General features: G+C 36.9%; 2 protein-coding genes across 2 annotated transcripts; both read left to right on the top strand.

The window, feature by feature from the left end:
• The first annotated feature begins 22,621 nt into the window (after positions 1-22,621).
• On the top strand, positions 22,622-23,230 carry LOC125808124 (uncharacterized). Its single transcript, XM_049487871.1, has 2 exons — positions 22,622-22,847; positions 22,929-23,230. The coding sequence occupies exons 1-2, from the start codon at positions 22,622-22,624 to the stop codon at positions 23,228-23,230; spliced, it is 528 nt and encodes a 175-aa protein (XP_049343828.1).
• Positions 23,231-30,115: 6,885 nt separating this feature from the next.
• On the top strand, positions 30,116-30,772 carry LOC125808122 (uncharacterized). The gene has a single exon (XM_049487870.1). It carries the CDS (start codon positions 30,116-30,118, stop codon positions 30,770-30,772), a length of 657 nt encoding a protein of 218 aa, XP_049343827.1.
• Positions 30,773-62,612: the final 31,840 nt, after the last annotated feature.

The following is a 62,612-nucleotide window of genomic DNA, read 5'->3' as shown; positions in this document are numbered from 1 at the left end:
TTAAACTTGAAATTTTGATTTTTAAATGAAGAAAAGGCCCCAAAAAAGAAGGACGTTATGTGCAATACTTTGAATTTTCCTTCTTTTATTATTTTTTTAATAATCTAGGTGTTAGTTGATGTATTAAAGTTCCATTTTTTTAACATTTGTTCCTTATTATAAAATTTTGTAATAGCTAGTTCTCTTTTTATTATGTTCAACTATTTTCAAACAAATTAGTATATATGTAAATATGTATGAATATATTAAAATTAAAATGCAAGACAATAGTTATATAAAAAAGACTTAATAAAGCCTTCAAATTTATTCAATAAAATCTAATTGCAACTTAGAACTTAGAACTTAGAAGTTACAAATATTAGTTGAGTAACTAATCTACGCACCCACCTTCTAGGAAGGGTTCTGTTTCAATAAGTTCTCATATGTAAAACTAATATTTGTTACAAATATTAGATGAGTAACTAATTTACGCAGCCACCTTCTAGGAAGGGTTCTGTTTCAATTAGTTCTCGGATGTAATCTAATATTTGTATTTTCCTTTAAAATTCAATTCTAATTGTCGCATCATATCGACGGTAACATCCTCCGGTGTTGGCAAACTTGCTAGAAACTCTTGTGACTCTAATTCATCATCACTAGATCCAAGTACCACACTAATCCAAGCTTCTTGTTTGGAACTTAACTTTGGCAAATTATCATTTCTCCTTTCGGCGTTGACTCAATCTCTAAATAAAACTGATATTTCCAAACTGTCTTCCGCCAATGAATGTCTATGATCGCCAAGTTGAAACCTTGCCACACTAAAAGCAGCCTCTGATGCAACTGATGAAGCTTGAATAGCTAGAACATCACGAACCATTTTGCTTAAAATTGGAAATGCAACGCTCCGCCTCCTCCACCATGCTAATAATTCCTCATTGCCATCTTCGTCTTCCACTGTTTCTAAAGATTGATTAAGATATTCTTCAAAATCATCACGGTTAGTAGAATTAAGACCAAGAAAATTTCGCATATAACTTGAAATTCGAGCTTTACTCTGAGGATTAGAAGTTTGACCAACTTCTTGAATATTTTCTGTAGTTCTATATTTTTCATACAAAATTTTTGCTTCTACTTTTATGCTACACTTACACAGTTCACAAGTTGGATTTATTTCTGGTGAAATTTCTAAGGTATCATAAAAAGTGTTAACAAGTCCCTGCACACCTTGTAATTTATAGTCAGGATGAAGTAAAGTAGCAGTTAAAAAAATTTGAGGAATAGGAAAAAAATATTTTTAAAATTTTTCAATCATACCTTCAATTGCAACTCTAAATTTTTCAAATTTCTTGTATTTAGAAAATTGAATTGAAATAGCACAAATATTTATTAATACTGATGAAATAGTAGGATAATAAATTCCAGAAAACATGGTTGTTGCATCATAAAAAAGTCTTAAAAATTCTAATAGTTCATTACTTTCTTCCCAATCTTCTTCACAAATTCTGTTAATGGGTCAGCATTATGAGCATTAAACACCATTTGTATGGGTCCTCTATATTCGTAAGCAACTGAAAGCATTTCGTAAAAAGAATTCCACCTTGTTTTAATATGTCTTGGAATTTTTCTTGGTGGAAAATCACATAGTACACAACGCTCATTAAATTCCCTAATTCTAGCAGCTCTATTAGCATAAAAAATCCAGGCAACAACATATTCAATTTTCATACAACCACATTCAAATAATGAAATAGGTAATCTTGTACAACTAAATTTAATACATGTGCAACACATCTAACATGAAAAGAATTATCATCAATTGGACATAATCTAGTTTTTAACATACTAGCAGCGTTTACATTATTAGATGCATTATCTAATGCGACAGACATTACTTTATCTATAAGCATGTAATAATCTATAACACTCAAAATATTTGAAGCTAAATATGCACCAGTTTTTTTCTCTACACATTCTTTATAACTTAAGATTCTTTTTAGCAAATTCCAGTTATGATCAATCCAATGTGCTGTAATAGTTAAATAATCACGTCCATTAACACTACGACCCATGTCCGAAGTTATAGACACTTTACAATCTAATATGCTAAACACACAACGAAGATATTGACAATGTTTACCTTGATATACAAAAACATCAGATTTAACAGTATTTCTTGAAAAACCTCTACAATTAGGATTATAAGTTTGTTGAATATATTCAATAAAACCAGGATGTGAAGGAAAACTATAAGGTAAACCACAAACAGAAACCATTTTAGCTAAATTTTCACGATCTCTTTCCTTATTATATTTACGTTGTGTTAGTGGACCACCGGGGTTAGAAGGATCTAATGTTCCTTGAACCATGTTAGAAGCCCCTACCGATTCATTAACATTAATATCAAAATCATTAACTGGAATTCCTTTTTTTCTATTGGCTAATGATTTAGCTTCTTTATATTGAATCGACACACAAGATAACAAATGTCTATTTAATCCCCCCGTCCCACCTTGACCTCCACCTTGTTTATGTTTAAAAGGTTGCTTACATTTATTACAAATAACAATAGAATTTTCCTTATCTAAAGTCATAAATTGCCACACAACAGAAGTTTTAGGGCGTTGATACTTCACCTTCTCCCTTGTAGGAGGTATAAGGGGTGGGCATCCAGAATTTTGCTCCGTTGAATTTTTAGTTTCATTTGGAACATTTGTCACTGGACTAGTAGGTGTATCTTCTAATTCATCTTCTCCCGAACCAACTTCTACTTCTTCACCTGAATTTTCATCAAGATAAGGATTAATATCACCATAAATTTGTTGTAAAAGTTCATGATCGAGTTGAGCATTTGAATCAATATCATAAGAAGTATCATCAACATAAGTAGAATCATTTGTATTAAATCTAACTCTAGAAGTACCACCACATTTACTCTTATTTTTTTCCTTACTACTTTTTTTAGTAAAATTAAATAATCTACTAATGCCACTTGGTTCCTTCTCTTTTCCTTTACCGGTATCTTTTTTGTTAGAACTCATATTTAATTATATGTAAAGTATAATATAAAAATAATAATAACACAAAAATTAATGACGAAAAATAAAATATAAATATTATGAAACGAATGTACCAAACGTCTGCGTTAATAGCAGACGTTATAACCGATTCTTGAAGCTTGTAGTTTGTTGTAACTTGTAACTTGTAATTTGGAACTCCAATATTTGATAGCAAATATAATATGAAAACTTAGATATATATATTATGATGTATAATATGAAAATTTAGAATTGAAATATATGTATTATGATATAATATGAGACTTAAATAAAATAAAATATTGAGATTTGAGACTTAAGATTGAGAGTTGAGACTTGAAAAAATATAAAAAATAGATGAGAGAATATATGATTTTGTAAGAAATAATAAGGGATAGAGGGGTATTTATAATATTAAAAGTGGGTTAAAGTGTATTTATAATAACTTGAGGGTTTAAAGTAAATTATTAAAAGTAGGGGTGGTAGGGGGTGTTGGTTGGGGGAAAAAACTGTCAAAATATCTATTGGGGGGGCCCACTAGCCGTTGCCCAATGGATAGAATTTAAAAAAAAAAAAAATTGTTAGGGGATCCTGCGAACCGGCCGGTTCATTCGGGCCGGGACCGAGCCGGGTCGACCGGGACCAACGGGTGAACCGGACCAGTACCGGTCCCCTAATCCCGAAGTCCCCATCCCGCGAGATTCAAACGGGACCGGGTCCGGCGGGCCGACCCGGTCCCCCTGCCACCCCTATCTGAGGTCCCTTAGGTTCCATAAAGAAACCCTTATAACTTGGAATCTGATGTAGGGAGTTAAGCATCCTTGTCAATACTTCTACTCCTAAAATAACTAGGGCAGGGGATAAATGATCACCTTGATTAAGCCCTCTAGTAGAGTGAAAGAAACCTTTTCTATGACCATTAATGATAATAAAATACCAATTGTTACTCATTATTCTCCAAACTAAGTCAATAAACACTTCTCCAAAATCAAATCTCCTTGGGACCAAACATGTAAATGACCAAGACACTCTATCATATGCCTTGGTCATATCAAGTTTGATCACCACATTATTTCCAACCTGTGGTTTTTTAACATTATGAGTAATCTCTTGTGCCAACATGATACTTTCTATTATGCTTCTACCTCTGACGAACCCTGACTGATTGACTGATAACAATAGGGGTAAAACAGTGGCCAATCGCATGCTCAAAACTTTGGAAATAATCTTATTTGTAAAATTACTAAGGCTAATAGGTCTAAGGTCTGTAAAGCTGGAAAGCGGCTCAGTTTTAGGAAGTAAAACCAGACATGCATGAGACATAAACTTAGGCATAATATGACTACAGAAGAATGATTGTACAACATCCAATAAGTCTTCTTTAATTATATTCCAGCAGGCTTGATAAAATTTACCCCCAATACCATTTGGACCAGCTGCTGAATTGGGATTCATAGCAAACACAACCTGTCTGAGTTCGTCTATAGTAGGCACTGCTTGCAACATCTCATTCTGGTCAGGAGTGATTACTGGTGGAATAAACTACAGGATGGTTTCATCTATTCTATCATTCTGTCCAATAAATTGGTGTTGATAATAATCACATGCTTCCTGAGTAATGTGTTCCTCACCTTGTATCCACACCTCATTTTCAATACAAATCTTATGTAGAAATAGTCTCCTCCTCCTACCTCTCATCAAAGCATGAAAGTATTTTGTATTAGCATCTCATTCCTGAAACCATTGTAGTTGTGTCTTTTGTTTAAGGATCTTCTTCCAATTTCAAATATCTGATGTAGGTTGCATTCATCTGATGTACCTCCTATCGAAGAGCTTTAGTGTTGTTTGTCATAAGTTCCTCCTCAGCTTTCCTAATTGTTTCCTCAAGCTCCCTAACCTTAGTAAAAATATCTCCATACTCTTGTTTGGATCAGCTGCTAAGAGTGGATGTTAACCTTTTCATTTTCATATGTAATTTCCACATAAGATCCCCAGTAGTGACCTTATCCCAACATTGCTGAACTGTGTGCGTAAAGTTCATATAGTCCACCCAACAGTGTAAAAATTTGAAGTATTGTGTAGATCCATTGCTTGTTTTGACCATCTCCAACAATAGAGGACTATGGTCAGAACCCACAGAAGACATATTCTCAATAGTAGTTTGAGGCATGACTTCTAACCATTTATCATTAACCATAGACCTATCTAATCTTTTCCAAACTCTAGCTCCTGCCTCCCTTTGATTACACCATGTAAAAGGAAGCCCTGTGTAACCTAGATTAGTCAATTCACATGCTTCTATAACTCCAATAAATTCAAAAATCTTGTTCATATTGTATGGCATTCCCCCAAGTTTCTCCTCAATAGATGTTATAATATTGAAATCACCAATTGTGCACCAAGGTAAGTCCATATTAGCATAAAAATTAACCTATCCCACAAAGTTCTCCTCATATACTCCTTACATTTAGCATAAATAATGATATCATGAATTTATCAGGGTGATCAGTGTACTGAAAGGTTACTGTGATGTGTTGTTCATGTTTTTCAAGAATGTTACTAGTGACCTCATTAGACCAAAACAACCAAATTTTCCCATTATAATTACTGACTGCATGATCCATTTGAAGTTGAACTCTTACAATGTCAATATTAGACTGATTTGCAAATGGTTCCAAGATAGCAATAAGGGATAGGTGATGCAGTTTCTTGAGAGTTTGTAGACTTTCCAATGATCCTTTGGTGTTGATACTCCTAGCATTCCAACATATGGCTTTAAGCATTAATAACCTTTTGATTTAGACCTAGTCATGCGCCTACTAGAGGTGTCAGACATGCTGGTAATAGACTGATGAGGGTTGTGTCTAGTTTGTTTCCTTTCCCTTAGGGATAAACCTTGTTCTTCTGTCACTCTTTGAACATCAGAACATTTATCCTGGAGATTGGAACCAAAACATGGACCTGTCTGCTCATGGTGTCATCTGCATCCTCTTCTGATTCATCCATAGATTGATTATCAGGATCCACCTCATCTTCAGAGTTAAGTGCCCCATAATCATCAAGGACCAGCTTGCCCTGTTGATCTTTAGACAGAACATGATCCTTAAGAGGAGTACCTGTGCCAATTACATCAGGATCTTGACCAGTATTCTTCTGCAATCTCTTTTTTATAGCCTCCCTTATCTTTTTACTCAACCTTTCCCCAGATTTATTATTGAATCGACTGTGTTGTTGACCAGTATCTGTAATCTCTTGTGTGCCAGGAATGTGTTGATTTTTGAATTAGGTAACAGGGGCTCTAAAGTCTCCACTATGGTCAAATTCCACTTCCTCATGTCTAGCATGAGTCAATTCCCCCCCCCCCTTTTGGACACCCCTTCCTGCAAGTTAATAGGTGTCTCATGTTCCCTCTCATCCATACCTCTAACAGCTTCCTCAACAACAATAACAGGTTCAAGGGGTTTAGGGGGTGGGAGCATTGAGTCAATACCTGTAACATCTTGCCCGTTACTCACTTTTTTTCCTGCAATATTATCCTTGTTTTTAGTACAGTTCTGAGTTGTTCACCCTGTTCCTGCTGTTGATTTAATGTTGGTTGCAACCTGATATCTTGCTTGCTACCATTGTGTATGTCCAGTTCCTCCAAATGAGATGGTGACTCCTACACATCTAGATTAATATACATATTTTGTGTAGGAATAGCCATTATACCTGCCTGTTTGGTGGACTGGTCTGGTTGTATGGTGTTGCCCCTTGTTAACTGTTGCTGATTAGTATTCCTCTTTTTTTGTGTTTGCCACTGTTCCTCTTGCTGCCCCTGCTTTTGTCCCTGGTCCCTTTGTTGATTATAAGGACTGATATGATCATCTTTTGGGCCAGATTCTTTGTAACCTTTATGTTGTTGCTGATTGTTATCCATATCTTTATTATTCTTGTTTCTCACATTGTCTAATTCCTTTTTCCTTTTCTCTTCATCTCTTTGCTTAATGGTACAATCAGTTTCCATATGCCCTTGATGCTTACAATAGAAACAATAATTAGGAATGTTGTCATATTCAATCTTCTGCCATCTCCCATCAGTGATATCCTCCCCAATATAGCCCATCCAAATATAAGGAGGTCTCTTGTGAGTGAGATCCACTTGAACCTTCACTCTAGCTTGACTACCCCTAGTCTTTTTAATAGAAGCAAAATCTAAATATAACACTTTTCCTATAGGTGAAAGCAGCCCTGTCACAAACTCTTTATTATAACAATGGCAAGGCAATTCCGGTAAAGAGATCCATATAGGGACTATAGAAGTTTCTTCATCAGCCTTAAAACTAGGAGTCCATACTTGAATTCTCATCACTTTGCCAGAGATAGTCGTCCTTTGTTTAGTCCAAACCATATTATAATCAAGCTCATTATCAAGATCAATATAGACATGACGAGGATTAAAATGTGCAATCTTAACTGCACCAGATAATTGAGTCTGTAAGATGAAATTATTCCTAGTAAGATCCACTTTAGGCATGGTGGTGCTAAACGTCCCAATGAGAGTATACATACAAGTAGCAGCCAAATCGTTAATGATCTCTTTTTTAACATATAGAACAGCATGTAAACCTTGTTTCGTAGTAATTTCAGGGGCTGTCAATGTAATGGTAACATCACTTTTGGCTTGATTATTTCGAAGTCTATCAGCATAGGTCTGCACTACTGTGTAAGGAACAGGCTCAGCTACTAGATCAATTTTAGAAGAGTTGGGAGGTTGAAATTGAGGATGATCACTTCTAGCAATGTTAGTATTAGATTTAGGCACCTGTCGATCAAAATTGCTAGAAATTCTTGGAAAATTAGAGTGATATTCCTGCTGTTGATTAGTGTGATTATAATCCTTAGTTTGATTACCATGAACAGGCTTCAAATTGCCCTGTACTTTAGCCACCCAAGCCTTTGATTGATCATTCGCAATTCTATGAAACTCAGTAGCAGAAACATTATATGCAGGAGTCACATTTGGACAAGCATTATCAATAAGAGGTTTACCTAATTCATTGCCCTTTTTTTGATTGAAATCTTCCACATCATAGGTGCTAGATTGACCCAAATCTTGAACAGGTTGTTTACCTTTTCTATGTGGATTGTTTTGTTATGCGACAAGCTGCATTTCCTTTGTTGACTTCAAATTTTCGGAATTCGTCGCCGAAATTTCTGTAGAGTCTCCTGAGGCTTCTCTTCCGATGGTTCCACCATGAAACGAACTTGAAACTTCAGTGGGACGTCCTTCATGACCTGCGTTACCATCCCCAGTAGCAAATTCTGGTCGAATCACCTCATGAGTGTTACGATCTTGAGGGCGCCTTTGAGGTGATTCACCTACATACCTAGCCGCCGTAACCTGTGGATTTCTCATAATTGGGATGGGAAATTCATACGATTTTTGGGCGTCTTGTAGCTCGTGAGACTGGAATATCTATTTGTTGGTCCTTGTACCGTGAATTTGACTTGAATCTCCTATAGAAACATTTGTACGAGTCCCGTCCAACTCCCTTTCTGCCATGGCAGTGTGGATCGCCTCTTCTCTCACCTGCAAGGAGTTGTAGGATGAGTCTGATGATGATTCATGTATGAATGGATGTAGATTTTGCTTGTTCAACACTGGAACAGAATCTGGGGGCCTCAATCTATCTCCTGGAGGCGCACCAGCCATGTTCTTGGTGTTGAAATCTTGACAAAACTAGCTGAGATGGCGAATTTTTTGAAAATTCTTGAAGAATTCTAGAGAGAGAAAAAATTTATGAAATGAGGAGGCGATAGGGTTAGGGTTTAGGGTTTATGATTAAGGGTTTTGATTTTAGGGTTTAGGTTTTGGGATTATGGTTGAGGGTTTAGGGTTTAGGATTTAGGGCTTAGAGTTTGGATTTAGGGTTTAGGTTTATGGTTAGGTTTTAGGGTTTGGGGTTTAGTGTTCAGGATTTAGGGTTTAGGGTTTTAGGGTTTGTGTTAAGGGTTAAGGGTTGGGATTTAGGGTTTAGGGTTTAGGGTGATGTAGATGGATTACATCAGGCCTATTCATTCACGAACTTCAATGCTTTGATGGAGTGTTCCCAAGGATGAAGGTAGTTTGGCATGTATAGATGTTAAGGAGGGAGTTCCATGCCTTGCATGGAAACATATGCACCTTGAAGGAGCTCCTAGTTGGGAAACCCCATGCTTGGATGATAGCTTGGAGAGTGGGAGGCCTAACTAATCGAGGAGGAGAAAGTGAAGAATATGCTCTATTCGGCGAGCTGAAGGACACTTCGGCGACTTGCCAAAGCCCTTTAGCGAAGGTTCTTGGATCTCCCAACTAATCCAATGAGCTGCAAGAGAAGGCTGCCCATTCGGCGAGCATGGAGGACATTTGGCACATCGCCCATTGACCCTTAGATCGCCGAAAGTCACAGTAGCCATCAAGGGAGTGTAACAGCCCGTATTATGCATATGCTTATTCTATTCTTGTGATACTTGACATAGCCTGATAGTATAGGTGAGGGACCATGTTTTTTATATGATTAGCGTTGGTTTGGGCCTATGCTAATGGACTCACTTGAGGCCCAAACTATGTTAAATAAAACAAAATGAAATTAAAGCCCATCAGCCAAATCTGCCAAGGCCCAATATATTTAAGCCCAAGTGAAAGCTAGTAGGTGCATCACCTAGTTTGACCTTTTGAGCTTCTTGATATACATAAGCAGGTGCATCACCTACTTGACCAATTAGTGGCTTAAAATGAAGCTTTCTAGTGGATATTCTTAAAGGTGAAGAAAGCTCAATATAAACATATATTGGCTGCTATTCTCACTCATTTTAACACACATTATTGAGGATTAGCTCCAACTCTTTCTCTCACTTTTCTCTTAAGGATTAAACAACAACTTAAAGTTCTTCTTGGGTTCTTGAAGAAACCCTCATCTCTGCAAGACAAGGTAAGTGAAAACACTTATGCTTAATTCTCCCATGGATGATTTGGAAAACATGTTATTCATGCTCAAGTATAGGTAGAAAGGCTTAATATTTCCAGAAGCTACTACTCACTTCCTTGGTTATTAAGATACTTTTCTCTTCTTCTTTGGTTTAAGTGTGAAAGGAAGTTGAAGTTCTAGAGGAATTCTATTTATAAGGAGAAGTTGCAGAAATTGAGGTAAGGTGACTGCTCCATTTTCATCCTCCTTATGTATGAGTTTGAGTGAGGAATTATGGGTGTGCTGTTATAAAGAACTCAAGGGGGTGGTGAGTTCAATAATTGGTTGTATGATAAATAATACTTGAGGTTGTTTTTATGTATATTGTTGTTGGTGCAGTTTGGGTAATCTTGAAAAAGGATATATAATGTTTGTATTGGGCAGATAATGAGGGTGTGGTGATACATATTGTTTTAAGGGTTGTATGGTCTCATTATCCGTCAAAGTTAGCTACTGTTTTACGAGGCTCATGGTGTGATAGCTGCTAATTTAAATTTATCATGACTTATATTGTAGATTAAAACCTGAAAGGGGAGGCTAAATCGTGTTAGTTGTATTGATGAGAAGATAAGGTATGTAAGGCTATTCGATTCAATATTCTTCGGCATGAAATCTGATACTTGAGATTAATATCAATAAGTGAATTTCCTAAGTTCTATTCCTAGTAAAGGAAACATAGTGGCAGCGTATGATCTCCAAATAACTAACAATATTTTTCCCCTCTCCTTAGTGTATAGAATTACTTCATTATATGTTTAGTACTCTATACTTCTGTAATTATCCTCCTATGTGCTGGTATAGAAATGGTATTTGCAAAAGCAAGTTTGGTGAATCCTCCTCTTAGTCAGTTGAAGTCAATTGTGTCATTTAAGCTCACAAGTAATGCATTGATGTTACATAGCTCCTTATGTCATTGTTACTGCCTAGAAGAATTATTTTCATGTCTTCTACTATTGGACCGTAGTTTTAAATATCAAAAATGATTATGACCACCAAAACAACAATCTCAAAGATTAAATAATCTAAGTAAAGTAATCTGTATAATTAAGGCCGATCTCAATTTGTGTAACTATGAGGACCGCATCTCAGGGGTTAAAATGCCTAGCATGGGTCATCCTCTTCTACCACTGATCAGCTGGCCATTCGTATCATATCCCTTATAAATATCATAACACACAGAAAGGTAAAGACAAGAATGTAACATACATGATCCCACAAGAGTTAACAAAGCTGGTCTTCTGTTCTGATTTATGCACACATATATTGATACTTGGTTTTAGGGGTGTGCAAAAACCGAACCGATAAATCGCACCGAAAAAAGTGTTATTGATTTATTGTTATTGGGTTATTGGGATAACGGTTATTTAATGGTTTTACAAAAAAAAAATATTGGATTATCGGTTCGTTATTGGTTTTTAATATTGGGTTATTGGGTTAACCGATAACCCATTAAGAGTATAATAATTTACTATTTTAATTTTTAGTTATACATATATATAATATATTAATAAAAATATTAATATAATTAGTAGTATATTAGACTAAATATATAAAACCCTACGCAATAATTAACACTACTGAACAATTAACTCTCCTCTCTACTTTTAGTTATTTAACCTTTATGTTTTACTTTTTAGTATTACTTATTTAATATAGTTAGTTTATAATTGACTAATATTAGCTTTTGCACGATTGTAAATATCTGCAATTTGATCAACGTTAGGAATTCAAATTGTGTGCGTTTTTTTAAAAAAAAAATAACGTAAGAACTTCATTTAGTTACCATAAGCCTGGCCTCATTTGCTACCGTTTTGACTTTTTTCTACGATTTGGTTTTATTTGATTCTCTTTATTGCATAAAGGGAACCTCGTTTTATATATATTATGGTGATCGAAAATTAACCAAGTCTTTGTTGTGATGACCAAAATACAACAAGTTGGTCTTTGTTGTCCCATTTGGAATGATTATTTCGATGTATGCGTATCGCGTCAAATTATTGGATAAGTCATATATTTGTTTTGAAAGCATTTTCTTATTGGTTAAACCGAAACCGAACCGTTAAAGACCTAAAACCGATAAACCGAAAACCGATAACAAATATCTTATTGGTTTGGTTATCGGTTTAGCATATTTAAAAACCAAAAACTGATAAACCGAACCGATAATACTTATAACCGAACCGAACCGACCGATACACACCCCTACTTGGTTTCATTTGAACTTTTTATTTTATATATGTTATTGCCTTACATATTCAGTACATTTTCTCGTACTGACGTCTCTCGCGGGGGACGTTGCATTTCATACTGCAGGCACAGGTACTTCAGCTAGTAGACATCCTCGGTAGGAGCACACGACACTCAGCTACTTTTGGTGAGCTTGATTCGGAGCTTTACTGAGTCTTTGGTAGATTCATTTTGGGTGTTGTATCGTAGTTAAGAGTAAGGCGGGGTTTTTCCCGACCTACTCTAAGGTTTTCTTTTTTTTAGAGGCTTTGTACTTATGTTTATGGTTTAGTTGCGTCTTAACAAGTGGTGGCCTCTACGACTAAGTCTTGTATATATGTTTGGGGTCTACTTATGATGGTTCGTATCGCTGCATCCTATGTTAACTTGTCACAAGATTGTCATAGTTATATGCATAGTAAGCACATGTTACATGTTGGTTCTCTTGGGCCTAGAGGGCAACGGGTGCCTGTCCGTCTTCATTGGATTTGGGAGGTGACAGGGAGAAACCAATGGAGCAGTGCACACCGCCGACTGATCGGTGACTCGTTCTGTGGATTGGGCGAGCCCGACTTAGCTCGCCTTTTGGCCAATTTCGGGTCACTTTTGGGCCCATCTATGTAATAATGCCTGAAACTATAAATATGCCTTTAGGGGTTCATTTTAGGGAAGATTTGTTTTGTTGAAAATGGTTTAAAACCTGAACTCCTTGTGTGAGTGTTGAGAGCTTGGTTTCAAGCTTTTGTTGATCGTTGCTTAGAAATGAGGGTTGCTTGGCATATTGATTCTCTTGAGGTCTTCGTAAGAGATTTGGTGCTTGATTGTGGATTAATCGATTGAGGTCTTTAGGTTTAATATACCATTAGGTTGCTTTTGATTTCCTTTTCTTGTGTCAATCTATTTATCCGGATTAGGTACTTGTTAGGATCTAGATTGGAGGTTATTGGATTTATTACATCCTTTAGTTGCCAATTGTTTCTTATCTTGTGTCACTTCTTCTATCTTTTTTGTTTTCTACTAATTATTGTGATTCTTCTTGTGAGAATTACATCATTTGGTATCAGACTAGGCTTAGTTTCGTTCCTACGAATCTAGTCTTGGGTTTGTTACAAAAAAAAATCTGTCAAATTCTTATTTGTGAAATTTGATGAAATGGGTTTGTTGATTTGTGTCTTGTTTGAAGTTTCCAAGGTTAGATTGGTGTTCCCTAACCTTATTTGAGTGTAGGTCTGAGATTTGAAAGGGTTTGATTCACTATTGAAGAATCCACCATCGTTGGTTGAAGAAGCTTTAAAGTAGACAAGTGGGTTTCGAAATTTGGAAGGTTTGGTAAGGAATTAAGTGCTAAAAAGTAATGGTGTTTGTTCCCTATATCTAAGAGAGATTGTATCTCGAATTTCGTGGAATTCCAAGCTAAAAATCTTCGGGGTTTAATTTTGGGTCTTCATTGTTGTTCTTGAAGTACTTGAAGAACATTCAAATCTTCAAGAAGGAAATATTTGAAAGAGACAGAGTTTGATCCAAAAAGGAAGAAAGAGAAAGTTCAAAGGTGTTTGTATAAAGGGAATTTACCTAAAAGGGTAAGTACTAAGGTACATGGTGCAGGGGGGACCACAGCAGGTCAATTTTTGGAATTGTGCAAGTGCAGCTTGAGGAATTTGGGCGAATCCCGACTTGGATCGCCCATTCCACTCGGTGCCTCCCCCTTTGGGCAGCTAGGTCACCTAGTTGGACCTCATTTTGGTGGTGCTACTGGAAAATTCGACGAGCTACGCCCTAGTCACCGAATCCACTCAGCGCATTGCTGAACTTCCATCCAGATCACCGAGTTACCTTGGCGGATTGTCGAGTTTGGTGAACCAATCTTCAAGTTTGCTAGTTGAACTGCACGTTTGGCGAAGAAAACAGGCCATTTGGCGATGGGAAACTTATGTTATAACCTATTCTAATCTCAGGTTCTAATTTCTTAGTTTCCTTTCTTTTGTTTCTAGTTCGTTGTCACAAATCCTAAACTGATTTTCAACTTGTAATTACCTACTTGTTGACTATTAGTTTTTGAATTCACTTCTTTGTTAGTGCCTTTTTTGTGCTTTTATTCATTTTTACTTCGTAGTTAACTTCTTGATTCAAGTCCATTTGCTTAAATTGAGTCGTCCGTTCTTCTTGAAATAGAAAAATCTATTCTGACCAATAGTAGAAATCGAGACCTTGTGATCAACTGAGTATAACCAATCTTTAACTTAGCCACGCCAATTTGAGAGGCAATCAAAGGTGTGTAACCACGAGAGATTGTGAGTTCATTTTACTAACGCTAACGTTGTTTGTTGTCTTTGTGAGTTGTCACTTTGTAGGTACACGAGGTTATTAGGAAGCATGTCCTCAATAGCCTCTGACCCATGTGACTATGATATGGGAGATAATGATTGTGATGAGGAGGGCTATGGATGTAAGAATAATGGTGATTATGGGGGCTATGATAATAGCCATGATCAAGAGCCGAATGAGAATGAGAGCTACTATTCCGGAGGAGAATATGAGAGAAATTTTCAACATAGCTCTTATGGTGAGGATGGAGAAGAAGCATCTTGTGGATGCTCCTATGGTGATGATGGAGCATGTGAGAGATCTTACTCTCACTCCGAGAGTGAAAATGGTTCCTATGATGATGCAGGAACATGTTACACTTCCCATTCCCAGAATGAAGGTAAGGTGAGGTATAATACTCTATTATATAAGAAGAATGAGGAGCATACCCCTAAGGCTTGTGAAGATTCGTATTCTTACTCTTGTGCTAATCCTTACGCTAGTCAAAGTTAGTGTGTGTGGCTACACTAGCTCAAGTCAAAGTCATCTGAGGGGAAGAAGAGAGTGTTCAACTATAAAGTCTAAGGATACTATATCCTATACTTCTCAAGGTAATGCACACTTATCGGGATATGGGAACCAAAGCAAGTATGAGGGATGTGTCAAGGGTTTCAGTACCAAAAGGATTGATTTTCCTATCTGAGCAATGTGAGTAGATTTTCCAATGCCAGGATTTGAGAGGTCCAGAGCGACCCTTGTATGCCCTTGGTCATTTGAAAGGTCTTGCATTGGGTTGGTGGATTCAAGATGGAAGGCTCCGAACACTTCAAGGAAATACCCACCCATTGACATGGGAAGAATTGAAAGGGCTGATGAGGTTCAAGAATGTGCCAAAAGGGTACACAAAGCTTTTCAATGTCGATCCGAGAAGACCAGTTCTTAGGATAAAGGTTTGCATTTGTGGGGCTTTTGGATTTGACTTGTCATCGATGATGGGTACAATCTGAACTACATCACTCCAAAGGTGGTAGCCTACTTGGGACTACCTCGACTACAAAGGACTTATCCATACACTATGGAGGGATGTAAGGTTATCGAAGGGGTAAGAGTCTCGTTCACACACGGCAAATACTATGAGGAGGTTTGGTGTGATATTAGCCCATGGCTTCTTGTCACTTAAGTTTGGGAGCCAATTGGTTTATAGAACATAGGTCCCAAACAAGAAAAATGGGTACAATTATGTCGTGGATCATTGGGGAACACATCTATTTCCTCCTTCTAAGGTGAAAAGTGAGAGACAAAAGATTGAGACGAGTAAGGGAAAGCAAGGTGGAAACCTTAGAGTGGAAAAAAGAGATGTTGAGAGGAGTGAAGTGAGAGGGTTGCCACAATCTCAATCTAACATTTATGTTCATCCTTCACTTGGTAAGGATTCTTATGTACGTACAAGCGTAATGAATGGAGGAACACAAGTTCCAGCCAAAGAGCCTACAGTCGAAGGTGTGATGGATGCACTAATGAGATGTTCCAACATCCAAGGTAAATAAGATCTTTCTGTGAATTAACAAAGTGTGAATGTTAGTTTGTCTTTATGTGAGCCTATTGCTTCTTTACCATCAGTTGATAATGTGGATACACTAGTTGATCCTATTGATGACCGAATTGATTCTTCTAGTATTGTGTCCACCTAGTGTTGACACCTATGCTTTGAATGCTAGCTCATTATTTTGTAATGATTGTGTTAATCAACCTATTTGTGAGTGTAGTTCACTGGTTGAGGGTTCTTGTAATATGACAAAGAAACCTCAATTTGGTGGTACTAATGAAAATGTTGATCATTTTATTAGGAGTGACTCTTTGAGAATGTCTTTTGGTGGCTGATCCAATTGCTTGCTTTGTTCATAGAGATCTTGTGCTTGAAAATGCTTCGAAAGATGATATGTGTCTTTTTGAAGGTGAACTTTCATGTTTTAATTCTTCCCTAGTGGTTGATCATTCCCTCTTTAAGTACAATATTCATTTTGAAGAACATGAAATTTCCTAGTGATGTACCTAGTGGTGTGAGTCATGACAGTAGTATAGTTCTTGATAACTATACTTGCTATAATAACCCACTATGGTGTGAAGTTTTTCCTCCCAAAGATGGAAATATCTTCTTAGAAGATGGGAGTACTCTTGTAGGGAAGGAATGTGTTGAGAAGGAAGGTGGTGTTTGTTTTCCCATTCCTTTTTCTTCTTGTTGTGTCCCAATTGTCAATGGTATGACCCATGAGTATGAATCTATTAGTAGTCATACCCTTGAAAACACCTTGGAGGAAGTTGAATTGCAGGACACCTTTCGCTATTACTTGTTTACATATGATGATGCTCATACTGTTGAGTGAAGTATGATGTTGGAAAATGAGAGTGCCAATCGGGCAAAAGGAGGAGTACTTGATCCAAGTCCATGGATCTCCTTTCCATTTGACCCCGGTAGTGAATTAAATTGTGGCACTTGTGTAGTGATGCTTGATCAAGATGACAAGTATCATTTGGATGGAATTGTTGATACCTTTCCCTACGATGCAAAGTCCTTCTTGAGGGTTTACAATTTGATTGAGAAGCCTACATTGTGTATGGGGAAGGGTAGTTTCCTAAGCCCTTTTCTTTACTTTTGCTTTAAGTATGATCTTGTCGATCGTACATTTTACGGGGGTAGGAGTTCTTTGTTGAGAGAAGGTGAAGTTTATTTTAAATTTGCCATGATGTCTTTGTGTGTTCCTTCTTGTAAAGTGATGTATGCTAGGATCCTTGAACCTAGTTGTGATCTTATATATGAGAACACCTTAGATGTCCCTAGTGAGCATGACACCTTTCTCTATTATTTATTTGCATATGATGATACTCATGTTTGTGTGGGTACCATATTTTATGTTAATAGTGGAATCAATGGGGTAAATGAGAGTCGCCTTGATCGATGCTATATTTTTCCTTCCCATTTGACCTCAGTGTTGATCTAAATTTGATGGGTATGGTAGTAACACCCTCTTTCTCTGTTCTGATTCTTACTTGGTGTTATTACTTGACCATATGTGTTTGAATGAGGTTTGTTTGCCAAGTTGTGTGGGGGATACTTTTGTATTTGACCCCACTAAAGAATTGGGAATAATTACATTCTTGAAGTTAGCTAGTGCATTGGATGGAGTCTCAATTTGGGTTAACTTTGTTTATGCCCTTGCACTTAGTTTTGAGAATGTTTATGTGCTACTTGACATATAGGACGTCCTATGCTTGTTTGAATGTGGAACCAATGAGGGCGTACATATGCTGTTTAAGTATATTGGTTCCTTCACCCTACTCCTTTGTCAATGTTTCTTACTTAGCCAAGTATTTAGTACTTTGATGGGTTACATACCCTTGGTTGATATTTGCGATGCTTGGTTATATGTTAAGTTTGTGCATCCTTGGCATGGTGATAAAATTGTTATTGCTAACTCTAACCCTCATGCCATGAAGATCTTGTTCTTGTTTGCTCCCGCTAGGGTTTTGCAAGATATGGATTCGAGGATGAATCCTTTTCAAGAAGGGGAGAATGATGTAAAATGGATTACATCAGGCCTATCCATTCACAAACTTCAATGCTTTGATGGAGTGTTCACAAGGATGGAGGCTATTTGGCATGTATGGATGCCAAGGAGGTAGTTCCATGCCTTGCATGGGAACATATACACCTTGAAGGAGCTCCCAGTTGGGCAACACCATGTTTGGATGATAGCTTGGAGCGTGGGAGGCCTAACGAAGCGAGGAGGAGCAAGTGAAGAATGTGCTTCATTCACGAGCTGAAGGACACTTCGGTGACTTGCCAAAGTCCTTTGGCGAGGATTCCAGGATCCCCAACTGATCCAATGAGCTGGAAGAGGAGGTTGCCCGTTCGGCGAGCATGGAGGACATTCGGCGCATCACCCATTGACCCCCAGATCACTGAAATTTACAGTAGCCATGAAGGGAGAAACCAATGGAGCAGTGTACATCACTGACTGATCAGAGATTCGCCAAGTGGATTGGGCGAGCCCGACTTAGCTCGCCCACTGGCCCATTTCGGGTCACTTTTAGGCCCATCTATGTAATAATGGCTGAAACTATAAATAAGTCTTTAGGGGTTCATTTTGGGCAGATTTGTTTTGTTAAAAATGGTTAAAAACCTGAACTCCTTATGTGAGTGTTGAGAGCTTGGTTTCAAGCTTTAGTTGATCATTACTTAGAAACGAAGGTTGCTTGGGATATTGATTCCCTTGAGGTCTTCGTAAGACATTCGGTGCTTGATTGTAGATTAATCGATTGAGGTCTGTAGGTTTGTTTAATTACCTTTAGGTTGCTTTTGATTTCCTTTTCTTGTTTCAATCTATTTATCTGGATTAGGTGCTTGTTATGATCTAGATTGGAGGTTATTGGATTTCATACATCCTTTAATTTCATATGGTTTCTTATCTTGTGTCTCTTCTTCTATCTTTCTTGTTTTTCATTGATTATTGTGATTCTTCTTATACGAATTACATCATAGGGCTTAGAGTTTAGGGTTATGGTTAGTGTTCTGAGTTTATGGATTAAGATTTAGGGTTTAGGGTTTAGGGTTTGGAGTTTAGGGTTGATGGTTAAGGGTTTAGGGTTTGAGGTTTATGTTTTAGGGTTTAGGGGTTTGGGTTTAGAGTTTTGGGTTGTAGGTTTAGGGTTTAGGGTTTAAGGTTTAGGATTAGGGTTTATGTTTTAGGATTTAGGGTTTAGGGTCTAGGGTCTAAGGTCTAGCATTTAGAGTTTAGGGTTTAGTGTTTAGGTTTAGGGCTTAGGGTTTAGGCTCTAGGGTTAAAAGTTTAGGGTTTAGGGTTTAGGGTTTAGGGTTTATGGTTTATGGTTTAGGGTTTAGGTTTAGGCCTTTGGTTTATGGTTTAGGGTTTAGGGTTTTAGGGTTTTAGGGTTATGGTTAAGGGTTTAGGCTTTAGGTGTAACAACCTATATTATGCGTACGCTAGTTCTATTCACGTGATACTTGACATAGCCTTATAGTATAGGTGAGGGATGGTGCTTCTTATATGATTAGTGTTGGTTTAAACTAGCTAGCTCGCAAGGTGATGTAACACCTTGCACGTTTCAGCATGTGTACTGCAAGTTAGCTCCGACGGAAGTATTTAAACTAGAGGTAGTAAAGTGGTAATTGGGCCAAATGCACTACCACATGAATAGAGGGATAATTAGGAGTAGGGCCCAACAAGTGTTGAAGTTCCCAAAAGCCCAAGTTAAAAGGCCAAGTAGGTGGGTCACCTACTTGACAATATATGGCCAAAATTAGTCAAGAAATTTGGCCATTACACCTCCTTTTTAAAGGGATAAAGAGCAGATCTTTTGCTTCATTTTTAACTTGCAAAATTTTCAGGTTTCTTAAGTTTCTCTCTCTTGGTCTCTCTTGGCTTCAATCAGAAGGCCTAGAAAACCTTGGTTCCTTGAGTATTGCTCCATTTTCAAGTAAAAGTTTGAAGGAGAGTTTCAGTTCTTGGAGTACAACTTTAGAGGATAAATTCCTAGAAACTAAGGTAAGACTACTGCCCATTTTTTTCCTCTCTTTAAATACAGATTTGGGGTGGAGAATTTTGTATATATTTATCAAGAACTAATGGATGTTGATAAATCTTTGAGTTAATATTCTCCTATTATGCTGAAAGATTTTTAGGGATTGATAGTGGCTGCCTTATGCATATTGTTGTTGGGGGTTGTTTGGGTATCTTGGAAAATGATGTATGAAGTTGTATTAATGTATAGAAGAAGGGTGTGGTGGTTCACCATTGGTGCAAGGGTTGTATGGGCTTACTTTCCGTCAAGTGTTAGCTACTGTTTTTAGGGCCTTGATTAGCTGCTGACATTAGCTTAATTGTGACTTATATTGTAGATTAGCATCCAAGAAGGGAGGTTGAATTGTGACAGTGGTATTGGTCAGAAAATAAGGTATGTAGGGCGATTCAATTCCATATTCCTTGGCATGAAATCTGATACTTGCGATTAATGTCAATAAGTGAATTTCCTAAGTTCTATTCCTAGTAAAGGAAACATAGTGGCAACGTACGATATCCAAATAGCTAACAATATTCCCCCCTCCTAAGTGTACATAATTACTTAGTTACACGTTCAGTACTCTATAGTCAATTGAAGTCAATTGTGTCATTCAAGCTCTCAAGTAATGCATTAATGTTACATAGCTCTTTATATTGTAGCTACTGTCCTAAAGTATTATTTTCATGTCTCCTACTACTGTCTCGTATTTCCAAATCTCAAAAATGATTGTGACCACCAAAACAACAATCTCAAAGATTAAAGAATCTAAGTGAAGCAATTTGTATAACTATGGGTGGCAGCTCAGGGGCGAAAGCCTAGCATGGGCCGATCCCAATGGGTATAGAAGGGTGGCAGCTCAGGGGCGAAAGCCTAGCATGGGCCGATCCCGATTTGTGCAATGTTGAGGATCGTATCCTAGGGGTTAAAATGCCTAGCATGGGTCATCCTCTTCTACCACTGATCAGCTGGTCACTTATATCACATGCGTTATAAAGATCATAACACACATAAAGGTAAAGACAAGAATGTAACATACATGACCCCACCAGAGTTAACAGAGGCAGCCTCCTATTCTGATTTATGCACTTATATGTTGATACCTGGTTTCGTTTGAACTCTTATTTTTATATATGTAGTTGCCTTACATATTCAGTACACTTTTCGTACTGACGTCCCTCGCGGGGGACGCTACATTTCATGCTGCAGGCACATGTACTCTCGCTAGTAGACCTCTTCAGTAGGAGCATACGACACTCAGCTACTTTTGGTGAGCTCCAGGTTGCTTCGGAGCTTTATTGAGCCCTTGGTAGACTCATTTTGGTATTGTATCGTAGCTAGGTGTAAGGCGGGGTCTGTCCCGACCTACTCTAAGGGTTTCTATCTTTTAGAGGCTTTGTAGACTTATGTATATGGTTCAATTGCATCTTAGCCAGTTGTGGCCTCAATGGCCAAGTCTTGTATATAAGTTTTGGGTCTACTTATGTCGGTTCAGATCATTGTGTCCCTGGCGAACTTGTCACAAAACTTTCATAGTTACATGCATAGTAAACACAGGTCACATGTTGGTTCTCTTGGGCCGTTAGGGCATCGAGTTCCTGTCCGTTTTAATGGGATTTGAGGCGTGACAAAGTGGTATCAGAGCAGGTCATCCTAGGGAGTCTACAAAGCCGTGTCTATGTAGAGTCTTGCTTATGGATGTGTTGTGCACCATATTTATAAACAGGAGGCTACGAGACATGTAGGAGTTGTCTCTTTTCTTTCATTTCTTAGATCGTGCGATAGAACCAATGTTGTGGTGAATAATACCTAACTTCTGAATTGTTTTATTATAGCGAAGATGCCAGCTACGAGAAGGAGTAAAAGTATAGGTAAGCGAGTGGATGTGGCTGCCCAAGAAGGGACCAGCCAACCACCACCTAGTCAAGCTGTTCAAGGTGAGGCTCAAGATGAATCTCTATCACAGACTTCCCCAACCCCTCCATCGCCAGAAGAACTAAGGAGGGAAGCTGCACCTCAAGAACCCCCTATTAATGCTACCGAGCAAGATTTGAGGAATGCAGTCCAATTGTTGACTCGTATAGTTGTTGGCCACGACCAAAGGAAAGAAGGTCCAATTGCGGGTATTAGTAGTGTAGATAGAGCGGCTGGCACGCGGATACGTGATTTCCTTAATTTGGACCCTCCATCATTCACTGGGACAGATCCTAATGAAGATCCACAAGACTTTATAGATCAGATCCAACGCACTTTCGATGTTATGCATGTAAGTGGTAAAGAAGCGCTCGAGCTAGTAGCATATAGATTAAAAGGTGTGGCAATATTGTGGTATGAAGCAAGAAGCAATCCAGGGGAACAGATGCACCTTCAGCTATATGGAAAGAGTTCAAAAAGGCATTCCTTGACCATTACCTGCCATTGGAGATCCGAGAGGCCCGTGCGGATCAGTTCTTAAATCTCCACCAAGGAAGTATGAGCGTGAGAGAGTACAGTCTCAAATTTAATTCCATGGCTAGGTATGCTCCTAATGTAGTTGCTACTATGGGGGATAGAGTTCATCGATATGTGGATAGATTAGAGTCATATCTGGTTAGAGACTGTACCATTGCTTCATTGAATAAATATATGGCTATAGCAAGGATGCAAGGTTTTGCGCAAAAGTTAGAGGATCAAAGGCAAAGAAAAAGGACACAAGAGTCAGAAATAGGGCATTCTAAGAGGGATAGATCTATGGGTTAGTTTACACCATCCCAAGGTGAGTTTAGGCCTCGGTTCTTTAACAGACCGCCTAGGCCATCATCTTCCTACTTTACAGCTAGTACCCCACCTCAATTTCAAGGGTCTAGGGGCAATCAATTTGGGCAAAGAGGTGAAAGTCAAGGTTCACGAATAGCGGGATACCAAGAGCAGGGAAGTATGAGCCAATCAAGACCTCCTCGAGAGTTTTGTAAACAATATGGAAGGAATCATTTAGGTGCATGTCGGTTTGGGACAAATGCTTGTTTTTGGTGTGGTACACCAGGTCATATGATGAGAAATTGCCCTCATAGAGGTGTGGGTGGTGTGGCACAACCTACTAGGTCAGTTGTGCATCCTCGTCATCAGCACCTTTTTTAGGTAGAGGACAGATGCCTACTGGTCGTGGTAGAGGAGCTAAGGGAGCAGCTAGTTCTAGTGGAGTTCAGAATCGCACATATGCTCTTGGGGATCGACAAAATTTGGAAGCCTCACCGGATGTGGTTACAGGTACATTGTCCATCTTTGCACATATTGTATATGTATTAATTGATCCGGGGTCTACACTATCATATGTTACTCCATTGATTGCTGAAAAGTTCAAAAGAACACCAGAATTATTAGTGAAGACATTTGAGGTGTCTACACCGATTGGTGACTCTATTATAGCTAGAAGGGTTTATTGTAATTGCATTGTAACTGTTTGTGATCGTGATACGTTGGCTGACCTTGTTGAGCTAGAAATGGTGGATTTTGATGTTATAATGGGTATGGATTGGTTAGCTTCTTGTTATGCCACGGTAGATTGCCGAACGAAGACGCTACATTTCCATTTTCCAAAAGAGGCCGTTCTTGAATGGAAAGGTAATATTGGGACATCAAGAGGTAAATTTATTTCCTATTTTAAGGCAAAGAAGATGATGTCCAAAGGATACATATGTCATCTAGTGAGAGTGAGAAATATAGATGCGGAGCCACCAACTCTTCAATCCATTCCAGTAGTAAATGAATTTCCCGATGTATTTCCTGAAGATCTTCCGGGTTTGCCTCCAGAACGAGAAATAGAGTTTGGTATTGATGTGATTCCAGATACTCAACCTATATCCATCCCTCCATATAGAATGGCCCCGGCAGAATTACGGGAGTTGAAGGAGCAATTAAAAGACTTATTAGAAAAAGGATTCATAAGGCCTAGTATGTCCCCATGGGGAGTACCAGTTTTATTTGTACGCAAGAAAAATGGCTCGTTAAGAATGTGTATTGATTACCGACAGTTGAATAAGGTAACGATTAAGAACAAATATCCCCTCCCTAGAATTGATGATTTGTTTGATCAGTTACAAGGTGTTAGGTGTTTTTCAAAAATTGACTTGAGGTCGGGTTATCACCAAGTGAGGGTCAAAGACGAAGATATACCCAAGACAGCTTTCCGAACACGATATGGTCATTTTGAGTTTGTAGTCATGTCATTCGGGCTAACGAATGCACCAGCCGTTTTTATGGATTTGATGAATAGGGTGTTCAAGCCATTTTTAGATGTGTTCGTGATAGTATTCATAGATGACATTTTGGTGTATTCAAGATCGAAAGAGGACCATGATAATCACCTGTGACAGGTGTTACAAATTCTTCGTGACCGTAAGTTGTATGTAAAGTTCTCTAAATGTGAGTTCTGGTTAAAATCAGTGGCATTCCTAGGTCATGTTGTATCCGATGAAGGAATAAGGGTTGATAATCAGAAGATAGAAGCGGTGAAAAACTGGCCAAGACCTACAACGCCTACGGAGATCCGTAGTTTCCTTGGATTGGCAGGTTATTACAGAAGGTTCGTTGAAGGATTCTCTTCCATTGCTGCACCCTTAACAAAGCTAACACACAAAGAAACTAAGTTTCAGTGGAGTGATGAATGTGAAAGAAGCTTCCAAGATCTGAGGAATAAATTAACTTCTACACCGGTATTGGTACTTCCAGAAGGAACAGAAGGGTATGCAGTCTATTGTGATGCTTCTGCGGTGGGCCTAGGATGTGTTTTGATGCAGCATGGTAAGGTAATAGCTTACGGCTCAAGGCAGTTGCGGCCACATGAGAAAAATTATCCAACTCGTGATCTAGAACTAGCAGCAGTTGTAATTGCTTTGAAGATATGGCGCCACTACTTGTATGGAGTTCATGTTGACATATACACTAATCACAAGAGTTTGCAATATATCTTTAAGCAAAAGGACCTAAATATGAGGCAGCGAAGATGGCTGGAGCTATTAAAAGATTATGACATTGATATCTTGTATCATCCCGGGAAAGCAAATATAGTAGCTGATGCGTTAAGTCGTAAATTAATTGCAAGCATTTATGGGCGGTCTTTGGAAAGACAAGGAATAACTAAGGATCTATGTCAACTAGCTAGCTTGGGGGTTTGGCTTCTTGAATCTCCTGACAAAGGGGTTATTGTGCAAAATGCGGCAGAATCCTCATTAGTAGTAGAAGTGAAAGAGAAGAAGTACACGGATCCTATTCTATTAAAGCTTAAGGAGAATGTACAACAGGGTATGACAAAGGCATTTGAGCTTACGCAAGAGGGAGTACTTCGATGTCAAAACAGATTGTGTGTACCTAATGTAGATGAATTAAGAAAGAGGATTATGATTGAAGTGCATCATTCGAGATATTCTGTCCATCCGGGGTCAACTAAAATGTATCATGACTTAAAAGAAATGTATTGGTGGGGGGACATGAAGAAGAACATTGCGGAATTCGTGGCTCAATGTCCAAATTGTCAACAAGTGAAAGTAGAGCACCAAAAGCCCAGAGGTTATATGCAGTGTATAGAACTTCCAATTTGGAAGTGGGATATGATCAATATGGATTTTGTCACTGGTTTGCCTCGTTCATTTCGGAAGTTTGATTCTATATGGGTAATTGTTGATAGACTGACCAAATCAGCGCACTTCTTGCCGGTCAAGACTACTTATACAGTTGAGGAATATGCGAGGTTGTATATTAAAGAGATAGTTCGTCTACATGGAGTGTCAATCTCTATTATATCTGATAGAGGAGCTCAATTCACTGCAAATTTTTGGAAGTCATTTCAGAAGAGTTTAGGAACACAAGTGAATTTAAGTACAGCCTTTCACCCTCAAACAGATGGTCAGGCAGAGCATACAATTCAAACACTCGAGGATATGCTGCGAGCTTGTATATTGGACTTCAAAGGTAGTTGGGATGATCATTTGCCATTGATCGAGTTTGCATACAACAATAGCTACCATTCAAGTATTAAAATGGTACCTTATGAAGCTTTATATGGAAGAAAATGTAGATCCCCAATTGGCTGGTTCAAAAAAGGTGAAACCACCTTATTTGGGCCAGATCTTGTTCATCAAGCTATGGAAAAAGTCAAAGTGATACGGCAGCGGCTAGAAACAGCTCAAAGTCGACTTAAATCATATGCGGATGTTAGAAGGAGAGGACTAGAACTTTCTATAGGGGATTGGGTGTTCTTGAAGGTGTCACCAATGAAAGGGGTAATGAGGTTTGGTAAAAAAGGAAAATTGAGTCCACGCTATATAGGGCCATATAAGATTATTCGAAGAGTTGGCCAAGTAGCCTATGAGTTAAAGCTACCACAAGAGCTTTCATCAGTTCATTCAGTGCTTCATGTCTCGATGCTTCGGAAATGCATAGGTGACCCATCTCATATTACTCCTACTGAAGATGTACAAGTTACGGGAGATCTCACTTATGAAGAAGTACCCATTGCTATTCTGGATCGACAAGTTAGGAAGTTAAGAAATAAAGAAGTAGCTTCTGTAAAAGTATTATAAAGGAACCAATAAGTAGAAGAAGTTACATGGGAAGTAGAAGAAGTTACATGGGAAGCGGAAGATGCAATGAAATTGAAGTATCGTCATCTCTTTCAGATCCATGAGAAGGATGAAAATGCTTAGTCTAGACGCTGACAAGTAAGTATAAGTCTATTTGTATTATGTAATTATTAGTAGCACTAACTTAGGCTTGAACTTGTTTGGGCTGGATAACCATGCTAACATTCGAGGACAAATGTTTTTAAGGGGGAAAGAATGTAACAACCTGTATTATGTGTATGCTAGTTCTATTCACGTGATACTTGACATAGCCTTATAGTATAGGTGAGGGATGGTGCTTCTTATATGATTAGTGTTGGTTTAAACTAGCTAGCTCGCAAGGTGATATAACACCTTGCACGTTTCAGCATGTGTACTGCAAGTCAGCTCCGACGGAAGTATTTAAACTAGAGGTAGTAAAGTGGTAATTGGGCCAAATGCACTACCACTTACTTGCATTAATTTGGCCCAAGTTGAGTAGAAGGTTGTTTGGGTATCTTGGAAAAGGATGTATGAAGTTGTATTAATGTATAGAAGAAGGGTGTGGTGGTTCACCATTGGTGCAAGGGTTGTATGGGCTTACTTTCCGTCAAGTGTTAGCTACTGTTTTTAGGGCCTTGATTAGCTGCTGACATTAGCTTAATTGTGACTTATATTGTAGATTAGCATCCAAGAAGGGAGGTTGAATTGTGACAGTGGTATTGGTCAGAAAATAAGGTATGTAGGGCGATTCGATTCCATATTCCTTGGCATGAAATCTGATACTTGCGATTAATGTCAATAAGTGAATTTCCTAAGTTCTATTCCTAGTAAAGGAAACATAGTGGCAACGTACGATATCCAAATAGCTAACAATATTCCCCCTCCTAAGTGTACATAATTACTTAGTTACACGTTCAGTACTCTATAGTCAATTGAAGTCAATTGTGTCATTCAAGCTCTCAAGTAATGCATTAATGTTACATAGCTTTTTATATTGTAGCTACTGTCCTAAAGTATTATTTTCATGTCTCCTACTACTGTCTCGTATTTCCAAATCTCAAAAATGATTGTGACCACCAAAACAACAATCTCAAAGATTAAAGAATCTAAGTGAAGCAATTTGTATAACTATGGGTGGCAGCTCAGGGGCGAAAGCCTAGCATGGGCCGATCCCAATGGGTATAGAAGGGTGGCAGCTCAGGGGCGAAAGCCTAGCATGGGCCGATCCCGATTTGTGCAATGTTGAGGATCGCATCCTAGGGGTTAAAATGCCTAGCATGTCATCCTCTTCTACCACTGATCAGCTGGTCACTTATATCACATGCGTTATAAAGATCATAACACACATAAAGGTAAAGACAAGAATGTAACATACATGACCCCACCAGAGTTAACAGAGGCAGCCTCCTATTCTGATTTATGCACTTATACGTTGATACCTGGTTTCGTTTGAACTCTTATTTTTATATATGTAGTTGCCTTACATATTCAGTACACTTTTCGTACTGACGTCCCTCGCGGGGGACGCTGCATTTCATGTTGTAGGCACAGGTACTCTCGCTAGTAGACCTCCTCAGTAGGAGCATACGACACTCAGCTACTTTTGGTGAGCTCCAGGTTGCTTCGGAGCTTTATTGAGCCCTTGGTAGACTCATTTTGGTATTGTATCGTAGCTAGGGGTAAGGCGGGGTCTGTCCCGACCTACTCTAAGGGTTTCTATCTTTTAGAGGCTTTGTAGACTTATGTATATGGTTCAGTTGCATCTTAACCAGTTGTGGCCCCAATGGCCAAGTCTTGTATATAAGTTTTGGGTCTACTTATGTCGGTTCAGATCATTGTGTCCCTGGCGAACTTGTCACAAAACTTTCATAGTTACATGCATAGTAAACACAGGTCACATGTTGGTTCTCTTGGGCTGTTAGGGCATCGAGTGTTTGTCCGTCTTAATGGCATTTAAGGCGTGACATCAGGCTTTTGGCTTTTGAGTTTATGGTTTAGAGTTTATGGTTTAGGGTTTAGGGTATACTATTTAGGGTTAAGAGTTTTGTGTTTAGGGTTTACGGTTAAAGGTTTAGGGTTTAATGTTTAGGGTTTTGGGTTTAGGGTTTAGGGTTTAGGGTATAGAGCTTATGGTTTATGGTTTTGGGTTACAATTTAGGGCTTAGTATTTAGGATCTTGTGTTTAGCGTTCAGGGTGTATGGTCTAGAGTTTAGGGTTTAGGGTTTAGGGTTTCGAGTAAGGGTTTAGGATTTAGGTTTTAGGGTTTAGGGTTTAGGATTTAGAGTTTAGGATTTAGGGTTTAGGGTTTAGGGTTTAGTGTTTGGATTTAAGGTTTATGGTTTAGATTTAGGATTAGAGTTTATGGTTTAAGGTTTAGGGTTTAGGGTTTAAGGTTGAGGATTTTGAGTTTAGGATTTATTGTTTAGGGTTTAGGGTTTAGAGTTTGGATTTAGGGTTTAACGTTTAGGTTTAGGGTTAGGGTTAGGGTTTAAGGTTTAGGGTTTTGGGTTTATGGATAAGGGTAAAGGCTTTGGGTTTTAGGGTTTAGGGTTTAGGGTTTTGGGTTTTGGGTTTTGGGTTTAGGGTTTAGGGTTTAGGGTTTAGGGATTAGGGGTTCAGGTTTAGGGTTTAGAGTTTATGGCTTAGGGTTTATGGATAAGGGTTTAGGGTTTAGGTTTTAGGGTTTAGGGTTTAGGGTATAGGGTTTAGGGTTTAAGGTTTATGGTTTATGATTAGGGTTTAGGGTTTACGGTTTATGGTTTAAGGTTTAGGGTTGGTTTAGAGTTTAGATTTACATTTTAGAATCCTAAATTCTAAACCATAAACCCTAAACTAAAATGTACCATGACTTGAAAGGAGTGTATTGGTGGGGGGACATGAAGAATGACAATGCAGAATTTGTGGCTCAATGTCCAAACTCCTAGTGAGTCAAAGTAGAGCACCAAAAGCGGGGAGGTTATATGCAGTGTATGGAGCTTCCAATTTGGAAGTGGGACATGATCAACATGGATTTTGTCACTGGTTTGCCTCGCTAGTTTCGTAGGTTTGACTCCATATGGGCAATAGTTGATAGACACCAAGTCAGCACATTTCTTGCCAGTTAAGACTGATTATACAGCGGAAGAGTATGCAAAGTTATATATTAAAGAGATAGTTCGGCTACACGGAGTTCCAATCTCTATTATATCTTATCGAGGAGCTCAATTCACTGCAAAGTTTTGGAAATCATTCCAAAAGAGTTTGGGAACACAAGTGAATTTAAGTACAACCTTCCACCCTCAAACGGATGGTCAAGCAGAACGCACAATCCAAACACTTGAGGATATGCTTCGTGCTTGTGTCTTAGACTTCAAAGGTAGCTGGGATGATCATTTGCCACTTATTGAGTTTGCCTACAATAATAGTTATCATTCTAGTTTCAAAATGGCACCTTATGAAGCTTTATATGGAAGGAAGTACAGATCACCAATTGGCTGGTTTGAAGTAGGCGAAACTGCTTTATTTCAACCAGACCTTGTTCTTCAAGCTATGGAAAAAGATAAGGTGATACAACAACGGCTAGCAACAGCTCTAAGCCGACACAAATCATATGCAGAAGTTAGAAGAAGAGGATTAGAGTTTTCTATAAGAGATTGGGTGTTCTTAAAAGTATCGCCAATGAAAGGGGTAATGAGATTTGGTAAAAAAGGAAAGTTGAGTCCACGCTACATAGGGCCATATAAGATTATTCGAAGAATTGGCCAAGTTGCTTATCAGTTAGAGCTACCTCAGGAGCTTTCAGCAGTTCATCTGGTGTTTCATGTCTCAATGCTTCGGAAGTGCGTAAGTGACCTATCCTATATCACTCTTATTGAAGATGTACAAGTTACAGGGGATCTCACCTATGAAGAAGTACCTATTGCTATTCTGGATCGTCAGGTTAAAAAGCTAAGGAATAAAGAAATGGCTTCAGTAAAGGTGCTTTGGAGGAACCAACAAGTAGAAGAAGTAATGTGGGAAGGTAAGGAAGCGATGAAATCCAAGTACCCTTATTTATTTGAACCTAAAGAGGAAGTCCAAGGTGCTGAATGGGGGTATTAATAGGTACGCATGAAAGGGTATTTATTATGTGGTTAACAGTTGATTTAAATTAAAGTTTGAACTTATTTAAGCTATGTGATTATGGTAGCATTCGAGGACGAATGTTCCTAAGGGGGGGATTATGTAACACCCCGAATTTTATGTGTACAAGTCCTACACATATGGAACTTGAGTTTGCTTGGTGGTATAGGTAATGAACTTGATTTCCTAGATGAATGGTGACAATAAAGAAGCTATAAGGGTAACTCCCGTACATTGCAATATTGCATGATCAAGTGAACGTCAAATTTTAGAAGTATTTAAATTCTGGATCGAACGGCTATACGTAAGTCTAAAAGTTAAGGTGATCAAGTGTATATAAGTTTTGAGTTAAACTAAGGAGATTGCGCTCGGAAAGTGAATAAAAGAATTGAGGTGCTTGTTGGACTTTATAAATCTAGCAGGTGTCACCTCCTTGCTTAGCTCAAATAGGCTAGGCAGATGGGGAAGATTAGTTCATGCATTAGTGGGCTCACTTGAGGCCCAAATTAAATAAAAAGGAAAAGGGAATGGAGATGAGCCTCACACCAATCTGTCCAAGTCCAACTACTTGAGCCCAATAAAGACTAAGGCCCAAATTAAGGGTATAATTCTGGCCCATGGCTTAATATTAGAAAGGGGAAAGATTGCAGCCAAGATGAGTACATAAAGGGCCCATTTTGTGTATATATAATTTCAAGCAGATGCATCACCTACTTGGACCAATTTGATAAATTAGTGGCTGATATTAAAACTTAAGAGGTGGGGAAAAATAAGACCTTTATAATCCCCAAGTTGCTGGCCATTTCCTCACTTTTAAGAATAGATAAAAAAAATCAGATTTCTTTCTAAGCTTCTCCTCTCTCTTTCAAAGCATAGCAACAACAACAAGTTCCTAGGGTTCTTGGATAAACCCAAGCCCTTGTAAGGTAGGATAAGTGAAATTACTAATGGATTTAGCCTAGTTCTCTCATGGAATGCTAGATAAACATGCTTTTAGTTAAGAACAAGTAGAGGACTGAATCTGTCAAAAGTTTAATTGCCACTTTCCTTTGTTATTAAGAGGCTTTTCTCTTTTTTCTTTGGCCTATGTGAAGGGAAGCTCAAGTTATTGAAGAGTTAAAGTTAAAAGAAAAAGAGTTATAAGAATTAAGATAAAGTGACTGCCCTATCTTTGTCTTCCTTATACACGAGTCCAAGTATTATATTTTAAGTATACTGTTGATAAGAACTCGTGGGATGATGATGGGAAACCATGGTTTCACGTCCTCTATTGTATGTTGGATTGTTATGAGTGTTTTGGGACAGGTTGATGTGTAAACATATTGGGGACAACTTGATTGATGCTTGGGAAAGGTGTAAATTGTTGATATTGAAATATAGTTGTGTAGTGTACAAATGCAATAAAAGAAGGCGGGGTTGAAAGAACACCCTTAGTTTGGTAATTACAGGTTTGCTGCCCGAGCATTATTGTTGAGTGAGATTGGACTGCCTAAGCATGTTTAGTAGTAACTACTAATACTAGTTTATCACCTACTCTATTGTTGATAAGTATTTGAAAAGAAAGGAAGGTACTTCAAGGTAACTACAAGGTGGTACAGCAAGGTATGTAAGGCTTTTCGATTTCCTACTAATTGGCATGAAATATATACTCGTCCTCGACACATAGAGGCAGCCTACCAACTCCAACAGGACTTACGACCTTGTTCTCACTCTTTAACATGTCTGCACGTTCCAATACATGTTCATTTTCAAATTTGTATATATACATTGAATACCCTGCATGAGTTCTCCTTTTAACTAAATAAGGTCCATCTATTATTTCAGCTCCTATGCATTTCACTAATTATGTAACTACTCTCTACGTTGTTGTTCTTGCATTATATGATTATTACACGTCACTGGTTGACTACATAGTCCCACAACTCAAAATGCTATGACCACCAAAAGAATCATCTCAAATGTTAACGGAAAGATATTAAATGAATCTGTTTATTGATGGGTGGTATCCCAGGGGTGGAAGAATCACCTAGCATGGGTCAATCCCAATATTACGGGTGGTATCCCAAGGGTTAAAGGAAAGCCTAGCATGGGTCGATCCCGATTTATATGTCTACCACTGATCAGCTGGTCATTCGTATTATATTATGTGCACAGTGTAAAGTAAAGAATGATAAAGTAAAGAAAAGAATGTAAAGTACCTGATTCCATAATATGAGAAAAGGTGGTCTTGTACCCTTACATTGGTAGAAGATTTCATTTGAGTTCTTATTTCACATACAATACTTTATGCCTTACATACTTAGTACATTCTCCCGTACTGACGTCTCTCTCTCGAGGGACCTGCATTTCATCTTGTAGGTATAGTAGCTAGTAGATCTCCCCAATAGAAGAACATGACATCCAACGGCTATTGGTGAGCTCCAAGTTGATTCGGGGCTTTCCGAGTCTATAACATGTATTTTGGTATTGTATAGTAGCTGAGTGTAAGGCGGTTCCTGTCCCGACCATAACCCCATAATGTTTTATCATTCAGAGGCTTTGTAGACTATGTATAGTGAAGTGTGGTTGTGTCTCGTGTCTTAGACATCATCGCCCCAATGGCCAAGTCATGTGCACTTTCTTTTGGCTTGTTAATACTGTCTACTTTCATGAAAACATGTTATCCACTATGGCAGCACCTTTAAATATTCATAGATAGAGCATGATTACAGGTTGGTCCTCCCGAGCCTTCTCGGCAAAGGGTGCCGATCCACCTTAATGGGATTTTTGGGTGTGACAAAAGTGGTATCAGAGCAGGTCATCCTAGGGAGTCTACAAAGTCGTGTCTGTGTAGAGTCTTGCTTATGGATGTATTGTGCACCACATTTATAAATAGGAAGCTACGAGACATGTAGGAATTGTTTCTTTTCTTTCATTTCTTAGATCGTGCGATAGAACCAATGTTGTAGGAAAATCGTATTTAACTTCTGAATTGCTTTATTATAGCAAATATGCCGGTTACGAGGAGTAAAGGTGCAGGTAAGCGAGTAGATGTGGCTACCCAAGAAGGGGCCAGCCAACTACCACCTAATCAAGATATTCAAAGTGAGGCTCAAGATGAGTCTCTATCACAGACTTCCCCGACCCCTCCATCTCTAAAAGATCTAAGGAGGGAAGCTGCACCTCATGAACCCACTATTAATGCTAGCTACTGAGCAAGATTTGAGGAATGTGGTTCAATTATTGACTCATATAGTTGCTGGCAAAGGTCAAAAGCAAGAAGGCCCAGTTGCGGGTATTGGTGGTGCAGATAGGGCAGCTAGCACGCGGATACGTGATTTCCTTAATTTGGACCCTCCATTATTCACTGGGTCAGATCCTAATGAAGATCCGCAAGACTTTATTGATCAAATCGAATGAACTTTGGATGTTATGCACGTAAGTGGTAAAGAAGTTGTTGAGATAGCAACATACAGATTAAAGGGTGTGGCTATATTATGGTATGAAACTTGGAAGCAATCTAAGAGTACAGATGCACCTCCAACTACTTGGAAAGAATTTAACAAGGTGTTTCTTGATCATTATTTGTCATTGGAGATTCGAGAGGCCCGCGCAGATCAGTTCTTAAATCTTCACCAAGGGGGTATGAGCATGAGAGAGTACAGTCTCCAATTTAATTCCTTGTTCAGGTATGCTCCCAATGTAATTGCTACTATGGAAGATAGGGTTCATTGATATGTGGATAGATTGGATTCATATCTAGTTAGAGATTGTACTATTGCTTCTTTAAATATAGACATGGGTATAGCAAGGATACAAGCTTTTGCGCCGGAAGATCAAAAGAAAACCACTTTTACTTGCCCTTATGGAACTTTTGCATTCAAAAGAATGTCATTCGGGCTATGTAATGCCCCAGCACCATTTCAACATTGCATGCTGTCTATTTTTACAGATATGGTCGAAGACTCTATGGAGGTGTTCATGGACGACTTCTCAGTCGTAGGGGTTATGTTCGAAGAATGCTTGGCTCACTTAGGACAGGTACTCCAAAGATGTGTCAAAACGAATCTGGTTCTGAATTGGGAGAAATGTCACTTTATGGTAAAAGAAGGTATTGTTCTTGGACTTACTATGTCACAAAAGGGGTTGGAGGTTGACAAGGCAAAGATTGAGGTCATTGAAAAATTACCCCCGCCGATTTTAGTAAAGGGTGTTCGCAGCTTCTTACGGCACGCAGGATTTTACATAAGGTTCATTAAAGACTTCTCAAAGATTGCACTCCCTTTATGCAAACTCCTAGAGAAGGAAGTGAAATTCCACTTTAATGATGCTTGTATGGCTGTATTTCAGTGTTTGAAAGAGAAACTAATATCCACCCCGATCATCATCAGCCCTATTTGGTCAAAATCTTTTGAGTTAATGTGTGATTCCAGCGGATGGCACTAGGGGTTGTGTTGGGGCAGAAGCGCAACAAATTGTTTCACCCAATCTACTACGCAAGCAAGACCATAAATAGGGCCCAGTAAAATTATACGGTCACCGAACAAGAGTTGCTTGCAGTAGTCTATGCATTCGAAAAATTCAGGGTGTACTTGCTTGACAACAAAGTAATCATACACACTGATCATGTTGCATTCCGCTATTTGATGGCAAATAAAGATGCAAAACCACAATTGATTAGGTGGGTACTACCATTACAAGAATTTGATTACGAGGTGAAAGATCGAAAAGGGTGCGAAAATCAAGAGGCTGACCATTTATCAAGGTTGGAAGCAAGGGAGAATGTCGAGAATGAGGTTGACATAGATGACTCTTTCCCAGATGAACGGGTGTTTGCAATATCCCTCAAACATACGCCATGGTATTACATTGTGTGTGGGCTGATGCCGAATGAGTTGACCTTTTACCAACAGAAAAGATTCTTGTTCGATGTTAAAAAGTACTTTTGGGACGAGCCATACTTGTTTCGAGAGTGTGCTGACCATGTCATAGAAGGTGTGTTCCTGAAGAATAAGTGGTAGAAATTCTCCATGCTTGCCATACATCACCAGTGGGAGGTCACCATGGTGGTGTTCACACCACCGCTAAAGTTCTCCAGAGTGGATATTACTGGCCATCAATCTACAAGGATGCGCATGAGTTTGCAAAGAAATGCTCTAAATGTCAGCAGCAAGGCGGAGTGTTAGAAGGCATGAATTACCTCTCACTCCTATTTTAGAGGTTTAGCTATTCGATGTATGGGGGATAGATTTCATGGGACCATTTGTGAGCTCGTTTGGAAATAAATATATCTTAGTGGTTGTGGATTATGTTTCCAAATGGGTGGAAGCCATCGCACTTCCAAACAACGAAGGAAAAAGTGTTGTCCAATTCCTGAAACGCTACATCTTCGCAAGATTTGGCACTTCGAGAGAAATCATAAGCGATAGGGGATCCCACTTTTGCAATAAGTGGTTCTCAATGGCACTGAGTAAATATGGGGTGAAACACAAAGTGGCAACCCCATATCATCCCCAAAAGAGTGGCCAAGTCGAAGTGTCGAATAGGGAAATCAAAAGTATTTTGGCCAAGACAGTAAATGTCAATAAAACTGATTGGTCTAGGAAATTCGATGATCCACTATAGGCATATCAGATTGCTTCCAAAACACCTATTGGGATGTCTCCATATCATTTGGTTTATGGTAATATTTGTCATCTACCCGTTGAGTTAGAACACAAAGCATTATGGGGATTGAAAGCATTAAATTTAGACTGGTCAAAAACTTCAAGGGAGAGAATAGAGCAGTTGAACGAACTGGATGAATTTAGACTCAGATCATATGAAAGCTCAGCCATCTATTATGGGCATTGAAAGCATTAAATTTAGACTGGTCAAAAACTTCAAGGGAGAGAATAGAGCAGTTGAACGAACTGGATGAATTTAGACTCAGATCATATGAAAGTTCAGCCATCTATTATGGACATTGAAAGCATTAAATTTAGACTGGTCAAAAACTTCAAGGGAGAGAACAGAGCAGTTGAACGAACTAGATGAATTTAGACTCAGATCATATGAAAGTTCAGCCATCTATAAAGAGAAGATGAAGAAATGGCATGATGCTTGGATACTCAAGCGAGACTTCAAGGTAAGAGATTGGATTTTGCTATATAACTCGCAACTTAGACTCTTCCCCGAAAAGCTCAAATCCAAATGGTCTGGACCATTTAGAGTAACGCGAGTGTTCATCAATGGGGCTATAGAAGTTGAAGATCAGGAATGACCTCCATTTACAGTGAACGGTCAACGTCTAAAATTGTATCTAGGAGATTGTCAAGAGATTTCGTTGGTTGAAGTCGTACATTTGGAAGAAGCCTGAAGGCGTTGTTGCGTCGTGCTGCGACATTAACTAAGGCGTTGTTTGGGAGGCAACCCAAAATCCCTTTAATTGCTTTACTTTTATTATTGTCAGTACTTATTTCCCCATAATAAAATGGTATGTTGTTTGTGCAGGTAAAAGTACTAAAATGAATTAAGGATGGCAAACAATAAATTATGTCGGTGAGTCGCCAAATGGGTTGGTGAATCTGACCTTATCCGCCGTTTGACTTGGAACATCGTAAATGCTGCAGTCTGTTAAAATCGGTGAGATTTGGAGATTATCTGCGATTCGCCGACAATTTCAGCGATCTCGATGAAAACCATTGTTTGGATCTTCACAATAACTGCATATTCTGTAAAACTCGGCGAGTCGAGTGCTCACTCAGCAAATCGCCAAGATATTCGGCAATTAGACCTAATATCGCCAAATGAAAAAAAAAACTGGACTGATGCCATGACAGATGGAGCAACTGCATAACCAGGATCACTTCTTCACCTCTATGTCTTATCTTTCTTTACTTAGCCTTTTGGATTCTGTATTATTTGCATTTGAGGACAAACGCTTTTATTTGTGGTAGGGTGAGGCTTACCTTTTGTGTGCTATTTGTGATTTGTGATTTGTATATATTTGGGTTGTTTTGTTTAAAATTGTGTTTACACTGTTTTCGGTGGATGTTTGAGCTCGTCACTCCGTTTACTTTTAATTGCAAAATGATTTTGACCCTTCCGAATTTTTTTAATTTTTTGCACATTTTTGCGACCCCTCGTGAGTTGAATGTGACTGTTCTTTTGCAAGAATTTAAGTCTCGATTTTGATCAATATCGATGACTTGAATAGTGCTCTCAATTGAACGAACATGAATGTATGGCTACGATGAGGCCAAATGAAGTTGCATAGACAGTATATGAACTCTTTGCATCTTGTTGTGATTAGCCATTTATCGAATTGATTCTCTTGTTATGACCATTGCACACTAGCAAAAGTGTGTAGTCTTGCTTGACTTAAGTGTCGATGCCTTGTGTGATTAGCTTGCTTTGAACCATGCATGAATAAACCTAGAATTTGCCCTATTAGTCTGGTTGATTTAGAAAGGTGTCCTCTTGAAATGATCTTAGGTAACTTTAAAGAGTGTGAGCCAAATTTGACATATACCTCTTTTGTGGCCTACCCTCAGTGTGTGAAACTCTTTTGAACACCCTTTGAGCCTTACCTTTCTTTGGAAGAACCTTGATGAACCCTAGACCTTACTTGACCCACTACCTACAATCCTCTTAATTTGTGATTTAGTGAATAGCCAACTTAGGCCAAAAGCCTAAGTTGGAGGTGTGGTAAAAAGGAAAAGGAGAAGTCAAGAAGTGCAAGAAAAAGTCCCCCCCTAACCCATGGGATTGCATAAGTGGAAACCCATTCAATACAAAAAAAAACCTGTGGAATAAGGTATGAAGGAAATCGGGTTTCCAAGCAATCGATGAAAGTGAATAAACAGATGACTTAGAAGCATTAGAAAAAGAATTGATAAAGGAGGAGAAGGAAATGCCTTGAGAATACCACAACTCATGAGGATGAAAAAGTCACTGAGCCTAAATGACAATACTTTTACACTCAGCCCCATTACAAGCCTTAGAAAGACCTTTTTGATCTTGAGTAAGCCGAATCAAAAGTCGATTGGAAAATAAGGGCAAACCTATGGGTGAAAACATGCATTGTGTTCCTCTTTTTGAGTGTGAGCATTCATCTAATTCCTGATCTTGAATTGATTAACCTTTGTGTGTGAATATGGAGTCATTCTTCATGTGAGGGTATTTAGATACTTTTTGTCGAGCTTGAACTTGCACAAGTAGCAAGTATTACGAGCACGAGAATCTCTGATAATGGTGTGTCACAACTTGAATCTTTGAGTACACAATTGATCTTTGCATGAGTAATTTGAATCTTGTTGTGTATGTTCATGATTAAGTCTTGTGTAACACTATTTGAGACACCCTTTTTGAACGGCTGAACTTGACTTTACTTGAGGACAAGCAAAAGTTTAAGTTGGGGGTGTTGATGAGTCCACAAATTGGACTCATTTAGGGCTTTATTTTGATAAGAATAGTGTCCTCGAATGCTTATTTTGTCTAAATATCTGATAAAAACTCTTAAGTTTTAGGTATTTGAAGTTTTAGTGAAAGCATGTACACTTAGCTGCAAAAAGGAACAAAAAGGCCGAAAAGAACGAAGAAGTTGAAACACGAACATCACCAAGCACACTTGGTGATTCGCCGAAGGGATTTACTCCGCCCTTTGTTCCAGTACGCGAAGCCCTAAAGGAGAAGGACCAAAAAGGCGATGAAAGGAACAGTCGGCGCTTCGCCGAATAGTTCCGCGAAGCAGTACTATACCACCCAATGGTCCAGAACGTGAAGATGCTGAAGGCAAGCCCGAAACGGCGATGAGACAGACGAAGGGTGAGTCACCGAACTCATTCGGCGATATCGACTAACTTCGCCGAAAGATCCTCCAGTGCTATTTTCTGAAGTCTATAAATACTAAACTTGTTATTAATTTTAGAGAGTTGAACATTTATTTTAATTTCCAGAAGAGAATAGTACATTTTGGATATTTTTCTCTCAAGTTTGGAGAGGATTTTTGGGAGACTTGAAGAAAGAAGGATATCATCTTCCCCAAGTTGGAAGTGGATCTTCTCCATTCTTCTTCCTTTGTTTAAATCAAGGTTTAATATTTTATACCCATTTGATTTTACTATCATTTTAGGTGTATTTTGTTATTTCTTGATGTGTGGCTAAAAAACCCCCATTCTTGCGGTGTGATTTAATAAATATGTGTTGATATTACTATTGGGTCTTGCTTGCTGATAGGTTAGATGTAGTTTAATGGCGATTTCACCTAGTGGTTGTGGTTTAATCTAAAGGGTTTGTAGTTGCAACTACAAAGCCACCCATGTGTTTTCGGCTTTCCCGAGAGGGAGGTCGCGAAACCAAGACCACTAGACTGATGGCCTAAGGAGTGGGTCGACATGAGGTTCAGCCCGAGAGGGTGATCCCTAGCCCCATATCCTAACACTCAACTCGAGAGACTGAGTGGGGTAAGGCGTAGGCTGGTCTTCATATAACAAATGGGTGTCCGAGAGGAACGCATTTGAAACGAGGTAAGTTGCCCAAGAGGGAACTTATTTCCATTTAAAGCTTAGCCTAGTCACTATTATCTTACAAATTTCCTTTCAACAGCATGTACCCAACTACTTATCTCAAATTGTATTGCGGTCACACCCCAAGAACATTTCCCCATACTTGATTTTCTTGTTAATTTTTGCTATTTTTACTACTTGTGACAAAACCCCAATTGATATTTGACACTTTCCTGTCACCCCCTTTAATTTACCATGTTTTTGTTCGTTAATATCTTTAGCCACGACTAGTTAGAGCTTAATTTTACTTTTCTGCTAATTCTCAAAACCACTCCCTTGGGACACGACCCCAACCTTTAGTTGGGTTACTATATTATCGACGATCATTGACACTCGTACCGTAGGTTAGTGTCGTTGGTCACGATAAGCATCAGTTGATTATGAATCGAAGTGGGTGGTAGCAGTTGCGCTCCCCAACAATGAAGGTAAAAGTGTCACCGCATTCTTGAAAAAGAATATCTTCTCTAGATTTAGTACACCGAGGACGATTATCAGTGATGGAGGTTCCCACTTTTCTAATAAGTTTTTCAAGGCGCTACTTGAGAAATATGGTATGCTCCACAATGTAGCCACTCCTTACCATCCGCAGACTAGTGGGCAAGTTGAAATGTCCAATACAGAGATCAAATAGATTTTGGCGAAGACTGTGAATACTAATAGAACGGATTGGTCAAGAAAGCTTGATGATGCTCTATGGGCCTATCGTACTGCATACAAGACTCTCATAGGTATGTCTCCTTACCAGCTTGTATATGGGTAGTCTTGCCATTTACCGGTAGAGCTAGAGCATAAGGCTATGTAGGCGATGAAGAAGCTAAATTTGGATTGGGGCGCCGCATCTAATCAAAGAATGAATGACTTGAATATATGCTTGATGAGTTTCACCCAAAAGCTTATGAAAGTTCAGCCTTGTACAAAGAGAAGATGAAGAAGTATTATGATCAAAGAATTGAAAAGCGAGAATTTGTTGTGGGTGATCTTGTGCTTCTATTCAACTCTAGGTTGCGCTTGTTTCCGGGCAAACTCAAGTCCAAATGGACCAGACCATTTTTGCTCACAAAAGTGCTTCCCCATGGACCGGTTGAGCTTGAGAATAGTGAAGGAACAAGGTTCATGGTAAACGGGCAAAGGATCAAGATCTATCTGGGAAATGCGGAAAGTGTGCAAGAGGTTGTTGAGGCCTATGTTCTTGATGAAGTCTAAGTAATCAAGAGGCATGTGTCGTGCCAGGACGTTAAATCAAGCGATGCTTGGGAGGCAACCCAAGATGTACAATCTAGCCAACTATAGGTTTTCGTTTTAGTAGTTTTCTTTGTTTAGTTGATTTTTTGTATTCCTTTAGATAGGTGCTTTCTTTTTGGTTAGTGTTGGATAGATATAGCATAGAGTCCGTGTCTAAAAAGTGTCCAAAAATGTAAAAAGAAAGGCCTAATGGGTGCTACATGTGCAGGGACGAAAAGCAAAATCTACAGAAAAAGGTCTGGTGCAGAGGTCTACGGACCCCATCGATGGTCCGTGGTTCATTCCACGGACCGTGATGGTGTTCGTAGATCCCAGGTAAGGTTCCTGAATTTTTAAAAGTGCAAGTGTGATCTATGGTCCTCATCTACGGACCGTAGACGGGGTCTCATAGGTCTAAACCCTAGTCTGCCTGACCCAACCCAGACATCTTTTAAATAAAACACCCTCTTTTTCAAATCATTCCCACTTCCATCATTTTTACTCCCAAACTGTTTCTACACCCCTCTAACTACTCCAATCACTCCATATTACCATAAATCCACCATCAATCACCCCATATTCGTCCTCCCATTTCACAAAGCACTCTCTCCTCCCCCAACTCTATCCCATTCCCCATTTTCAAAGGTTCAGTGTCCGGGTTCGGTGCGAAAGGCGAGCAAAAGGTTGTTGGAAGTCTCGAGTCGTCATACAATCACCTCATTCCCATTGCTTGTAAGGTAATAGACTTTCCTTTCACTTTGAATTTTGATTCAGTGATTGATTATAGAAAGTCCAGAATTGGGTCTTGACCTTGGGTAGTTGATTGTATGTAAATGCATGCTAAACTAGAACTACAAACACCCTTGGGACGACAAATAGTGATTGTGTGTCTTTATAATGTATAAAACCAGTGTAATGAGAGTCTAAATGCAAGTTTCGACTTAGGGTTCCTAATTTTTTGTGCAATTCCTGTGAATTTAGTAATCGAAACCCTTAGAATGACGAACTAGCATATTTTTTGTTGAAATGCATGATTAGATTAGGTGATATTGTTGAAATTGGTCAAATTGGGGTCAACATGAAGGATGCCTGAAACCTGGCACACATCCCATCCACGAGACCCCGTCTACGGACGATAGGTCAATCTACGAACCGTAGATCAGGTTCGTGGTTGGTGGCACATGAGAATTTCACTAAGTATGGAACCATAGAAGTGGACTACGGTCTGTAGATCAATTTATAGACTGTTTTGCACATCTGTGGTTCCCATCAGAGACCAACTTTTTAGTACCTCTAATCTACGGAAGGGACCCATGGACAATAGGTCAGCCTACGAACCGTAGATGCCTACCGTAGGTGGCCACTGAAGCCACTGTCAGATTTTTTTTCTATTTTTCGTTTTTGTTCGTTTTTAGTTCTAAAATCTTTTCAAGTGTGTTATGAGTTTATTTTGGTACTAATTAGACATCCACAGGTACCATGGTGCCTAAGAAGCAAGTGACCTACTCCAAAAGGGGTAAATCAAAATCCGTGCAGCCTACTTTTAGGCTGATTGATGAAGACACGGACGCAAAAAAGGATCCAGCATATGTTCCAACGGCCACGAGGACATCCCCGAATGCACTTCGGGCTACCCAGAATACATCCCGGCAGGTGGTCACCGATGTAGTCACTGTCTCCCAGTCTGATGAGGAGAACACACTGATCGGGTCACCGGCTACTTCTGCTTTCGATTCTGAGACTAGTTCTACTTCCGGCTCAGAGTCTGTCTCTGCCTCCTGCTCTAAGCCCGCCCATGCTTCCAGCTCCGGTTCTGGATCCGCCACAGGCTCAAGGTACATTATAAAGTTGCCTCGTCTGATGAGGCCACTAGTTCGGGAGAAGTCCCGGTGCCACAAAGCTACGATCCTGATTCGATGGCTGGGGAGCCAAACAGATGGTATGTTGAGGGACAATGGCAAATCTACCGGGATGACAGAATGCGGAATGATAAAGAGAATATGGCCCGGCTTATTACTGAAGAGCATAGGGTCCTCACGAGGAGCTTACACACTATTCCTGGCATCCACCGGCTTTTTCAGCTTCACAAGTGCTATTGGATGGCTCGAGACCCTGGGACTTAGCGAGGACATTGTGCGGGAGTTCTATGCCTCATATGCTGCCACTCTCTAAGGTTCGATTGACAAACAGTCCAAGCCCACTACCCAGGACCCTTTCACTTCTACTATGGTGCGAGGTTTTCCAATGGACATATCATATACCACCATCAGTCGATTCCTCTATGGCCCTGGCCCTGATCACACTTGGGCACTCAACAGGGCTGAATTTGATTACAGATGGGATGTTGTGAGGAGTGGCGCCTTCACGCGTAATGCCGAACAGAGGGAAAATGTCTTATTGTGGTTGGCCAGGCACATAGCTACAGATGGAGAGCGTGCGGAGTGGGTTAGCTCACCATGTTTGGGTATTCGAAAGAACACCTTGAATTTGGGGCCAAGTTTGTTTGGTTGCTGGTGCGGAACAGAGTGTCGCCTACAAAGGCCGACAATGCACTTACATGGGATAGAGTAGTAATGGTGGCAGCATTAGTAGTTGGGTTCGAGATCAACTTCTCCCGCATGCTGCTGGCAGAGATTCATGAGAGGGCGTTCAAGACCTCCACTACTTACCCTTTTCTGTGCCTTATTTTTCAACTATGCAGGGACTCTGGCGTGCCGATATGGCATTGTGACAAATTGATACAAGCAACGGGGACCCTAGATATTGGCCTGATTCGGGACGAGGCAAATGTGGCAGCACCTCACAGAGGGTCGCGGATCGATGTGCCATTGGGTACTGATTTAGTAGATGCTATGGAGCAGATGCAGGTTGATGAGCCTGCCCCTCCAACACACACTGATGATGCCCCAGCCTCCTCTTCTCAGGCCGCTAGTCAAGCCCATAGCTCTTCTAGAGCCACCCCGCCTTCTAGAGCCACTGTTGTACCGTTAGCTCGAGTTCAGAAATTGGAGGTGCAGATGGCCACACTACTTCACCATGTGAAGCCATGGATGCAGAAATCCATTGTAGATTCTGAGGCTAGGATGGAGAAGAGGATGGAAACCATGATGGATCAGAAAGTTCAGGTCGTTCATAAGCGCCTGGATGCCTTCGAGTTGAGAGTACTCGCACGGCCATCCCTGGTCACAGATTTTTCCTCCCATTGGACTGAGTTGGACAGTCTTTGGGCCGACGTTGATTCCATCCTTGATGTGCCCACAGATCATTCAGAGTCTGCACCCACTTCATTGGCTGATGATACAGTACTTAATGCTCTATTCAGAGAGGACACAACTGCACAGCCCGAGCCCACCCGTGCTCGTGGGAAGAGGCACCGCTCCAGCCAAAATATTGAAACTACTGAAGAGGGCCAAGCAAACAAGTGGGAGCGCCAGCGGACTGAACAGGCTTGAAAAGCCTCTATTATAGATGAGGAGTTGCGCCAGCAAAAGGTTCGTGAGAGTGCGCGTGAGGCTTCAAGTTTTGTGCCCCTTGTCAAGGTTCCTACTGTTGAGAGTCATGATGTGAGCACCACTGATGGTGCGGTTAGAATGATTGATAGCACTACTGATGGTGTTGTGATTGCTGACGTGGGCACTAATCAGGGTGGCCCCAATGTTGTTGTAGCTGGCTCCGGGAAACCGGACCCACCTGCTTGTTGATGGTTCATCGGCGCTATGCGCCACATATTTGCTTCACCCAAATCTATTACTTTTTATTGCTCTTTGCGTGCATTGGGGACAATTGCACCTATTTTTCGTTGGGGTGGGTTAAATGGATTGTGAGTGATAGGGTGAAGTCTGAGTAACCCAATTCATAATCCTCTCTTGGGGTTTTCTTGCCTGTTTCTTTTCCCCCAAGAGACTGCTTAATTTCTATTGAATCGGCATATGTTAGGATTGTATGTGTAGAAGCACGAGATAGAATGAAGCATGATGGAAAAAATATGAAACTTTTTGAAAGAAATGATACCCGTCCAAAAACTTTTGTGATATGTGTTAAAATCTGTAGGCTAGAATGAGTTGAATGTGTTGGCTCTGAGTATGACATGATAATGAACCAACTTGATGGAATGACTTAAGCTAAAACTTGAACTAGGTAATCTGATAATTTGATAATGAAACTATGTGCCAAAAGTGTGTGAGAATAGTTGATTGTTCAAACAGTTTTTGTACCAATCTAGAACTTGCCCGGTTAGTCCTGCTAAGACAATCTACTCTAGAGGCTAGGAAGTGATCATAGGCCCTTGTTCTGATAAGTCCATAAATTGCCTAAAAGAAGAATCCAACCAAATGAAATAAATGTTCCCTTTGATCCAAATGCTTTGAGCCTAAATTAGACCATTTCTTTCTAAACTCCTAACTCACCTTCGCATAATCTACTATGTTGGCATCGGTCCCTCCTTGGGCTTGTGCACCTCGACTTAGGCCAAAAGCGTAAGTTGAGTGTGGCTAATGTAAAAAGTAACCTCAATCTTGCCCCTGATCCGACATCGGGTATTGTGCATCTCAACCAATGGAAAATCCATAAGTTGAGGGTGGCTATGAAAGAGGAAACCGAAAGAAAAATGGGTACAAAAAGAGTTTAATGTTAAAAAAAGAAAAAGAAAAAAAAAGGAAAGGATGTGACTTGTTGAAAGCTAAAGAAAAGAATAAAATGCAAGAAAAAGATGAAAGTGAAAAATAAAGAGCTACAAAGTCTAAAGTCACATCCATGGTTGAAGAGAATCAAGAGAAAGAAGGTAAAATGGTAGGATGTCAAGAATAGGGAAAAAAGAGGTAGAAAGCCTAATGTAATGTCAAGGAGGGCAGAAAGTCACTAAAATGTACCCAAATGTACCACACCTGACCCTGAGCCTGTGTTACAAGCCAAGAAAGTCATATAGTGATCCTAGAACCTAGTTTGGAGAGTCTAAGCAATGAAAATAAGGGCAAGTCTATGGTATTAAGCACTAATTGTAATTGAAGTTATTTCTGAGTGTGAGTGTTGAATAAATCCTTGTACTCAAAATCAAATTTATTGTGTGAAAAAGGTATTTCGTTTGAAGTAAGGGCACTAGTTACATTGTCGGAAAGTTGGCACCTTGGTGATAGTAAAACAATGTATGTTGTGTGTTGGTGGGTCAGTCTTTGTCATGTTTGGATCCGCACAAGTTAGCTTGTTGAGTCTGAGAGAAAAGATTTGCACTCGAGAAGAGAGTCGGGGTAGCGAGCCATGTGATTGCTTGTGCTTGAAATGCTTGCTTCTATAGAAAGTGTCGTTTAGAGTTTTAGTGCGTCACTTGAGGACAAAAAATGAATTTAAGTTGAGGGTGTTGATATACCGTGAGTTTACGGTATTTTTAATACATTTCACTTAAGAGTTGTGTGTGTATGGGCCATTTTGTATTGGCTTTTATGTATTTTTCTCATGTTTGCAGGAAATATGTTCAGACATGGAAACTGAGAAACGCAACTAAAGGATGTGCAGAAAAGGGCATCTATGGAGGTGATCCACGGACCGTAGGTCCATTCACGCTCCGTAGATGGGTGTCGTAGTTGGAGAGGCAGGGGTTGAGGAAAATCAGGGAATTCTCGACCAAGTGTGGAACCACGGTTGCAATCGACAAATCGTAGATTGATCTATGGACCGTATTGTTAATCCGTCAAATGATTTAGAGAGGGGTTCCAATAACTGATTTTGAAGATTCTAAGTATGGAGCTACGGAGGAGGATTCATGGACCGTAGATCAATCCACGGTCTGTAATGGTGCTCCGTCGTTTGGTTAAGAGATTTGAAGATTTTGAAGTTAGAAATTTGCTTAATTCTTGAGTCACGGAAGGGACCTACGAACCGTACATCAATCCACAGTATGTAGGTCAGTATTGTCGCAACTTTAGCAATTCTTAATTTTCTAAGCACGTTTTGGTGATTTTTACTTTGAAATTCTGCGATTATTCTACTCTACTACGTAAGTTCATGTTTTATTCTTCAAACATTATGAATTGTTTTCTTGCTAATATGGGTAACTAAATCCACAACTAGGGTTGTGGGAACCATGAGCGATTAATGAAGTATGAATAGTAACTGAGTAATTCCCAAATAGTGTTTTGCATGCATTGATAATTCTTTCATCTAGAAGTATTTTTAATGGTGCGCAACGCTAGAACTCGCCTTATTGCTACTTGCCGGACCAAGGAGGTAGTTAATAAGAAAAGAATTAGCAACATAGATTTAGTGTGATACTATCTAATAGAATTAATGTCGATTGGTGCGAGGGTGAAAACTATGCCATACATCGATGTGATATCTAATATGAAGTAATGGTAAGGGTTCGTAAATTATACACACGTAGCCGGACCAAGATGTGGGGTGAAGTTCCTTAGATGTCTGACCAAGGATTTAGAGATACATAACTTATCGCTTTGCATGTAATACACTAGGAAGGGATTGTTATTACTAGGATTACGAAGTTATGAGCTTATGGGGAACACGTATGCCCTAGTTTCTTTCTCAATTTGATAACGACAAAAGTTTGAATCTTGCTTACTAATTACTTTCATAATTTCCAAAAAAAATTACACAAATCTCCCCCCCCCCCTTTTTACTTATTTGTGTCGGAAATACATTGGCTAAACAAATATAATTGTTATTGAACTTAAGTCTAAACCATATTCCTCGTGGGATCGACCCCAGCCTACAAATCGGCGTCTTTACGTGATAACGATCGATTATGCTTTTAAAAAGAGGTGTAATTTGAGTGTATCATCCATAGATGGGGTTATAGACGCCACCTAGAGATAATGGAGTGCCTGAGATACCATAAGTTCCAAATCTTCACCAAACCCCGTGGCCCTTATATTCCAAACTAGGTAAGAGAGTTCTACAGTGCATACAATGCACTAATACCCCAGAAAAAAGTAGCCAACAACAACCTTCAAAGAAGTGGACTATGTGGTTGTTAGAGGTAGGAAGGTGAAGTGTGATAATGAGGCGATCAATGCAGTCTTGGGCATGTCCACGAATATTGGGAATCACTGCCAGCAGTTATCAGAACAAAAAAGTTGGATGAGATGAAAAAGTGGTTAGCCCCACTAATTTCTGATGAGACTCCGAAGTGGTTGACGGAAGGAGTTTCGATTGAAAAGAAAGAACTAAACATAGAAGCAAGGTTCTGGTTCAGTTTTATCAGCAGCACGATCATGCCATCCCAGAATGAATCGATCCTTCGACTTGCCAAGGCACCTTGCCAGGGTTGCATCATAGAGGAAACTCGGATAAACTTGGGTACAATCATTGCTTCAGAGATACTCATGCGTGCAAGGCAGAGCCAGACCTCACTTTCATTCCTAGTATTGATCACAGAATTGTGCAAACAAGCTCGAGTACCTCAGGATGCCAAGAAAGATGTTGAAGTGATCAGCCCACAGCCTCTACAGATATCCGGAGGATCAAATCCGAGTACCTTAAGGATCAAGCATAAAGGAAGAAGGCAGCATCAGTGGAGTTAGTAAAGACAGAATCATCACCTACAGAGGCACCTCTGCCTACTCCAACCCCTGGGCCTTCAGGTATATCCATTACCACTACAACTCCTGCTGATACTCCAGGTTCTTCTGTTGTTGCCCGATTTCCCAAACCCACTGTTGTTGCTGTTGTTTCCCGGCCTCCACCAATCGAGGCTTCCCTACGCCGGATGGGACAGCTGGCCCTTTCTGCTGATCATCGGACTGCCAATCTAGAGGCGCATGATCCAGATTGCCCTAGCTGATGTTGTAACACCTCTAAACACTATCATTGATCCCCTAGCGTCCAGGATAGTGGTGTGTGAACACAACCAAGGGGCCATAGAGGAGGTGACGACTTTAAAAGATGTCATTGTTGAGTTGCGAAAAGATGTAGACCACTTAAAGTCCACTGATGTGTCCATGGTCTTTAGAACAGTGGAAATTCCAGACTTGCCTGAGATGCCTCAGACCACCACTGGACATGGGGATAGAGCGGAGCAGACAGTCGATCCTGAGTCAGAAGTAGAGACCGATGAAGAGATACATGAGGAGACTGAGGGAGCTGTAGATGAAGACCTGACCGAGATAGAAGCAATTATGATAGATGATGTTGTGCAGGCTTCGTTAGCACCTGTTGCTGGATTCAGTGGAGCTAGTCTTTCTGGAGTCACTCCGAGCACTGAAGCCCAGGCAGATTGATAGCATCCAAGGAAGCTCTACTCCATTGAAGGACAAGGATGACGCTTTAGAAACTCCAAGGAGGCCCATAACAAGATCTCAAACCAAGGAGTTCAATGATAAGCTCAATGGGCTTCAATCGCTGATCCAAAGGTTTCTTATTGGGGAAGAAGAGCTCAAGCCCAAGGGAGAGGAATTGTCCAAATGCTACAATTATTTGGTGGCCCAAATTCAAGCCCAAGATGAGGAATTTTAAGGTCCAATTTCGTGCAAAAAAGGTCAACAAGAGTCCAAGAATCAGCCACAACAAGAGTTGCTTTCTGCCCAAGTTTTGAGAGAAGACTAGTCAAACTTTCCAAGATTGTCAAGATTCTTTTCCTAGTTGGGATTTACCTTATTTATTTATTTATATATAGGTTATTAATATTTTCCTTAGTCTATTTATGGTCTCCTAAGTACCATTTAATGCTTTCTTAGAAGTACTAAATTTGTTCCTAGTTAGGTTACTTTATTTCCTTTCTAGAGTAGGATTCCTTGTAATTGTTTTTTTTGGGTTTGGCTTCTTGGACGTTTTTCCCTTCTCCTATATATAGGAGTCCTTTTCATTCATTAAAGGGAATTTAGATTGATATTAATAATATTTGAGAGAGTTCTTTGAACCTTTGTGACTTGTTCTTTGAGAATTTATCTTTAAACCTTTACTAGTTTCATAGTTTAAGGTATAAAGTAACTTCTTCTTGTGATATCTTTGATTTCTTTTTGGTATTCTTTAGAAGGTGATTAGTTTCTACATACTAATTATTGTCTTTAGTTACTCATAAAGCGGTCAAGATAAGTATGAATATCTTAAGTATTTGAGAGTGTTTTTTATGAAAGCTTGCTTCGTTTATTGATGACTTGCTTAGTATGTTACATGTTCCTTCATTTATATAGACAATTCTAATCCTATATTATTCTCCATAATAATGCGTCTACTGTACTCTTAACGACTTTTTTACACGTCTACTGTACACTTTATGACTTTTTTACATACTATTCTCTACATTAATGTGACTACTGCACACTTTACGACTTTCTCTACATAATAATGCACTTGTGTCTATCTTTTTATTTTGTCTCCTTCTTCTTGTCTTCTTCTTCTTATCTTCTTTGTCTTCTTCTTTTTATCTTATCTCTTTGTCTTCTCCTTTATCTACGACTTTTTCTCCACATTTTACTTCATGTGTTTATCTTCTTTTTATATTTTTGTCTTCTTCTTCTTATCTTCTTCTTCTTATCTTCTTCCGTCTTTATCTCATTTGATCATTCCAGCTGGACATCAGGATTCACATTATCTTCTCCATTAGATTTTGAACATATATGGTCAGGATATTTATGTCCAATTAGCTTACAATATCTGGTTAACAGTTCTGACGAAATAAATCATGCCTTTAATGCTCTTGTTGTAGGTTTTTCTTCAGCTTTTAATAATGATAAAATTCATTTCTGGACTTCATCCATACCTGATTTCCTTAGTTTCCTTGAGTTGGCATAAATCATTAATTGGTCTCTGGAATAGTAGCTCCATATAGCATTGCCATTCAAATAATTGTTGGCTAGTTCTTGTATTATAGTTGATATACCAATTATTCTTTTATTGGCATAAAAACTGGGTATCTCAATTTTTGATATTTCTGGTTGTTCTCTGCTATCTTCTGGTATTATCATATCTTTGGTCAGACCTATCTTTACAACTTGAATCGGAGGTTTTATCTCCTCATTTAATATTTCTGTTGTTGCCGTATAGAATTTTATATAAAATAAATTCCCTTTGGTTACTCTTTTGTATATAATAAATGCTTTGTATAATTCTGGTATACCGCTTAATTCTTCTCCATCGTAGGTATATGCAGTACTTGTTAATCCATAATTATAACATGTTTTAACTAGATTAGCATTGGTTTTTGGCTGTGCAATTAGCTTGTTGTATCCTTGTAATTTCCGAGTTGTATAGTCTTGGTTTGGATCTTTTGTAGTGGTAGATCTGGGATTAAGGTTTAGGTAACTCTATATTTTATATATATTTTCGATGTATGTCCTTGTGATGTGGTTATATACCTTTTTCTCATGTTGTAGGCTATCTGCATACGTTGAAATTTGTGGTTCTATGGTTAATGGATTTTTTGTTTTTTGTGTAAATTGTTTTTCAAAAAACTGATTTATATTTGCATTTCGTTGTTTGTCAATACTTGGTTTCTTTGTACCTGCAGCTGTATTTAAACAACCATTATGGGTTTTAAGGTATTCACCAACGTCACCTCTTAGCTCTGGATTTTTAAAGTCTTCTGATCGAATTAGCTCCACATTTTTATAGTCATGCTGCTGACTTGTACAAGCTTTAGACTTCAGATTATCTTCATTAGTCTTTAGCTTTTGTATCTCATTGTCCATACTGTCCACTTTGATACAAAGTGTAGTAATGGCTTTGACTATCTCTTCGATTGTATTTTATTTCTCAGTTTGAGTAGCTTTGTCTTGATAAGTAATCTACAACAACATTCTTGTCAGTTTTTATTACTTCAATAGTGAATGTAAAATTTAATATATTTAATACCAATCCTCTCATTTCTTTTGTAGTTATTGAATCCTGTATTTTTCTTTTTAGCCACCATTTTACTTGTGTGTTAGCTGTCCTTATAATAAATTTGATATATACAATATATGGTTAAAATGATAGTTATACACTGAATATAATTCTTTCCTATTTATTTCCAATCTTATTTATGTATTAGTAAATGTTCCTGAATAATATCTACAATGGTATTCTATTTTTTCTTTATCATACCAGTATTTTAAGACTCCTCCATAACTTTTTTCACTGGCGTCAGATTCTATTATATAAGTAATTTTTTGTTTTCATTCGGAAAATATAGTTTAGGTAGGTTTTTACATAATAGTTTTATTTTTTGTATTTGTGTTTGGTCTTTTTTATCAAACTGGCATTCTATATCTTTCTTTAATTTTTGTTGTAATAGTTTTAGATTCTCTGTTAATTTTGGTATGTATTCTCTTACTTGATTCACTAATCCTAGAAATGATTGTAATTTCTTTTTTGTATCAAGTTGTTCTTTTGAGTTAATTATTTTTTGTACTATATGTGCTTGCATTTTTATTCATATTTATCTATTTGTATTCCTAAGAATTCTATTTGCTTTTTCATTATATCTGCTTTCTTTTTACTTAGGCTTATGCCTGAATATTCTATAATATGTATAAATTTTTCTAATAACCTTATATGTTCATCTGTGTTTTGGAATATAGTAATATATCATCAATATATACTATACAATTTTCTAGTTGTTTAAAATAGTTATCCATAAAGTGTTGATATCTACCTGGTGCATTTTTATATCCAAATGGTAATACATTTCATTCATAAAATCCTTTTGGTACTGTAAATGATGTAAGTTTTTTAGATTCTTCTTCTAACTTTAAGTGGTAAAATCCTGATTTGCAGTCAAATTTATAAAGTAATTATATCTTGTATTTGTCTTATCTTTAATATTTTATTTGGTATTGGGTAATTATATGTTTTAGTTTTGCATTTAAATTTCTATAATCAATAACCATTCTACTTTTTCCTCTTTTTTGTTACTATGTTTATTTACTATAAATGTGGGCTTGTATGTTTACTATTAGTTTCTTGTATGTATCCTTATTCTAATAATTCATTTTATGAATCTTAAATTCTGTTAAATCATTAAAATTATATTTTAATGATTTTTGGGTTATTATGCTATTATTATTAATTAGCTCAATTTTTACTTTTGTTTTATGTTTTTCCCATCCTTGTAACGGATCTTCACTATATAATAATTCTAACTTATCTTGGATTTTTTTACTTTATCTATAGAGAATATAATTAATTCTATTTTAGGGTCTTCTTCTTTTATATTTTTAATTTTTGTGTAATTTTCTCACTACCTTTTATCCACTCTGTTGTTTTTCGTTTTTTATTATTCACTCTTTTTGCTCCTATTTTTTGTTTACATGGTGTTGTGAACCACCAGTGTGTTTTTGTTATTATATGTGGGTATAATTTTTCTAAAAATGGCATTCCTAATAGCATATCTTTTGTTGTAAGTTCAAAGTTATACATTTCTTCTATAGTTAATATCTTATCCCATATTTGTATTTTTATATTTTTGTCTTATATGTGATCATGATTCCTTCATTATTAAATCCTGTTACTACTATCGGTGTTTTTAACTTTTCCCATTTATCTTCTGGTAAACAATTGTATTTACATATATTAGCTTCTCTCATGTATCTATCATTGGTGTATAATATCTGTTGTAATATCCCTCTATTATTATCTTTGCAAGTATATATATTTTCATATTTTTATCATACTAAAGTTCTTTTTATTATTACTCTTTTATTTTCATAATTTATTGTTAACTGTTTGTCTTCTAGATTATATGGTTTTACTTGTTCTAACCATTTTATTCCTAAAGTGATATTTTTATCTCCTTGATATATTTTAAACTTTATTACTATTGGTACTCCTCCAATGATTATTTCTTTTCTGTAGTTTCTTCGGTGTTTATTAATGCCTTTGGTAGTTCAGGGCATAATTGTTCAGTAGTTATTATTTCATCTTCTGTTACTAATTCTTTGTAATATAATTTTCTTCTTGTCCTGTATTTATTAATATTAGATATTTTGTTGTTCCATTACTCCCGTTATGTAGTAATGATATGGTTTTATTTCTTCTTCTATTGATTTTTGTGGAGTTTTATCTATTCTTCTTGAGGTACTCATTTTTATGATATTTGGGGTATTTCATAGTTTATTCTTTTTGATGTGCTTAATCTTTCTTTTACTATTTCTAAATCTTCTTCTATATCAATCTCATTATAATATAATCATTATTATCTATGACTGTAACTATTCTTTCAAAAGGATTTTCTATTTTTATTTATTTTATTTTATTTTTTGCTGTTATTTTATGTTTTGTTGTTAAAACATATAAGTTTTTACATCTAGCTGTAATATTTTACTTCCTGGGCTAGTTCTATCCTGACATTTTCCAATATAATACTAGTGATTTATCTATGTTTCTGTCATTTATTGCTACTGAGTAGTTACACTTATTATAAATTTAAATTTTTGGTATATGAGGTTACCTTTTACTGCACTTATTATACTTTTTTCTATGGGTTGTATAATTCTATCATCTGCTAAGTATATTTCTATGGGTGTATCTATTCCTTCTCTAAAACATGCTTTTATTAGTATTTTGTTCCTCCTAAATGTACATATTTAATTGGATTTTTAGCCTTAATATCTTGTATTTCTTTATTTATTATTCGTTTGTTTATTATTGGTATTTTAGCCTTTCCTTTGGTGTATTTGCAATCTATGATATGTTCTCTTTGACTTACTACATAATATTCTTCTTTTTGTCGTTTAAACCAGTTTCTTATTGTTGGTATTTCGAATATTTTTTCTACGCTTAGGTCTAATTCTTTTCCTTTTATTTGTTCAAATATACTATTATCAAATATTATTTTTTGTTCTAAAGATTCTTCATCTTGATGTTTTTCTTTAGTTATTATTTGTATATCTGTTTCAGTCATTTATATAGTATTCATTATCTGATTCTGTTACTGAATTATTTTCTATTTCGTTTGTTTCGTTTTCTGATAATTCATATATACTATCATTGCTTTCTAATTCATAATCTATATACTCTATTGGTATATATTTTTCGTTGTCTACTAGTATTTTGATATTTTTTTTTCTTTGGATTTTTAGGTAATTTGCAATCTTTAGCCATGTGTCCTAATTTTCCACAATTATAACAAGTACATTCCGTTAGTTTTCTCTTTGGTCTATATGGTTTTTGGTTTTGTAGTTTTTTACGTAGTAGTTTCTCCTTGATCTTTTATACTTATATTTTGATCTGTATTTTTTATAGTTTCTTTTTTTATTTTTATAATACCTATCCGTACAACAAATTGGGGTGCTGTTTTATTTTTGCAACATGCTAGGTTTTTTACTAATATCTTTTCCATTTTTATTTCTTCTTTATGTTTTTCACACAGTTCTATAAACCATGTTGTAAGAATTTCATTCTAGCTCCTAAAGTATATGTTAATCCTGCTTCATTCCAACTTTTTATTACTTTTGAATTAAAAGGTTCTGGTAATTTTGTAAAATATAATTTTCTTATTTCTTTATTTTCTTCTGTGCTATATGTTCCTTTATAGTATTCTTAAATGCACATGTATATTCATCTATATAACACATATTACATATTGCTAATTTTGTCATTAGATTCCGATTTATGATTTTTTCTTTATTTTGTTCTTCTACTTCTGTTGTCATACTACTAAATTCATTTCTTATAGCTACTTCGTATTTATATAATATTTCCATAGTTGTAGTAGTTAATTCACCATCAAATTTTTTATTACTTCTTAAAGTTTTTAAACTTTCCTCTAATAAATTTTGTAGCCATAATTTTACTGTTCCTATAAGTGTTCTTTCTATATACCTGGTGTTTCTGTCATTCCTATTTTGTTATCTATTAATTGTTTTGATATATATCTATCCATAATTGGATTGTTTTATTTATATCTGCTACACAGTTAAATCTAAAAAATTATGTTGTTCAGTTATTGGTTTAGGTGTCCATTTTTTATTCAATCTTTTATCCCATATAGTTTTTTCTTTAACATATTTTCATAGTTTGCATTATAATATTTTAAATTTTTTGGGTTTTTTATTCCTGATGTACTAGGTTTTTCATCCATGTTTACGTCTCTTGTATTTACTTCTAAATTCTTTGTATTATCCATGTTTGCTAAAAGTTCTGTATATGTTTCGCTTGTTCCTGAATGTTGTTTATCTAGATCATCGTCGTTTATTTCATCAATTCTTATTTCAGGTAGATTATCTTGGTTATTTTCTTCTTTTCCTTCTAGTTCTTATTGCAATTTTTCTTTAAATCTATTTATCTCATTTGCTAATTTTGTTTTTTGTTCTTTTTCTTTTTGTTTAATTTCATACATTTCTTTCAATATTGCAGCTCTTTTTCTAGTTCTATTATTTTAGTATTTTTTACTTCTTCTAATTGTTGTACTTCCTTTTTTGCTTGTTGTTTTATTTTTCAATTTCCGTTTTTCTATCTATTTCTTCATTTTCTTTTGTTATTCTTATCATAGCAGTTAAACTATCTTCTAGTTTTACCGTTTCTTTTTCTAACATTAAACTTAGATTGTCACCTATTTTCTTATATCTTCTTCCTAATTAGAAAATATTATCTTATTTTTAATCCGTCATAGTTTTCATATGTTTTTTCATCTATGCGTATTCTTCTTTATTCATTTATAAATTGTGTTGTAGTTTATATTCTAAGTTTTCTATTTGTATTTGTAGATATAAAATAGTTTTTCTTTGTGCTATTATAGATTTTTACAAATTCTGCAAATATATTACTGTTAAGTCTATTTTGCCTATGTCTCAATTCTTGTCTTTTTGCTATAATTATTTCAGTAAGTTTTTGTCTATATTCGTTATTCTCGTTTTCATTGTATCTTTAAATATTGAATATATTTATATTCTATTTTAGATATATTATCTATTAATTGATCTAATTTGTCGTTATCAGTTTTTGTGATATTGAGTTGTTTATATTCTGGATATAATTTGTTTAATTTTCTTCTTATTTTTCTTAACTTTCTACTATTATGTTTCTTTTCGTATTTTTCTTCATCCATAGCTCTGATACCATTTTTCGAAGGTGCGGACTTCATCGTTCTTATATTAATTTTTAGTAAAGATTTTATTATAATATTCTTTTGCTAGAGGTTTTAATCTTGTTATTTCTTAATATTATTTATGATGTACTCTAGATATAACATATCTTGGGTTCTTAGGTACATATATAAATTTTTCTCCGTTAATTGTTCTAGCAATTTTATATTTTCCATAGCTTACGCTCAACATTGTAAATATTCGTAGTTGATTTTAATCTGAGTCTATTTGTAAGTCATATAATTCTATTCTCTCGAGGCCTAGATCATGTAGATCTATTTCATACCATTGTTGGTGTAATATATCTTCTGATTCGTCATCATTAAATATTTTTCCCATATGATTCTTCTTAATTCAATTATCTCTATACCTTTAAGTATATATAAGATTAAAGTTTCATAGTTTTTTATCATTTCATCATGCATGTATGTAGTCATGTTCGTTGTTATGCAGGTTTTTTATTTTAATTATTCCTTCCTTTCATATTCATAATGGATTAAATTAATATTAGATCATTATTAACTAGATTATTTGTTTATCATGTTCTCCTGTCACTACTAGCATCGTACTTTAGCGGATACTTCCTTCTTATCAGTGCCTCAACTTTGTTTACCCCTAAACGACTTTCCTTGCCTACTGGTTTTAACATTAGGATGGCCTAATGTAGAAGTTTCCTTCCTGTTTCCAGTGTGCTAATAAACTAGAAATCATAATTCAAATAATTCTAATGCATAATAACTAACATAAATTTATTCAATCATATATATGATATTCAGGACTATATGAAATTAGTTCTGCATATTTGTTGAACAATATACCTTTGACTCTTGCTTATCCATGATATCTGAAGGTTGTTCCATTATCTATTAAGTATGAATATCTTAAGTATTTGAGAGTGTTTTTTATGAAAGCTTGCTTCGTTTATTGAAGGCTTTCTTATTATGTTACATGTGCCTTCATTTATATAGACAATTCTAATCCTATATTATTCTCTATAATAATGCGTCTACTGTACTCTTTACGACTTTTTTACATACTATTCTCTGCATTAATGTGACTACTGCACACTTTACGACTTTCTTTACATAATAATGCACATGTGTCTATATTTTTATTTTGTCTTCTTCTTCTTGTCTTCTTCTTCTTATCTTCTTTGTCTTCTTCTTTTTATCTTATCTCTTTGTCTTCTCCTTTATCTACAGCTTTGTTTGCACATTTTACTTCATGTGTCTATCTTCTTTTTATCTTTTTGTCTTTTTTTCTTATCTTCTTCCGTCTTTATCTCATTTGATCATTCTAGCTGGACATCGGGAATCACATTATCTTCTCCAATGCATATATGGTCAGGATATTTATGTTCAATTAGCTTACAATATCTGGTTAACAGTTCTGACGAAATAAATCATGCCTTTAATGCTCTTGTTGTAGGTTTTTCTTCTGGTTTGAATTATGATAAAATCCATTTCTGGACTTCATCCATATTTGATTTCCTTAGTTCCCTTGAGTTGGAATAAATCATTAATTGGTCTCTGGAATAGTAGCTCCATATAGCATTGCCATTCAAATAATTGTTGGCTAGTTCTTGTATTATAGTTGATATACCAATTATTCTTTTATTGGCATAAAAACTGGGTATCTCAATTTTTGATATTTCTGGTTGTTCCCCGCTATCTTCTGGTATCATCATATCTTTGGTCAGGCCTATCTTTACTAACTTGAATCAGAGGTTTTATCTACTCATGTAGTATTTCTGTTGTTGCCGTATAGAATTTTATATAAAATAAATTCCCTTTGGTTACTCTTTTGTATGTAATAAATGCTTTGTATAATTCTGGTATACCGCTTCATTCTTCTCCATCGTAGGTATATGCAAGTACTTATTAATCCATAAATATAACATGTTTTAACTAGATTAGCATTGATTTGGCTGTGCAATTAGCTTGTTGTATCCTTGTTATTTCCGGGTTATATAGTCCTTGGTTTGGATTTTTTGTAGTGGTAGATTTGGAATTGAAGTTTAGGTAACTCTGTATTTGTATATATTTTTGATGTATGTCCTTGTGATGTCATGTTGTAGGCTATCTGCATACGTTGTAGTTGTGGTTCTATGATTAATGGTTTCTGTTTTTTGTGTAAATGGTTTTTCAAATAACTGATTTAAATTTGCATTCCGTCGTTTTTCAATAACTGGTTTCTTTGTACCTGCAGCTGTATTTAAACAACCATTATGGGTTTTAAGGTGTTTCCCAACATCACCTCTTAGCTCTGGATTTTAAAGTTTCCGATCAACTTAGCTCCGCATTTTTATAGTCATACTGCTGACTTGTACTAGCTTTAGACTTCAATTATCTTTATTAGTCTTTAGATTTTGTATCTCATTGTCCATCTGTCCACTTTGATACAAAGTGTAGTAATGGGTTTGAGTATCTCTTCGATTGTATTTTCTTTCTCAGTTTAGTAGTTTTGTCTTGATAAGTAATCTGCAATAATATTCTTGTCAGTTTTTATTACTTCAATAGTGAATGTAAAATTTAATATATTTAATACCAATCTTCTCATTTCTTTTTAGTTACTGAATCCTGTATTTTTCTTGTTAGCCACCATTTTACTTGTGTTTCTCTGTCCTTATTATAAATTTTGTTATATACAATATATGGTTCAAATGATAGTTAACATTTATACACTGAATATAATTCTTTCCTATTTATTCCAATCTTATTTCTGTATTAGTAAATGTTCCTGAATAATATCTACAATGGTGTTCTATTTTTTCTTTATCATACCAGTATTTAAGACTCCTCCATAACTTTTTTCACTGGCGTCTGATTCTACTATATAAGTAAATTTTTTGTTTTCATCCGGAAAATATAGTTTAGGTAGGTTTTTACATAATAGTTTTATTTTTTGTATTTGTGTTTGGTATTTTTTATCAAACTGGTATTCTATATCTTTCTTTATTTTTGTTGTAATGGTTTTATATTCTCTGCTAATTTTGATATGTATTCTCTTACTTGATTTACTAATCCTAGAAATGATTGTAATTTCTTTTTGTATCTAGTTGTTCTTTTGAGTTAATTATTTTTTGTACTATATATGCTTGCATTTTATTCCATTTTTATCTATTTGTATTCCTAAGAATTCTATTTGCTTTTTCATTATGTTTGCTTTCTTTTTACTTAGGCTTATGCCTGAATATTCTATGATATGTATAAATTTTTCTAATAACCTTATATGTTCATCCTGTGTTTTGGATAGTAAATATATCATAATAATATACTATACAATTTTCTAGTTGTTTAAAATATTATCATAAAGTGTTTGATATCTACTAGTGCATTTTTTTATATCCAAATGGTAATAAATTTCCATTCATAAAATCCTTGTGGTATGTAAATGCTGTAAGTTTTTAGATTCTTCTTCTAACTTTAAGTGGTAAAATCCTGATTTGCAATCAAATTATTACTAAAGTAATTATATCCTGTATTTGTCTTATCTTTAATATTTTTTTGGTATTGGGTAATTATATGTTTTTAGTTTTGCATTTAAATTTCTATAATCAATAACCATTCTACTTTTTCCTCTTTTTTGTTTACTATGTTTATTTACTATAAATGTTAGGCTTGTATGTTTACTATTAGTTTCTTGTATGTATCCTTATTCTAATAATTTCATTTATATGAATCTTAAATTCTGTTAAATCATTAAAATTATATTTTAATGATTTTTGGGTTATTATGCTATTATTATTAATTAGCTCAATTTTTACTTTTGTTTTATGTTTTTCATCCTTGTAACGGATCTTCACTATATAATAATTCTAACTTATCTTCGGTTGTTTTTTACTTTATCTATAGAGAATATAATTAATTCTATTTTAGGGATCTTCTTCTTTTATATTTTCTAATTTTTGTGTAATTTTCTCACTACCTTTTATCCACTCTGTTGTTTTTCCTTTTTTATTATTCACTCTTTTTGCTCCTATTTTTTGTTTACATGGTGTTGTGAACCACCAGTGTGTTTTTGTTATTATATATGTGGGTATAAATTTTTCTAAAAATGCATTCCTAATAGCATATATCTTTGTTGTAAGTTCGAAGTTATACATTCTTCTATAGTTAATATTTTATCCCATATTTGTATTTTTATATTTTTTGTCTATATATGTGATCATGATTCCTTCATTATTAAATCTTGTTACTACTATCAGGTATTTTTATTTTTCCCATTTATCTTCTGGAAACAATTGTATTTACATATATTAGTTCTGCTCTGTATCTATCATTGGTGTATAATATCTGTTGTAATATCCCTCTATTATTTCTTTGCAAGTATATATATTTTCATATTTTTTTCATACTAAAGTTCTTTTATTATTACTCTTTTATTTTCATAATTTATTGTTAAACTGTTTTCTTCTAGATTAATATGGTTTTACTTGTTCTAAACATTTTATTCCTAAGTGATATTTTATCTCCTGATACATTTTAAACTTTTATTACTATTGGTACTCCGTCCAATGATTATTTCCTTTTCTGTAGTTTCTTCGGTGTTTATTAATGCCCTTTGATAGTTCAGGGATAATTGTTCCGTAGTTATTATTTCATCTTCTGTTACTAATTTCTGTTGTAATATACTTTTCCTTCTTGTCCTGTATTTATTAATAATATTTGATATTTTTCGTTTGTTCATTACTCCCGTTATGTAGAAATGATATGATTTTTGTTTCTTCTTCTATGATTTTTGTGGAGTTTTATTCATATTCTTTTTGAGGTACTCATTTTTTGATGATATTTGGGGTATTTCATAGTTTATTCTTTTTATGTGCTTAATCTTTCTTTATTCATTTCTAGATCTTCTTCTATATCCAATCTCATTATAACTATATAATCATTATATCTATGACTGTAACTATTCTTTCAAAAGGATTTTCTATTTTTATTTATTTATTTAATTTTTTTAGCTGTTATTTTATTTTGGTTAAAACATATAAGTTTTTACATCTAGCTATAATATTAACTACTCCCTGAGCTTAGTTCTATCCTTTGCATAACATAATATAATACT

Source organism: Solanum verrucosum, unplaced genomic scaffold (assembly GCF_900185275.1).
Source record: "Solanum verrucosum unplaced genomic scaffold, falcon-dt-bn FXZP01000412.1, whole genome shotgun sequence".
NCBI classification, from domain to species: Eukaryota; Viridiplantae; Streptophyta; class Magnoliopsida; order Solanales; family Solanaceae; genus Solanum; species Solanum verrucosum.
Note: the sequence above shows the minus strand (reverse complement) of the source record. Positions and strands in the feature narration are given on the sequence as shown.

What these genes read in the sequence shown, in the direction of transcription:
- LOC125808122 (XM_049487870.1), top strand. Translation starts at nt 30,116, where the DNA reads ATGGCACCTTATGAAGCTTTATATGGAAGGAAGTACAGATCACCAATT.
- LOC125808124 (XM_049487871.1), top strand. Translation starts at nt 22,622, where the DNA reads ATGGCTAGGTATGCTCCTAATGTAGTTGCTACTATGGGGGATAGAGTT. An exon ending in TAAGAGGGATAGATCTATGG is followed by an intron (nt 22,848 to 22,928) that starts GTTAGTTTACAC and finishes CCTACTTTACAG; the next exon opens with CTAGTACCCCACCTCAATTT.